The sequence below is a fragment of the Chinchilla lanigera genome, unplaced genomic scaffold (assembly GCF_000276665.1).
Source record: "Chinchilla lanigera isolate Chin_1 unplaced genomic scaffold, ChiLan1.0 scaffold00046, whole genome shotgun sequence".
Taxonomy (NCBI): domain Eukaryota; kingdom Metazoa; phylum Chordata; class Mammalia; order Rodentia; family Chinchillidae; genus Chinchilla; species Chinchilla lanigera.
Window position 1 is genome coordinate 15,043,603 of NW_004955447.1, and position 68,645 is coordinate 15,112,247.

At 38.6% G+C, this 68,645-nt stretch overlaps 1 protein-coding gene across 8 annotated transcripts; it reads right to left on the bottom strand.

The window, feature by feature from the left end:
* Positions 1–5,484: 5,484 nt before the first annotated feature.
* On the bottom strand, positions 5,485–57,026 carry Exoc1 (exocyst complex component 1). Of its 8 annotated transcripts, none has more exons than XM_013518548.1 (21): positions 56,886–57,026; positions 51,966–52,099; positions 48,501–48,631; positions 45,296–45,455; positions 42,711–42,731; positions 41,043–41,230; positions 38,027–38,254; positions 37,714–37,846; positions 37,161–37,270; positions 36,419–36,472; positions 29,765–29,914; positions 24,570–24,675; positions 20,677–20,721; positions 19,293–19,456; positions 18,359–18,466; positions 16,685–16,761; positions 15,841–16,069; positions 12,190–12,373; positions 10,262–10,461; positions 7,474–7,668; positions 5,485–6,149 (listed from the first exon to the last, which is right to left on the bottom strand). In XM_013518548.1, the coding sequence occupies exons 2-21, from the start codon at positions 52,087–52,089 to the stop codon at positions 5,997–5,999; spliced, it is 2,760 nt and encodes a 919-aa protein (XP_013374002.1). In that variant the 5' UTR covers positions 52,090–52,099; positions 56,886–57,026; the 3' UTR covers positions 5,485–5,996. The 8 variants fall into 8 exon arrangements, with proteins under 8 accessions (XP_013374002.1, XP_013374004.1, XP_005392934.1 ...); XM_013518549.1 differs by lacking the exon at positions 56,886–57,026 and adding an exon at positions 56,327–56,426 and having other exon boundaries at positions 5,487–6,149; XM_013518550.1 differs by lacking the exon at positions 42,711–42,731 and having other exon boundaries at positions 56,886–57,025.
* Between the last annotated feature and the right edge of the window lie 11,619 nt (positions 57,027–68,645).

Here is a 68,645-nt window from a genome sequence, read left to right on the forward strand (position 1 = left end):
AGGCTCAGGATGTATACAAAGTAAGCACCCTGGCTTCCTGCTGAGTCACTTAGCCAAACCTCTAGACTCCCCAAGTTGACACAATGTATCAACCATAACATATGACAAAACTAAAACAAACCAGAAAATTACAAGCAGTATACAAGTCCTTAATATGTCAATTTTGCCCTCAGGGATTAAATTTTTTTTTTTTGTATGGGGAATCAAACTCACCACCTTGCACTTGTCAGGCAGGTATTGTGCCACTGAGCTATATCCCTGGTACCTCAGGGGTTAAGATTTAAAATGGGTTAAGGAGAAAGTAGAGAAGTGAAAGAAGAAGAAGAGATTAGAAGTAAGGCTGGAGAGCAAGGGGGATCGTCCTAACTTGGGGAAACTGTATGGAAGTCTGGAGGGAAAAAGAAAAGGAAGAGATAAGAAGAAGAACAGAACAGAAGCACAATGACAAAGACGCTAGAAACCATGCTCACACTCGTATAAAAACAAGATCAAACAATGAAGGAGAAAAAAGCACAAACAGAAAAAAAAAAACCAAAAAACCCTACCACCATCATGACCAACACAAGAGAGGAAAAAAAGAAAAAAGTCCACTTCCAGGTTTTTCTCTGCTGTCACTGGTAGACAACATGTGGAGAGGGTCCTGATCTGTGTTCATTTATCCCAGCAAGCCAGCAGTAACCTTTCTGCAGGGTAGTATATAATCATTGAAGTTTCTCTTTACTCTCTCCATGGGCTTCAGTTCATCCTCAGGTCCTTCCTCGGTGCAGGGGACCCATTTCCCTCCTTCTTGTCTTTCCCATCTGGACGTGACTCTCAGATAAGCTCTTTCTTTGCTGTTTACCACTCTGTCATCTTGCGACCTCCTCCCAGCTAGCCAGCTCCATTCTGCTTTCTCTAGTGCTTGTACCAGTTTACATTCCACCAAAAATATATATGGGTTCCTTTTTCCCAGCAACTTCAGCAGCATTTGTTTTTCTTTGTTTTCTTGATGATGCCATTTTTCTGGAGTGAGATGGAATCTCAGTGTTGTTTAAATTTGTATTTCAGTAATGGTCAGAGATGCTGAACATTTTTATATTTATTTATTGGTAATTTGTAATTCTTCTGAGAACTGTCTGTTCATTCAGGGCTTTTATTTTATTTTATTTTATTTTTTCTTTTTGAGTCAGGGTCTCACTATGTAATTCAGTCTGGCCTTGACCTCATAGTGATCCTTCTGCCTGAGCATTTACAGTGAATACAAGTGAGACTTGGGCTTTTCTTGGTAGTATTTATTATTATTATTATTTCTTCAATTTCATTGCCCATTATTGACTGTTCAGTGTTTTTATGTCTTCTTGGTTTTGTTTTAGTAATCCAAAGGGATCTAGGAATCTTTCCATTTCTTCTGAACTGTCCAATTCATTGGCATGCTGATTTGCAAAATAGTTGCTAGTAATCTTCTGAGACTGGCAGCTTCTATTTGTGATTTCACCTTTTTCATTTTTATTGCATTGATTTGGGTCTTGTCTTTCCTTTTTTGGTAAAATTGGCCAAGATTTTGTCTGTTTTGTTTAGTTTTTCAAAGAAGCAGCTCTTTGACTGATTATTTTGTCTCAATTTCATTCCCTTCTGATTTTTATAATCTCCTTCTGTGTACTAGCTTTGGATTTGAGTTGTTCTTGTTTTTCTAGGAATTTGAGGTGCATTACTAGGTTATTTGGACCCACTCTGTTTTTCTGATGTGGACTTTCACAGCTATAAACTTCCCTCATAGGACTCCTTTTGTTGTCTCTCAGTGGTTCTGGGACGTTGAACTGGGCATTACCCTCTGATTATAGAAAAGATCTAATTTCTTCCATGACCTACTGATTATTCAAGAGATAGTTTAGTTTCCAATGTTTGCATAATTTCTGTGGTTTCTTTTGCCATTTACTTCTAGGTTCTTTGTATTATGATCTGATAATATGTGTGTAATAATTTTACTCTTTTGCATTTACTTAACCATTTTAAGGGGTAGCATGTGGTCTATTTTGGAGGAAGTCTCACACGCTGCTGAGAAGAATGTGTATTCTGCTGTTGGGTGGAACACTTTATAGACATCTATTAAGTCCATTTGTTTGAACTTTTGGTTCAACTATATTTTTTGATTATTTTGTTTAGTTTATCTATTTATGATAATGGGGCACTGAGATCTCCCACTATAATTGTGTTGATATTTATTTGATTTTTTATGTCCAATAGTTTATTTCATGAGCTGGGCATGCCAGTGTTTGGTGCATATACATGTTTATAGTTGTTTCTTCCTTTTCCATTTTTTCCTTAATCAATATGTAGTGACCTTCTTTCTCTATTCTGACAGTTTCAGCTTGAAGTTCACTTTGTCTGAAATTAGGACAGCTACTCTTGCTTTTTCCTGGGTTCCTGTTGCATGGAACATTATTTTCCATCTTTTGATTTTTATTCTGATTTTTTTTTTTATTAAATGTGTTTCTTGTATAAGTCACTTGAGTTTTGTATTTTTGAGCCACTGTGCCAATCTTTTGACTGGGGAATTCAGACCATTCACACTGTGTTAGTACTCAAAGTTACTTACTCCTCTTACTGCATTATTTTCCTGTTGCTCATTTCCTTTCTTACTTTAACTGTTCACTCTGCCTGGTGCATTCATTCTATTTGACTTTTTGTCATTGTTTACTAAATTACTGCTAGGATATCCTTGAGAATTTTCTGAAGTGCTTGTTCAGTGATCACACATATTTTTAAAGGTGCTCTTTATATTTAAAAGACCTTATTTACACATCAGTCTTGACAGTATTTCAGGATATTATCATCGTGGTTGGCAGCTGTTCTCTTAGGGCTTAGAACACTCCACTCCAAGGTCTCCTGTCCTTTGAGGTTTGAGAAGTCTGCTATAATCCTAATGGGTTTACCTTTATAAGTGATCTAATGCTTTTTCTCTGACAGCTTTTAAGATTTTGTCTCTTTGTTACACTTCTGGGATTTTGACTCTGATGTGAGATGGACCAGTCCTCATTTTATCATGCCTATATGGGGTTCTATGTGCTTCAATTATTTGTATGTTTAATTTTTCCCTATTTCTCTAAAGTTTTTTTTCTTTACTATATTTTTGTAAACAGGTCTTTTGTGCCATTTGTTCTCTTTTGCTTTTTCACTAATTCTAATTAATCTCAATCTTCTTTGCATCATTTAATAGCTGTTGGATCCATTTTTCGTGTTCTCTTGTTATTTTTAAGGTGTCTCTGAGTCACTGGTCCCCAACATCACCCTATCTTTTCTTCTGACACTCTGTCCTCACACTGGTCACTTATGTTGTTCACACTTTCAACAGAACTTTTAATCACCTGGGTTTCTATTTGGTACCTTTTTATGGTAAACTGGTCATTCATGCTTCATATGGTTTTGTTGAGCTCAGCTAGCTTATTAGTGTCTTATGTAAAATCACTGATCTTTTCTATTTGAGACAGGACTTCACTATGTAGTGCAAGCTGGCTTTGAACTCACCTGTGTAGCCTAGGCTGGCCTCAAACTCACAGTGATCCTCCTGCTTCAGGCTCGCAGCTGCTGGGATTATAGGCATGCACCACCATGCCCAACTCATTTTAAGTCCAGTATCTGTTTAGTTGTACCTTCTTTGAGCTCATTGAGCCCTGTGCTGTCCAAGCTTAGTCATGTCCTTACCCCCACTGGTAGATGGGGAAAGCAGTCAGACCACTGATCTCCACGCTGGATGCAGGCAGCACGGTGAGGGTTCAAGTAGACCACTAGACTTAGTCCCAGCATTTTCAGACCCAGCAGCCTCTGGATTCTCACCACAGAGGGCAGGGCCCCTGTGTCCTTCCTAGCCCATGCCTTAACTTCTCAGGGGGTCTATGTCTACCCTGCACCTTCTCCAGAATGTTGCTTATGGCGACCTCTCAGTCACTATGGATGGGTAATAATGGAAACCCTGAAGTGAAGTTGTTCTGTGGTTGTCTTAAAATACCTCTCCCCAAAATGGTTGCTGATTACACTCTTAAATACGGCAGGTACTGCACTGGATTTCTTCTCTAACTTTAGCCTGCTGTGCAGAAGGAACCACTTTCAGAGTAAAACCCCACTGATTTTTGCAGTTTAAAATGCTGTGGACTTTGCTTGGGGTTAGTGTTGCTGGTCGTCTGATGTTTCTCCCTGACCTGCTGACTCTCCACTTACCTTGTGTCTATGCAGACAGGTCACCTTCCTTGGAACTGGGGTGCACTTTGCAGACTGCTTCATTCTTTTCTCTGCACTGTGTTCCATTTCTCCAGCTTCTCTGTAGTTTCTAGTTTTCCTGCAAGCTTCCTCCCAATTCCTGGAGACCTTTTTTTTTCTCTTTCTTTATCAACACGTTATTTTCCACGTGTGTCAACTCTGGGTCTAGAGAGGCAGTATTTTGCTGCTGACCATTACTCCCCCATAGCACTCCACTGTGTGTAAATACACATTCTTAGTAAACTCAGCCATGCAGATATATGGCTTTCAAGATTTAACTATATGCAGAATTGTACTCCTATACACATGGGTATGCACATACCACTACGATCTCTTTAACCTTCTGGGAAAGATACCTACAAGGGGACTAGGTGCATCAAATGAAATTTCTAGTTTTTGTGTTTTGAGGAATCTCCACAGTGATTGTATTAGTTTACTGATGCAGACCATTATGAAGCAGTCGTGAGCAGGTCTTAAATTAACCAACAGACTTTCCATGTTTACTTGTCTGTCCAAGGCCGAGGCTCCTTGCCTGGAGATGGGTGGTGGACTCATAGTAAGTGAACCTCTGTGAGTCACTGATCCCTACTGAGTCCTGTAATGGTAGAGGAAGCTGGAAAGCCTCAAGGGATAAGACAAGATCACAGCCAAGGACAACTAGATCCAACAACTAAAGACTATAGCCTCAGGCATTTCATGCCTGGGTGGATTAGCAGTACCTTACTTGGAGAAGTCCGTGAGTGATCCCACCCTTTTTTGAGTGCTCCCCTTCCTTCTTCTGATAAGATCTTGGTCTTAACTCTGAGAGAATCTCAAATTCTGTGAGAGGGTTTTGATTCTCCTGGAGCCCTAAAATCATTCCATTTGCCTCACTTACTTAGCCTTTGCTGTACACTTGTTTGGAAGATTGTGGACCTAACTGGGATGCTATTAACCCCAAAGTTTACATTCCCACCAACAATGTAGAAGGGTTCCGTGTGTCCAGCAGTCTCACCAGCATTTATTTGATTTCTTGATGATGGCCATTCTTTCTTGATGTTGGCCATTCCAAGAGGGAATCTCAGTGTTTTAACTTGTATTTCTCTAACGGCCAGCAATGCTGAGTGTTTCTTCGTGTATTTATTGGTCATCTGTTAGTACCTTTCTTACTATTACACTTGTAAGGGTTCTGTGGTAGATAGACTTGCATTTAATTTTTATGTAGTTTTTTTTTATTAGAAGATAGCATATAAAGGCAAGAATGTTATCAAATGTGGAATTTTAAAAAATTTTATTTCAGCCATTACTAGAGTCACATAATCCTCAAAATCTACGTTTACAACTGATAAGCTCACGAGCTTTTAACAATTTACATGTTTCCTAGTGGGAGAAAACTCTGTACAATATCTTAGTAGTTCCATGATTTTAGAATAAAGATGTAGTGAATGCTGAAGGATTCCCAAGGTGTTACACATGTAGGACAGACACTCTCAGACACAAGGAGCCAATAAACACAACTTCCTGTTCAGTCACTGAAAAATGCTAACAGCATTTCACGATGAGATAAACGCTCTAAGTCAGTATACAACCTCTGAGCAAATAAAATGGCCACACAGGTTGGTATGTGTACACTTAAGTATTTTTAGTTCAATGCTACTCATTGATCTGACATTTAATATTACAAAAATGTGACAGTCTAGGTTCTCCAAGCAGTTGCCTGATTTTTTTATATAGTATCTGGTATACCAAGAGTGCTTTATTTATCTTTTTTTCTGTTGAAAGCTTTAGTGGGACTGTGCAATGCTGGAGCAGTAATCCAGAATATCCTGAATAGTAAATTCCATTGTAATACCAGATCCAGGGTAACACCGAGCTATCAAGCCTTCGAAGTGCTTGTACTGGCGTATAAATTCATCTTGCATGAGGTGCCAAACCACCTATTATTAAAAAGAAAATAAAAGCCATTAAGCTATACATGAAAATAACTCATAATCAAGTATGCAGAAATAATGCCAAGACACAGTCTAAGAACTCTGCATAGTACGGTAATCATGAACGTGCCTTCTGGACCCAGAATCCTAAGACCTACTTACATGACTTGTGATTTCAAGTACATCACATCACTGCTCTGTGACTCAAGCTCCTCATGTGTACAGCAGGGTATTAACAGTAATACTTTCCTCCTAAGTTTCTGGTGGGGGTTAAATGAGTGCATATAAGCAAAAAGCTCAGAACAGTATCTGATACAAATAAGCACTCATTATATTTTAGCTATTAATATATATATCCCAATATCCAACACCAATATAGTTATGCACAGTTATGTACAGAAATAAAATGATTAAATGAAAGGCAATAATTACTGTTTAAATTCCATTTCAGATAAAGTTTAAATTTTTCTTTATCTTTCAAAATTAATGATGAAAAACACTGCTTGACACTGTGGAGGACTCCAAGGTGACCCAGACCTGTTGTAATCAAGTATATAATTTGTAATCTAGTAATACAGACAAATGTGTAGATAACGATCAGGACAGAATTTGATGCACATGTGACATAATAGCTTATAATTACTGATGCCTACTCTTAGTTCATACTATTTCTTCCATCTAGAATGCCACTCCCTCCACTTTCCTTATTAAAATATTATCTGACTTTTAGAAGTCAACACATTCAATATCCTGCATGAGGCTCTCTACGATGTTGAAATCAGAATTACTCTTATTCATCTCCGGGCCTTTCAGCACAGTCTATAAGGAATAATGGCTTAGTTCAGGGTTCACATCTGGCTCTACCACTCACATCTAAGAGGTCTTTACTGTATTGCCCCATCTCTCTTAGCTCTGGTTTCCTTACATATTAAATGGCGATAACAGTAACAGTAGTGCTCACAGAAGTGAGGAATCATTTCCACTTTTGAAATACGGAAAATGAGTCTCAAACAGGTGAAGTAACTCGCCATGCAGCTCAATCTGAATCAGACTATGAACCTGTTTCTAACTCTAGTCCCAACTCAGAACCTCTCCGCTCTACTAAACTACATTGCATTTCCCTATTCTCCTAAAATCTATACTGCAGTAAACGAAAACAAATCCAACCAAGAGAGAGAGAAACAATTTACATAATTCGTTACCACAATAATACAGAAATATGGTCTATATGGAATTTCCCTCTTGCTCTACAATTAGAAAATCTATAGTATTTCTAAGAGGACTATTTTGAATATATCTTTAAACCAGAACGACCCAGAGTGGAGCATACCTGGAGTAAGTTCTCCTCTTCACACAAATGTTTATCTACCTTCTTGTACAGGTTATCGAGACCTTTCTTCACTTCCTTTCCAGGGTACTCTTTAATAACTTTACGAAGTTCTTGCTTGTTAAATGCAAGCTGGTAGCTTACTTCCTCCTCTCTTATACCCTGTGCTACACGAGCTTCAACACCTTCAAAGAAATGCTTCAAAGAAATGAAAAGAAATAACGAGTAAGAACGACTTTTATTATCCAATTTAAAAAAAAAAAATCAGATTATAAAGTAGTATCTATTCACTATATAAAAACCAGACAACATGAGGAAGTGTAAAGTAACAGTCACCTATTATATCACCTATTATACCCTTCAGAGATAACCACTGTTAACATGTTAGATTTCCTTCTAATTTTCCGATGTGAGTACATAAATTGAATCTTAATTTCCTATGTTGCCTTTTCCATTTATTATTATTTTGATGCTGGGGACTGAACCCAGTGCTTCACATATACGAAGCATGCACTCTACCACTGAGCTACACACTTTGTTTTCTTGAGTATGTATTTTACTGGATACATACTATTTAATCCACTGACTAAATCACAATTTAGGTATTTATTCATTCCTCCCACATTGGTAACTATTATTTTCCTTTCTCAAGAGTTGCCAAAATCTAATCATCTTTTAAAAAATCTGTCATTAATACAGTTGTCATAAATATTTTAAAGTATGTACACATAATGCCTTTCCAGCAGAAATTTCTACGACTTTATCTACTTAGGTGAGAAGTACAACTATTTTGAAGATCTCCATACGTATAACTTGCTTTTCAATTAATGTATCTTTCTGTCAACAGTGTATGAGACTGCTACCTTTCATTATTATTATTATTGTCTTTAAAACAACTGCTGCCAGAGTGAAAAACAGGCTTGTTATTTTATTTAATCCTTTGGCTATAAAAGGAATGAACTTTTTTTTAAACATTTAGTAGTGATTCAGGACCCCTGCCAACTTATAGGTTGGGTATTGGTGCCTTACTGATTTTAAAAAAGATCTTCATATTAAATACAAGGACTTGTATTATTTTAAATATTCTTCTCAGGTTGTTTTAGGTATACTTGTCATTTTAATATGTAGTTTTATTGCTTGGCATGCTTACATTTGAACACTATACAGTGTAATACTGAAAAGCCCAATAATACCCTCTTGTTACTTTTCAAGAAAATGTATTTCTTTATTGTTATTTATTTTTCATTGAATTATTTTTTGATAAGTTTCTTTCTGGTGTTTTAAAACTTTTTCTTCTGTAGCAGCTTTTAATTATGTAGTACTGAGATACAGTAAATAAATTGATTTTTGGTGTCTGTGACTCTTACTACTTTATCATAAACTAGTAATTTTTTTTTATTTTAAAGAGAAAAAAGATACGCAAACAATGAAATTGAGTTTCAAAACAAATTAGTAAGACAGTTACAATAGTTGACACATTGTGTATTGTTGTCTTTGTAGTAGAGTACAAGACATAGGCATGATACCTTGTCTAGACAATATTAGCACAAAACATTCTTTTCAAGAACTAAGAGAAGCTAGCTGTATCTTAACTATCTTGTGTATACTTGTATTTTTTTCCTTTTCCCTTTCTTCCTTTCCTCTTTCCATCACAGTTTGTCTTTTCTTTTGAACAGTTTCTTCCCAGTTCACAATATCTATTATACATTTCGGATCCTATTTTCTCGTTCAATGTCTCACACTAGTAAGACAAGACGGTATTTACACATGTGGGTCTGATTTATTTCGCTCATCAGTATAAACTAGTAATTTCAACATATACAGGCAATGATAATCTTCACTCTCGTTTTTCTAGTTCCTGTTTCTATTTCAGATCTTATGGCACTAGCCAAAGTTTCAAAAATAATATTAAATAATAGAGGATCTAGTAATGTTTCTACTTCAAATCTGATTTCAAGGAAATGTCTGTTATAGTTATGCATCATGGAGACCTTCACTATTATCTCATAGACTTTTTGGGGCTGGGGATTTAGCTCAGTGGTACAGCTCCCGCCTGGCAAGTGCAAGATTGTGAGTTCGATTCCTGGTACCAGAAAAAAAAAACAAAAAACAAAACAAAAAAAAACCATTAAAAAAAGACTTTATGTGATTAGAGGATTCTCCCTCGTTCTTAAGTTTGAAGGAGCTTATAAAGAGTTGGTTCTGCATTTGACTACATGTCTTTTAGATTTCTCTGAATTGTTGACAGATGTATGTTTTTTACTTGATTTTAATTTCAAATGAAATTTGTCAGAAGGATCTATTTAAACTTCTGCTACGTTTTAAAGGTTCTCGAAAACCACGATTTTTAAACTTTAATTATTACATTTGCTCCGCGAAAGGATGTAGATCAGGAAAAAAAGGAAAAGGCAATGTACAAAACCAAGTTTGGTCTTCCTTTTACCTTGATAAAGCTTCCAAAATCTTCACTGCAGTAGGCATAAAGGCTGGTCGTTTAGGAGACGGAAAGGCCAGTCTACACTCACCCCCAGCCTCGCCATTTAAAGCGAGTATGACAGCAGGCAAATGTACTTACTTTCCGTTTCTTCATCTGTAAAGCGGTTACTACTACCTTGGCGCAGTCGTTTTTAATAAGAATTAAAAGGAATAATGTACAAGAGCATCTCGCGGTGCCCGCACACCGACGGCGCGAAGCCCAGTCCTCCCGCCCAGCCCCAGGCCAACACAGCGCATTTCACGGCAACTACGCAAACAGCAGCACGCAGGTTGAAAACCAAGAAAGGTGCATTACATTTAGTTTCTCAAGAGGTTGGCCTAGAGAGTAAATGACGTAAGACTGGAGGTGATCCGTGTACTTGAGTTTGGCTTCTTTCTTTTCAGCTTCTAGGCACGAGATTTTCAAACGAGAAAGAGTTGCAAAAATATGGTGGAAGTTTTCCATCATAACCACGTCTCGGGGGGTCTTCTGGCTTTCATGTGCTACTTTCTCCACTACAATTAAAGCAGGAAAGACAGAGGAACATCTCCGATATGAGTATACCATAGTTACGTGATTTTTTTTCATCTGCAAGTGTAAGAGCACATGTCTACACTAAACAATATATAGCACATTAGAGGGTCTTTATGTCCACCTGCACAGAGTAAGTCATTCTAAAACAGTTGCGTATACATATGAAAGTTCAACATGTAGAAAGGTAACCTTTTTAAATTAGCAGGGACATAATGAATTATTCAAAATATGTTAGGATAACCTGTTGGTCCTTTGGAATAGTGAAATAAAGTTATTTCACTGTTTTGTATCAGCTAAATTCTAAATTGCTCAAGTACTTCAAATGTAAAAACTATAAATGAATATAATCATAAGTACCAAAGAAAATACAGCTAATTAAAGTAATACTGTGATAGTGTGTAATTTGATGAAAACCTTGAGATTCACATAAACCCTTTTACCCAGTTATTCCATTTCTAGTAATTTACCTTAAAGAAATCTGGATGTATACAAAGATACATAAACTGGAAACAAACTAATACAGGCAATAGAGTTGCTAAGTAAATAATGATACACAGAAGACTAAAATGCTTATGGCCATCTATAATAACCGATTAGGTAGATAATAGGATTGTAGAACCCAGTAGCTTCCAAAACACTGTAAAATGATAAAAATTTTAGACTAAAGAACACACAAGCTACGTGCACACATATGAGGGAGTGAGACCCTGAAAAGTTTGGAAGAATGAAAGTTAAATATTATCTCTGCATAATAAAATGACAATTTTTATTTTCTTTCTAAATTTGTTTTCTGATTCTTTTGGTGTGTTCAATGTTCTCAACTATTTTAGATTTTAAAAGAAAAATGAACCATGCAAACACCTAGTCATGAAATCTGTCTTTTCTCTAAACTTGGTTTCACTGAAAATGTTAATGAAACAGATAAATGATTCCACTTTCTGTCCGTTCAGTGTTTAAAATTCCTAAGTATATGTAATCAGATTACCCACTTCAAGTTAAACTGACAAGTGCAGACTGGTTCTGACTGACTTATGGGATCTGATACAGGAAGACAGAACTATGGTCTTAGAGCACTACTCTGCCTTGTGTAACATACGAAAATTGAGGCCTGGGGAAAAAAAAAAAAAAAAAAAAAAAAGAAGAAAATTGAGGCCTAAAGATGTGAATTGATTTGTTCAAATTGTGCAGTTGTAACTGATTTGTTGAACTACCTGTTCTCAGCACTCTTAGTAAAATGTTAATGTAGTATCTGATGCCACTTTTTTGTTTTAAAGATTTTTTGTTCAATTTTGCACAGTGACAAGTCCCTATGAGCCCTAAAACGTAAGTGGTTCTTCATCAGTAGCAAAGGGTTTATGTGCTATTTATTTTTTAAATTTAAGACATCTTTAATAAGGCCGGGGATATAGCCCAGCGGTACAAGTGCCTGCCTGGCAAGCGCAAGGTCGAGTTTGATTCCCGGTACCAAAAAAAAAAAAAGACATCTTTATATCAGAAAACCTAAAAGATTATATAGAATGTGTGTGTTTGTTTGTTTTTGCGGTACCGGGAATCAAACCCATGACCTTGCGCTTGCCAGGCAGGCGCTGTGCCGCTGAGCTACATCCCCAGCCCAGAATGTGGAAAATGAGGAACATACCTGTCCCCAACTTTTGATCAACCAGAAACAACAAAAATAACAGCCACAATTCTTTAGAACAAAAGCTTACCATTAACAAATACTCCTCTGATAAGTTTGGTATATGCTTTATCCAGATCTCCACGACGCTCGGCATTTTTAAAGATTGATTCTGCGAGTCCAGCAAATTCTTCAAATTCAGCAACAAATGGAAGAATTCCTACTTTACTCTTCTTTGAGATCTTCACTTCTTCCATCTGCCTTATTTGGTTACTCTGAAGTTAGGCAGAAAGGAGGGGCAAGAAACCACCAAGCAATTTAGAACCTACATACAGTTATAATCAAATGCATATATCGTGGAGGTAGGACACTAGTACTTAGAACATCGTTTGTTTGTTTTTTGGTACCGGGAATTGAACTCGGGACCTTGCGCTTGCCAGGCAGGCACTTGTACCACTGAGCTACATCCCAGGCCCTAGAACATCTGGATAATGGGTTTTTTGGTTTTTGTTTTTTGAGACAGGCTCTCACTCTGCAGTCCAGGCTGGCTTGAGCTCACTACAGAACTCAGGCTGGCCGCAAGCTCCTGGCAACCCCCCTGTGTCAGCCTCCTGAGTGGGGATTACAGGTGTGTGCTACCACGCTCAGCCCGGGTGATGTTTTACAATTTGAAGTGCTGAAGATGAATCACAACAAAGATAAGAAAAATGAATCAACTATTTATCTAAAACATTTATTTTAAAAACAAGGAAAAATTATTTAAAGCAAGATACTATTAAGCATTATGAACTTCAAGTCTTTCTTCAAAGTAAAAACAACATATATTTCTATCCTTTATGAAAGATGAGGTCAGGCACTGCCCATTTGAAGTTAAGTAACAGCAGATACCAGTGCACATATATACAGGCTCTTTCCAAATGACTCCCGGTTGATGCCGTGAGGCCAAATTTGAGATCTGCAGCCACTTCCAGGGCAGAACGGGCACTTCTGTAGTGGGTTCCAGTAGTGTGTCCCACATTTAGTTGCTGATGTGAGATTGCTCCAACAGAGCTCTTATGCACGACGGTGACAAAGTACAAAATCCGTCTCACATGGAATGCAGACATCTGGGCTCCAAAAGATCTACGGATTTAACTAGGGTTCTACGTAATTTTCAGGGGATCTAAGTCTACTCACAGTATGCTGCTGGCAGTAGCCATACAGCATTTCAACTGTTTCCTAAGATTTCATTGTACTGGGATTTTGGGAGCATAAAAACCATATGAAATATGGATTGGAAAAATCATTCTTTTTAGGACGTGAGTACCAGTGTAAGAAGACTTTCCGAGTACTGTCGACTATTTCATGCTCTCTCTCCTAATGTTCCACTCCATCTGCGGTGATAGCTATAAGGCATAAAAAATGGATGCGGTAGAGGGTTTGGGGTTTGGCTGGCTTTGACCAGCAGCTCCATCACTATTTTATTGTCAGTTAAAGTAACTTCACATCTTGAAGTACTTACCTGACATGGAAGGGGTGGTGTTGTGAGAACAGGCTTAGCCAGGCTGCATAAAATGTCCACACCTGTGCCTGGTACGTAGTAAGCACTCATTCAGGAATGCTGGCCTATTGTTTTTATCAAGCTGCATGCAGATATTTTCAGTTTAATGTTTGAAGATACTTGACCATTTACAAAACATTTGAGGGTGGGGTGGGAGTTAAGTCCAGTGACTTGGGCACGCTAAGCATGAGCTCTACCATTGAGCCACACCCTGAGACCCAGGAGCTGTTTAAGTGACAGCTATCTTCTCTGGATTTCTGACAAGTAAGGTAGAAATACTGCATTAAGAGCCACAGTGAAAAAATTCTGACAAAAATTATTCTGATTTTTTGCGTGCTATCGGTATGCATTACTGCAGTTGGTTCTAATGTCACCATCAGAAGGACACGGAGGCTATTTAGTGTAGCACTGCAACTCTGGCAGTAGCCATACAGCATCATATTATTTTCCCATGGCAATTTAACTAAATCATATAATTCTTAAAGGTGTAACAGTGCAAATCTGTATCAGTATAGTATGAAGACTCCTGAAAAGCAAATCACAGTTTAAAAAAATACAGGACCACAAAGTCCAGTGTGATGTCTAGGACTTTATAAATTCAGTTCCAGTTCAAATAAGGCTAGCTTTCTTAGCCCTGTTCTTTGAAGAATACCAGACACTTCGCTGAGCTCTGGTGCTACCTTGTCCCATTTTCTGCAGCCATTTGACATGCATGCTTTTTGCTCACTATACACAGACCAACACCGTTTCAGCATCTCTATGCGCTAGATTCTGCTCTTGTCCCAAAGACCGAAACATATGGGCCTACTGAGAACATACGGCCTACCAAATACCATCACAAGATCCGAGTTAAAACAGCAGACAGAATAACGAGAGGTGGCAAAAAGAACCAACCTCCGCCTTAGTGATAAGAGGCGGGCCGTTAGATACACATGCAATTTAGGAGAAAATGTGAATTTGTATCTTTGTCTTAAGTTATGTCATTTCTCCACTGCCTTGTCTTGATAGCAATATGACCATTTTTAATAAGCCTTTACTATGTAAGCTATCAGTTGTAAGTTCTTATTCTACGCTGGGAAATGTGCTAAGTACTGCATGTGAACCAACGCCTTCACCTCTCTGATGCTACACCCTGTGTTTACTGGGTTAAGAGGTACTACCTGAGCTTCCCTTTTACTGATAAAAGCAGCTGAGCCTGTGTGTTCTGGAAACACACCGTGCCCTTTCCATTTAATGTTACAGCTGTGTCACGTGGACTCATGACCCTGGCCTTTGGTAGCTCTTCCTCTTCCTTTCAGCTACCATCCTACCGTCAGATTTCCCCACTTTATCACTACTTTCAGATTAGGAAAAACCTAAAATGGTCAAATTTCTCAGCATTTCAAATACCAGCTGAGGTCATTTGGTAGGGAAGGTGGTTTAATAAGCTTCATGCGGTAACATCTGAGTTTCTAGAGTAGACATAGTTTTTTTATATTTTTAAAAGCTAAATATCATTTTTAAAAGTATAAAAAACAATGACAAGGATTTTAAATGCCCTCAGTATTTTTATCTCCTGTTCATGGACAGGCAAGAGGCGGACTACATCTTAGTAGCTACAGTGGAATATTCAAATGATACATATCTATTTAAACAGTAGGTACATTAATGAACTGAAACTTTTTTTAAGGATCTGCCTCAGCTCAATTCATATCTACAAGCTGACCAAAATCTGAGAGACAATAAAAATATTAATAATTCTTTTCCAGAAGAAGGAAAATGATGATTTCTGAAAGTTATATGAAAAATGTACTCAAAGTGATATGACTGCTGAAACTAGTAAGCTATTACTAAAATTAAGGAATTAAACTATCTATCAAATTCATTTTCTTATTAGAATACATGAAAAGAAATACGGCAGAAACCCAAGCGCTGCTCCACCTCCATTACTCAGCAAGCTGGGACGTCAGTTCTCCGGGGGATGCGGAGCAAGTGCTGCCGCCGTGCCACTGGTGCAGAACGCGCCCCAAGGCGGAGACGGCAGCCGAGGGGGCATGGTGCTGCCCCACTGTTTACACGGGTTGTTGCCAACAGCCTGCTCTCAAGGGTTTAGGAAAACAAACAGTATATCCCCAAAAGACAGCTGCAAATGCATCCCTTGATTTAAATACATTAACCTATTTTTTTACAATTATTAGAATCCTTATTTTAATTAGAACTTACAATGCATTTGTCAAAGTTCCTTTTGACAGTTACCAAGACATTCCCCAATGTAGTACTGAGAAAAGAAGCGGGGTCCACGTTCTCCGCAGTCCACACATGATGGCTCATCTTGACCAGCATGTACAGGGAATTAAAGCTGTCGATTTTGTCTCCTAACGCAATTAGGCTGTTCAGGTCTGGCTCGATGCAGCGGAATATTTTAATCATCATTTGGCGAATCATATCTCTCCTGTTCAGAAAGCACACAGAATATATAAGGCTATTACACACTTCGCATGAATTTGCCTTTCATTTTAACCTGCTACAGTGCATAGAAAATGACTTTAATTTGATCTTTCAACTTAAAACATCCTAAAAAGATAAAATGTCCTACAGCTTTCCAAGATAAAAATATTTTATTGACGGTAAGATTTATCATTTAAATTAAGCATTACTTGTAAAGTCTGGCTCTGATATGTGCTTTGTGATTTCTATTATTATTATTATTATTATTATTTTTTGGTACCAGGAATCAAACTCAGGACCTTGCACTCGCCAGCAGGCGCTGTGCTGCTGAGCTACCCCTTGGCCCTGTTTTGTGATTTCTAAGAAATACACAATTCAAAAGCTACTCCAGTCACCAAACATTAGCACTGCTTGAATCTTCTGTGATCACTGGAGAAGAGCTGAAAACCACAACAGGCCCAATTTTAATCCAACAAAACATTCGAACGAGACAGCGGGCCTCCATGCTTTCGGTGGGTGATTTTAGGTTCCTGAGGGTCCTCTGGGCCTCTCCATGAGCAATACTTCTCCCAGACTCCACTGAACTTTTCCACAATAGACACCAGTAGCAGATACATACTCCGACGAAACAGGCAGCGGCGTGCCAGGGTTATGCTGCCGTGATGGTGTTACTCCATCCAAGTCCTCTGCTTCAGTCTGCAAAGATTATTCAGGCACTTTATATAATAAAAGACCAACAATTTGACTAGTTTATATAGCAAAGCCTGCTCAGTCCTAAAATGCCTAGGAGAGAATACATTATAAAAAATAATTTTTCATGGTAGTATTATCAGTAAAACTACATAAAGCAGTATAGTGCTTAAGAATGTTCACGAAATGCTCTGTTCTCAGATCACAGCCAGGACAACTGTGGGTGAGAAGTTGTGTCTTCGTGAGTGCCCATGACAGGGAGGATGGGGCAGGAAGGGTGCAGAGGGCTGGAAGGGGGCTGGGAATGGGACGGAAGTGCAACAAAAACCAGAAAATGTCCGAAAACAACTTTAAAAAGAACTTAAAATTTTAAGAAATCTTACCAAACATTTTAATAAAATTTCAGCATTTAAAAGAATGCTATTAAAAATTCTTACAGAAGCCAAGTAAGAAAATTTATTACCATTATCCCATCATCAACAATGAAATCCCAGCCATTTCTTTTGTCTTTTTGAGACAGGGTTTGGCTATGGAATTGTGGCTGACTTCGAACTCATAGCGATCCTCCTGCTTCAGCCTTTCATGCTGGGATTACAGGCATGCACCACCACACCCAGTTCCAGCCATTTCCAGTAACAATGAATTTAATTTATGACTGCTTTTAGTACGTTGGTTGCTAACTTAAAAATCACTCTAGTGCTTGCCTAACATGCATGAGGCCCTGATTTCATTCCCAAGATCACAAAAAACAAAAACAAAAAAGCCCCACAACAACAGCAAAACTGTATTTTCAGCCTATTCGTATTGTGGTTTTAAGGTTTTCAAAATATTCTAGAAAAATCTCTCATTTCGTTCTCTTACACTTCTGACACCTTAAAAGGCTATGTGAATAGGCATCATTACATTCATTTTGTAGAAGAGGAAAACTGGGCATTAAATAATTGGTTGAAGGTCGTTAGCTCGTCATTAATACAATCAAAACAGGTCCAGACTCAGAGCTGAGGCCTCGTGTTATGGTTTGTCTGTGGTTGCATACGTAAGGGAGAGGAAGAGGATCCTTGCCGCCATTCCTCCCTTTTGGTGCTTGCTGCTTTTGCTGTGTTCTGCGCCCTGAGCTGTAGCCCTCTGCCATGTGCCACTCTGCCTTGTCACCTGCCAAGTATGGACTGAAACCTCCACAAACTGTAAGCGAAATAAACCTTTCCTTCCTTAATTTTGGGCGTAAAGTATTTTGTCCCAGCAATGAGAGAAAAGTAACCAAGACACCTCGCTTCTCTTTTTCCCACCTAGTGTACTAACTTTTTTTCTCTTGGTAATTACTAAAATGTTAAAATTGCCTTTCGAATAAGGTTCTTTATAAGGGTAACTCAGACATCTGTCCCCCTTGCTAATTTGGAGAATATTTAGGCTTAAGACATTCTGGAACATCACATGTCCAAATTCCAACTATCATTGTTCTAATTATAGTATGACAAAATGTTTTGAAGATCTTTACATTGCAAATCCTCTCCTTTTCTGTTAGGATATGAAATTGGGACACACCTTAATTAGGTTAATTGTGGCATAGGCCAGAGATACTAGTCAAAATAAATTTGAGCCGTACCATAGTTCCAGGCATACTCTGATGTTGCTGCAGTTTGAAAAATTTACTTATGAAGTCCTGTTCTGCCAGACACAGAGGCTCCAGTTCACTTAGTACTTGCTCGAAGATCTAAGGAAAACCACAATGATTCTACATGAAAGAACTGTTAAATGCTTAAATCACATTTTATCTTTAATTCAGTCTTCTGCGGGGACCACGGGGCTATCCTCTCAATAATCTCTGTCCATGCACCTATAATCTTAACAGAATCCCAAAGACGAACTCTTCCAAAACTGGCAGGCCAATACAGTATTATCAAGGTTCTACTGGATCATAGAACACACCTAAAGTAAAACTTGGTTATTCACTGTAAATCTGGAAAGAGGAACACGAAGACGAACTTTTCGAACTTGATATACAGTGCAGAAACTGGTTGAACTGTTATGTCCTTTTTGTGCTTGCTCAGACAACTTAGTTATGAGATGCAAACATTTGATGATTTATAAAAACAAACATTAACAAACTTTTGTTATTTAATTGAATAACATAATAATGTTTTTAATAACATTAAAATGTTAAAAACATAATGTTTTTAATAACATTAAAAAGCTTTGCTAATGTTTAATTGAAGTGTGAATTGAATTCACACTTTAGTTGTCATTTAGTATATTTTTTTCAGAATCGATTCAGAATGATTTTTTTGGTTTTTTGATGTTTCTTTTTTCTTTTTTCTTTCCAGTACTGGGAATCGAACTCACGACCTTGTGCTTGCCAGGCAGGCCCTGTGCCGCTGAGCTAAATCCCCAGCCCCTCAATTCACAATGGGAAAGTAAGATATGGTTAACGTCTTAAACATAGCCAAAAGAGCAGAAATCTTTAAAGACTGGTAAATAATCAAAAGCTGCTAGTAAAAAAGTACTGTAATATTTAAGAAATACTTGTCATTTTACTCTACCTTATCAAATTTGGTTCTGTCGGCAACATCAAGATCAGAGGCAGACATGTTTCCCATATCCAGCAGAGAAGACGACTGGGACCTGCGATTCCCTGAGCTCTGAACACTGAGTTTATTTAGACTAGAAGTAGATCCAGTTAATTTTCCCGAACTTCCATGAAGACCTAAGAAACAATAAAACTTTGAAAGTCGTGATCTCTACGAATAACAACTCCAGAGTATAAATGAGGGTACCTTCTAAAACACAGCCTCGACTACGCTGGTCCTCCAGGACTCACGTCAGTGTACAAGTCTACCACATGGGACAGGCTGTAAAGTGTCCTTATCTTCCACTGACATTTGCGTCCTATTCCAGGGCGTGTCGTAAAGGAAGTAAAACTGCACAGACCCATACAAAAGGACTGGAAGGTCCTTAAAGATCATATAGTCTACTCCCTGCCCAGTCCCACCATAAAGATAACGCTGTCTGGCGGTATCTCTGGACTAAAGCAGATGAGGGCTTCTCTTCCAGGGAAAAGACAGGAACATGAGCGAAGGTCACTGAGTACCATTAGCATACAAGCTAACGTGACTTTGCTATCTTTCTGCAGAAAGCTGCCACACTCCAGCACTAGTCACCCACATTCAATCAGTACAGTAGCTGCACGACATGAAACTGTCCACGCTTGATCACTTTACCCTAGAAAAATCCTCAGTTACATAGGATTCAACTTAGCGTACTGATCCTAGAAACTGCTTTTCTAGTAAGTGAACTGATTAACAATTCTTTAAAAAACTATAAAAAGAAAAAAAAATCCTGAGAACTTCTTACATTTAAAACACAACTGAAATGTAAGAACCATAGTATAAGCTATCTGAGTTTAGATATCCATCATAGCTATGAGGAAAAATGAGAACATTTAAAGAACTTAACTTTTTAGAAGAAAATGTGATGCTTTGATTCAGAATTCAATATAAATAATAATTAAAATATTTCAACAGCATTCTTGAAAAATTTTCAATTAATTTGTACTACTTGCCAATGGTCAGAAGGGACAAATGACGTAAGGACAATTACAGAGAAACTTTGGCTTTATTATGCAAAGTCTGACCACATCTGTAAGAACTGTTACAGTTTCTAAATGCAGCCTGAAAACAGAAGTATGACGGTTAAGCCTTTGCATACCTTTTTCACACAATTTTACTACTGACCATATACTTTTAACTATATTACACATTTCTTCAATATAGCCAAGCTATCACCAAAATACTGGTTTTCTTTACTCAATACCTGGCAACTCAGAGCAATCCGTATTTCTGGCATTAATTTTTTCAAGACAACTAATTTCTAGACATTAAACAAACATGCATTGAGAATACCTACTAATACACTAAGCATACTCACTCTCTGTTTCCTGTTTGACAGCACTTTCTTTTCGAGGCAGTGTAGCTGTGATGGATTAGGTTGCAAGCATCAAAGACAAAGACAAGTTAATAAACTGCAATTTGCACAAACCATGCACAAGAGGAAGTTAAAGCTCTAGTTTAATAGACACATGCAAAGAACCATGAGCATCAAGTAACAAGAAGTGCGAACACGTTTAGTTGGTCAGCTACTGTTTGAGAAATTGTAGGAGAAAAAATTTACTAGTCTTTTAATGTACTGTTTTTATTCAAATATTCAGGAAAAAATATATTTGCCAACCCTCTCCCATATACTTTTAAATAACACTTTTTTTTTTTTTTAACTTAGGAAGCTGGTACACTTCAATTTGTAAGACTAAATTTGTAAGCTTTAGTTTCCTAAGAAAATGTAATAATTTAATACAGTAGAAATTTATTAGAATGAAGTTGTAGATTTGGACGGTAGCAATCTTATATTCCTAAAAGAACTATCAATGTATGAACTAATTTTATCCTGTATCTGGTAAAAAAAAAAAATACGTAAGTGGGGCTTTAAGACCATTTTAAAATTAAAACTTATGAATACCCAGAATGTAAAGTACACATTATAATACTAACAATCAGGAAATGTGTGGAAGGAAGGGTAAAATTGCGGGAACAGATTTAATAAAGGAATTTTAACTCCTTTAGGGTCACTGGGCATTTATTTTAAAACTTCATTCTATATATTACTTATAGACCAATTTTGAAGTTCATCCTATGCAACATTCTAAACTCCAATCAGAAGTTAATATGAAAAGAAAGAAAGAAATAGAATGAAGTAGAAGCTAAGGACTACAACTATTACCTAAAAATATCTTAAAAACAGAACAATGTGTCAACTGACACTATGTCTGCAACCTTTGAGGCAAAAGCCCACTTGCTGTATCGGTGACCCACAGATCTTCCCCGCCCTCAGGGCTGCCTCAAGCTCAAGGGAACAGGAAAGGAGAATCCCCCACACAGAAGTGGCCAACAGGGGTCACGGTGGAGAGGACAGCCAACCTGAACAGTACTTAGAGGTTCAAGGTTCCAGGGCAAAGCGTAATATTTCATACAGTTTACTTTTTATGGGAGCCGACAATAAATATAGTTACTAGTAGTGTATGGTAATTATAATTTTGGGCTCGTAGAAACAGCAGCAAGTAACAATATTCAGGCAAAGTTTTAAATAAATAACAAGTTCTTCTCAAATAATACCCAGCATAATTGCTGCACTCTCAGTACTAGTGTTTATATGACAGCAATTATATAAATATATAGTAATTAATATTTATTGAATTAATCTTCCAATCATCCCTGAATTCAGCTTTGTATTTAAGACTGCCTTTGAAATCAATCAAACTTTAGTTTAGTGGAGAAACAATAAGATGAATTTTGACCCTGCACTTACAAAATTTTAAAATATTAAATATGAGGGAGAGCAATAATTATAGAAATGTATTTATTAAGACTCTAAAAATCTCATATGTGGTTTTAAATTATAGAAAGCAAAAAATAGGTGATTTTACAGAGTACAAAAGAAAATATCAATTCTGGGGTAAAAATTCTTAGCCTCTGATGATATCAAGTAAACCTTTCAATCAGAAAAGCCAGCGATCTACGCTAAGCCTTTGCCAAAAAGAACAGATACTTTCCTGGCATCTTTAACATATTTTGAATTATTTTAGTTAAAAAAATATTAAAGACTTGATACTAGTTGTTCAAAAAGAGAGAGATATTTGCCTGACACTGTGATAACAATGATCATACAGTTTCCTTTTATAAGACACACTCCATCTTGCTATTCTTGTGAGCATCTAGTCATTAGCATCTGAGACCCAGATTTTCAAAGAAATATGCAAATTTAAATGTCATATATATTTACTTAATTTTGATTCAATGAAAAGCTATCTCTCTAAGTTTTCAGATTTCTATTTTAATTATAATTAGTATTAAAAATTCATTTAACCATAAATTGAAAAGATTTACATTCTACCTTATTCAGAACTTCTCAAGTCATTTGTATTTGGCTTGAAATTTACTTTTAAAATGCTAATAAGTTAAAGTTTCAAAGATGAACTGAATTTTTTATATCTGCTAAATTAGTTTTTCTTCTATTGTGGCTAAAATCAAAATGGCTGGGGCTGGGGATTTAGCTCAGCGACACAGTGCCTGCCTCGCAAGCGCAAGGTCGTGAGTTCGATTCCCCGTACCGGAAAAAAACAAAACAAAACAGTAAAACAAAACAAAATGGCTGATACTATAATTTTCCAGGCCATTAACTGTCACAGATTACTCTATTCCTTAGTACTTAAAAGGTACATAAAAGAGATAGACCTTCACGTTGCTTTAAAACTATAAAAGTACCTTCTAAACCTGTATTGTACGAATTTAAAATATGTTTTAACAAGATAATTTAAGAACTTCTCAAAGAGTAAGAAAAAAGTTCAGGTCTCAGGTCAATGCAATGATAACATTAAGATACTATTATACTTGATTTAAATTGTATTTTTATTCTGTTTATCTTAATGTGGATCTGACTTGTTTTCATATACTGAAGAGGAGATCTAGCAATATAAAATGGTTCACTAACAAACGATGACAAGTATACCGAATGAAAACATTAAACATGTAACTGCATTAATAATATGCTCTTTACTCAAACAAAAGCAAAACGTACCCACAGTGACACAGCAACAAGGGCGTAAACACACCACCGTACAGGAACATTGCCCTTTAGGATGAGCTAGCATTTGTTTCCAAAAGCCTATCACCCCGAGACGCTTGCTAGTGTCTTTACTGAACTGCACCATGTTTACGAATTCAAACCATTTCCAATGTCTGGATTAGGGAATAAATATACTGGTGGTGTAGTTTTCAAAAACAAAATAATCGCCTACCAAAGACACTCTCTCTGCCCTGAAGAGTCGAAACACACACTATCAGTTTTCAGTCCCGCTTCCCGGCGACAGGAGTTGCTTAGGCATATAGGCTCCTTTCAACAAGCAAATGCTGAACTCATGATTCTAAAGGGGAGCTACGCAGACACAGGGAGGAGTACCGTGGCCGGTTAAGGCCGGGTCTGGACTGGAATAGGCACAGAAGTCCATCCGAAGGAACTCCAGAGACGGTGCATGCGGGAGCGGAATGCGGCCTCGGCACATTGCTTCCCTGACTTGAATCTTTCACTGGCTATTTTTTCAAGTAACATTTTTATCCATTTAGAAGTATTTGGAAGTAACAAGTAACATGTTCCAAATATGCTGCCTTCGCAAACTAAGTTACAGTCACAGGGGAAATTTCAGTGACTTATTTTTGGTGCCGGAATTCAAACTCAGGACCTAGTGCTTGCCAGGAGGCGCTGTGCAGCTGAGCTATATCCCTGGCCCATTTGGTGACATTTTTATAGTCCCTCCATAGGGGAGAAATACTTATACTGTCCATTTTAATTCAAAATAGCCAGTGAAAAGTAAGAAGTCAGGAATCACTTTCATTTCTCTGTAGAAAGTAATGATTTCAGTGACCAATAACTAACCTCCAACTGTTAAGGAACAGTCTTTTTGGGAATGAGAGACTCCACTGAACTCTACACATTAGTCTAACAATTTCTCTTCCAGACCACCCTTCACTGTCTCACCAACTACCTCTCCTATGAATATATTTTTAGTCACAGCTTGAGTACACAGTGGCTGCCAGATTCATATACTGTAAATTTCAACAGGCAAAACGTAATTACAGATAGATGTTTTTCCATGAAATACCCTCTTCTTTCATTAAATCTACTGCACCTTCTTCTGCCTTGTTTAAAGAGCTGCAGAATTACTTGTCACAAAACCGCTCTCCACAGGAAGGCGCGCCGGCGCCCGGGCTTACCGAACTTCTTGCTTTCCTTAGTCGTTCCCGTCATCTTGATCTTTGCAACTTCAAAGAAGTCTTTGATTTCTCTCTCATACAGTCGGGATAAATAATCCATGTAATTCTTAAAATAAACATAACATGCACTTACTAATAAACACAAACAACAATTTCTGTTTTTCAACCTTCCCCAGCAATCCTCTGTGCTTCTTTTGCATTTTGCAGTCTAAAACTGTAACGCATTTCAAGGGTTATAAAAGGCAGGCTATATTCTGCCTTTTAAAGAATTAAATAGTCATGATAATATTAACAATTTACAAAAACTGAAGTCAAACGTAATCACATTTATATTTTCATTTCCAAATATTACCTTTTACATATTTTAAGTACTTGCACTCACACTGGGTAGGACATTTAAATCCAGGTGATTACACTTCTGCCTCGTGCTGTAATAAAAATACAGTCCTCTGCTTTGCTAGTGTACCGGTACCACAACCAACACAGGACACAGAAGTTGTTTCCGTGTTTCACTATGATAGCTAATGTGTACGTAAGTTTTTGGTCCCTAATGAATTTTCTCCTTGGAATAATTCCCAAGCTTGCCAAGGGTCAAAGAACACAGGAATCTTTTTTTCTGGTTTCCTTTGTGGTACTGGAGTCAAATCCAAGGCTTCCCACACGTGAGGCAAGTGCACTAGCGCTGAGCTACACCCCCAGCCCAGGCCCAGGAATCCTCGTGGCGCTCCCCCGCACTGCAGCTATGCTGCCTGGTGAAACGGCGTCACAGCACCGAAGAGCAGCACTCACTTCCACTGACTTTACAGGCCCGGGTGCTGCCCCAGAAGAGGTATTATTCAGTCAGCACCTAATTAGTACATCTCATCGTTTTCGTCATTAACCATTAAAACAGATCTGATGAACTGTCCTTTAAATAAAAACACCTATTATTTAGCATATGAATTCATCTCTGCAATCTACTTACCATCCCATAAAAACACCTTGTGCCCTCAGGAGGGATTCCTCAGTGGTGGAGATCACATCTTTTTCCAAGTCCTAAATTACATGGAGTTTGACTAAACTTAAATAAATCCACAGCAGAAAAATTGCTCCTTCGTATTCTTCTAAATTTATCATGAAATCTAAGCTTCAACTTCCTTTATTGTCATTTTTCAGAAAGGTTAATGTGCTTTACAGATCAAGTGTACCTTTCAAAAGGTAAGTATTAAGTAAGTTTGAGCTCACTCGGGGCAATTAGCGACTTAATGAGATCCTATCTTGAGAAAAAAGAGAGACAGGGAGAGAGAGATGGACAGAGAGAGAGACAGGGAGAGAGAGAATGAAAGAAAAAGAAAAGAAAAGAAAAAAGGAAAAGGAAAAGAAAGCCAGTGGGCGAGTGGGCAAGTGGGCTGGGGATGTAGTTCAGTGCTAAAGCCATGGGTTCAATCCTCAGTATCAAGAAAAAATGAAAAACAACATAGCCTATAACAAAGTCAAATAGGCCCTTCTTTGCCACCCTTGGCATAATTTAAAAAGACAATACAAAATTTAATTCCTGTTTCATTAGGCTGTCTCGCTTTTGCAGTGGGACTTAAATGACCGGCTACCTTCTTCCTTGTAATGATAAAACTCACTAACTGCCAGACAGGTGTTGCTATACCAATCCATTCATTTACTGAACACTGAAAGATGTCTCACTGGGTAGATGCTCCTTCTAGCACCTAATTTAAAATTCAACTACCCTGAGTTAAAATGTTAGTCAGTCTTCTCAATTTGTTTTGTGCTGTCTATAAAGTCTTCTAGAGATGTCCATGATTTTTTCCTTTTTCTTTACTCAGTAAGGCAAATTCTACAAATATGGAGCTAAGGTTAGGAGATCTCTGAGTAATCTTCAAGCCTACCAACCTTAGCAGGTTATTAGGTGATAAAAGAGCCTCTCCTACCCGGTCATGGACAGACCATCTCTAACAGCTGTCCTACATACATAACCCAGAGCCCCAGCTAGGGGCCACGCTTCTAGGGAGGAGGAAATCTGGGCAGCTGAACTACCTAACCAAAGCACCTCTACTTCCCACAGGGTCTAATTATGCATATCCGCACTACGGACTTTGCTTTGATTTCACCTTAGCATAGCTGGGATATCCCGCCAAGGTAAGTGACTCTTATCCCCGAAGAATCTTGAACCAGCTTTTCCTCTTCTTTTTAAAAAGTGTGAACTATGTATACACAGCTATAGTCAGGCGTGTTATATCTGAGTAAAGAAACATTGGTTTGTCTGTTTTCTTCTTTGTGCCTTCATCTTTCTTTCTTTCTTAACAAAATGTCCTTTTTTTGACAACCTTTAGCAACCAAATTACATTATAAAGGAAAAAAAAATAAGCTACAAAAGCTCAAATCCCAGGATCAAGTAACACTCCTGGGAAGTAAGTCAATTTCATTTAAAAAGCACATTAATATTGTTACTCAAAAATATTCTGAGTAGAAAGTGATTCCATAAATCATCACTAGGTTGGCTCTAGTCTTGTTTCTTCATTTAAATTACATTAATGAATACTGCATTATATATAAAGGTAAGGCAATAATACTGAGAACACAATTAGGTAAAAAGCATATTGATTACTTATTTGAATATTCACTAAGGGACAAAGAACTTCTTGGCACAAGAATCTTGAGATACAAATTATGTTTAATTATTAAAAATATTAATCCTTCTAAAACTTCAAAAGGCAAAAAATTCCAGTACTGAAAATGTATGCAGCCTGATACATATAAAAGAACATCTTGGCAGGCATGGTGGTGCACGCCTCTGATCCCAGCTCTTAGGAGGCTGAGGCAGGACAATCACCGAGTTAGAGGCCAGCATGGGCTACAAAGTGAGTTCAAGGCCAGCCTGAATTGCAGAGTGAAACCCAAAAGACAAAAAAAACCCCAAAGCCAAAGTAAAAAAAAGCCTCCTGTCAAATACACTGATACCAGTGGACTGCTGACAGGAATACACAATCTGCCCCTTTCTTAGTATCACACATCTCCTAAATGTGTGTGCTGCTGAGGATTGAGTCCAGGGTCCCACGTATGGTAGGCAAGCACTCTGCCACTGAGCCGCACTCCTAAGCCCTTCTCACAACCCTACCCAACCCTTGGCCTTCTCCAGAAGCCAAGATATTGAACAGGAGTTGGCTTTATATGAACTATTTCACTATGTTCATCCCATAAAGACAAACCATATGACTCTTTCCAACTCTGGGATATCTTTTAGGGTCAGATTTCCAGATAATTATTAAATTATTAAAATGGCTTATGCATTTCTTTGATTTTTCATTTTTTTTGGTTACTCAGAATTCACACTTTGATTACTGGAATTCACAAACACTTAAAATATTTTAAGTGTTTCTCAGAAATTTCATGACACTGCCCTTTCAGTCAGCACTGTCCATAGTAGTATTAACTATTTACACATTTGAGTTAGGTGACAATTCTTGAGCTCTGGTTTTTTTTTTCATAAGAGATCCGATGAATAGAATCCCTGCAATGTCCGCGTTCCAAGCAAAGGTTACAGCCTACGGCCATACCACCCTGAACACGCCCGAGCGCGTCTCAAGTTAGAGCAAAAATGGCTGAGAAGTACTGTCCCTGTGGCTTCCTGCGTCCCGTCTCACCCAAGCTTCCAGGGTCACCCGCAGCCCGAGTGCCCCGCCCCGCGCAGGCCCCTCCGGCACCCCGCGCTCCACCTCACTGGCCTCGCTGCTTCTCCCGGCACACCGCGACTCCAGCTTACAGCAGCCCTGCTGTGGGAAGTCTGCCAGAAAGCCGCTGCTCTTCACTGGTAAGTCTGTGCTCAGACGTCGCCTTTTCACGGCCCTTCCCCACCTCCCGGCCCGCGCAGAGCACTCAGCGGAGCTTCCTAGGACCACACGCTGGCTTCTCGGTCTGCCTCTCCGCGGCAAGGCTGTGTCCCACGCGAAGCGCTAGCATAGGGCAGGTGCTCAGCCCGTCTTCCGAGTGCTATGGGAACGAACGGCTCTGCCTCTCCCCAGCTGATCTCCGTCCCCAGCACACACGGCTGTCCGACCCTCATTCAGGAGTCACCCTGCTGCTTCTGCCTTTGCTGAGTCTCTCTGTTGGCTTCTACTCTCTGTTCCCTCTTACCTCCATCTTCCCAGTTAGAGACTTCATTTCATCTGAATTATTACATCCTGTTCCTAACTGGTGTTCTCTACCGAATCTTTTCCCACGCTCAAGGACCAGTATGAAGCCCCACAGCCTGGCCGCATTTTGAGCGACGGATGGCCTGACGGCAGTACTAGGGACTGGACCCCGGCGCTGTGCTCCACCGCCGAGCCACAGTGCCAGCCCTTCTGGCATTTCACACCGAGACAAGCTCTGGTTAAATCGCCTGGAAAGCAGCTCTCCTGCCGTGGCCCCAGGTAGCTGGGACTGCAGGTGTGCGCCACCGCGCCTCGCTCCCAAAGCTCAGCTTCCCGACGTAACTTCTCACGCAGACGTGACCGCTGCGCTTTAGTCACGCTGGCCCTCCCCCCGTCCCTGCCAGACCCGTTTGGATCGCTTCTGCCTGCACGTCTTGCTCTCCCATCTCGGAGGCCATCTGCCCTACTTCTGTTTTCCCGAATCCCACTCGTTATTTAAAACTCAACTGAGGTCCAGTATTGGCCATGAAGTTTTTCCCATGGCTTCGGGACATGGACTTCTATTCTCCCAACTATCACATATTTACACTCATTTCTAGCCGAGCTCTTACTTTTACTATTGTTTGGGTGTGATTTTTCCTGGTCAGCTTTAGAGGTGCTCAAAAGTAGGGGCTCGCTTGTTTAGCCCCAGGTACGTGGTACAGGAGAATGGCTGCTTAATAAACGAGCCTTTTGTTCCTTCTTTTGTGTGCTCTTAGGAGGCAAATGCCTCACTTCCCATCTCCACACTCCCATACAGAAACTCAGGGTCTACTTACCGCACTGAACTGACCTGAATGATAGTTTAAGCTACAGTGTGGCTTAATACTATTTTATACTAAAGTTCAAAACTTAGCTCTTCATCCAAGGAAATAAAATTAGTACTACCTTCGTGAATAAGTACTCAGAAATTCTCTTCTGCTTTACTAAGAACATACTTCATTATTTCAGACTCGGGGAACTGAATACATAAGCTCTTGATTCTCACAGATTGTGTGTGTACTCCGTGAACGACCGCTGTCAAGTCCGTACCTTTGTCAGCCCCTCGTACTTTCCATAATCTGTACTCTTGAGCCACTCCATCAGCTTGGCGTAGCGGAGCAAGTCTCTATGGAACGGGTGATGATTGGGTAAGGTCAGTTCAGCAGAGTGCTGAGCCAGAGTTGAACTCTGATCATGGCCCTAGAGTGAGTAAGTAAACAAGCATCACAGACCACGCAAAGCAACATTGTTACAAACTGTAAAAGGTGACCCAGGGTCGCCAGGCAAAGCCAGCAGAACACAGAAAAATACAAACCAAGCGCTTACTTGCCTGACTTTATCATGCTGTGCGTATCAACTTTATACCACCCATAAAATGATCATCAACATTCAAGAATGTCACCCTGATGGATTAACCATTCATTCCAGGTTTTAAAGGAGTTGAGAATAGATGTTTTAATAAAGCTTTTCCATCTCATACTGTATCAGTTTTACAATTTATTAAGCAAATATACTTGCGGACACAAGAGTGTATTAAGAAATACACAAAAGGGAAGTAATTCAAAAAATAAAATGCCTACATGATGTTCTTCCCATTATCGTCTATAATACCGAGCACACTTTAATGACATACGTGAGACAGAACTTTAGAGAAGGGCGGATTATGCAGGATCACATACAGGGCTTTCTACAACTCCGAATAACTGCAATTTTAATTTCTCCTTTATAGAGATTTGTGAAATAGCTAACTACATACGATTTCATTTCTAAACCTTGATGAGGGGGCTGGGGATTTAGCTCAGCGGCAAAGCGCCTGCCTGGCAAGCGGAAGGTCGTGAGTTCGATTCCCGGTACCGGAGAAAAACCAAAAAAAAAAAAAAAACAAACAAACCTTGATGAGGCTTTTTATAACTAAGTTAATAAGCTAACACACAGTGTTACGCACAGTATGCATCCTGACTTTTGCTTTGGAAAACACAGACCTGGTAGATCATCTGATCCAAAAACTGTTTTCTACAAGAAGAAGTTGAGGCTCCAAGGATTAAGTGGTCTGCTCAGGTCACAAAGGAAAAAAGCTAGATTGGAACTTTATTTATCTGAGTCTCACTTCTGTCTTCTTTGAATGATATGTCAAGCAAATCCATCTTAGCTGGACTTAAAAATGGCAACTGCCTAGTAGCTGTCAGTATTAAAAAAAAAAAACATTCTCTAGCCCACTTTAGAACAATCTAGCTCTCCTTTACTACTTAGCATTTGTCCAGGAACTCACAATCCATGTTTAACACATGGGGAATTGAAAGATTCAAAAAGTTAATTTCCCTTGAAAATATAATTTTCCCCAAACAATCAAAAGACAATACGAGCCAGATTTACTCCAAGCCATTTCCATTAAATCTGACTCGTCCAGTCAGAACACTTTTGTCAGCATCTTGTGAAAACTGTATTAAAATGACAAACACTGTTGACTTGGGGGGTTGACTAACTTGTTTCACGGTAAAGTTACTGAAGCTAATTATAAATATGTATAATACCAATTGATACATTAGCTTAACATATTCTAAATTTAAAGAGTTTAAAATTTTTTTAATTTGAAAGATTTTAAATATTTACATTTACTATATTTACTATACACTATATACAGTGCACTAAATAAGAACTTAATAATTATGGACTTCAAAAAATTCTTTTAAACACAGACTCTCCAGAAAGAATACTTCTTGGCCCACAGAATAAAGCATTCCATAGGAATTGGGAAGTATCCTCAGAGTCAGAAAGATGGAGATAAAAGATACTCAAAGTACTAAGACCTTCATCGTTATCTGGTTTTTTATTAAATTTTTCCAATCACTTTGTTGGAAAATTTCCTTCATGTGAGATTATATCTCCAATTTAAAATGGAAATAGAAAAATAGGAAAGACCCATTATATAGAAATTACACATAAAACTGTTTAGATCAGCCAATATGAATCTTTCTAAGATTTGTCTTAATTATATCCACTTAGGTTAAGTAGGGAAACTGGGCTAGAGATGGCAGAAAAGTAGAACAAAACTAGACAATGCCAAAAAGCAGAATACAGAGGCACTAGATGTGCTATACAAAGTACCTCATACACACGGGCCTGTGATCCCTCTGGGTAAATCCTAGCACCCAAAATTCAGTTGAAGTTTTGTGCCTAAACAGTTTTAATGGTAAAACCTGGCCTGAATTGACACGGGGCTAGGCATTTACTTTGAGTGACTTTTCGCCTATTTGGCTGCAGAATTATCTGCTTGCTTGGAGTGGTCACTCAACATAATGTACAGTCTATGCTTCACATCACTTTTCTAAAATCAGAAAAATTCTAAAAACACAACTGACTCCCAGAAGTCTGGACAAGCGAGAATGAACCAGTGTGGATGTTCTTTTCTGGACGGCTACAACAATCACATCTTCCAATAGAACCGTTCATATCTAAGGGCTATAATTCCACACATGTGGAATGCCTGGGGATTCTCGGCAAAGCAAAGGTTAACAGTAAATATGAACAAAATTAACAACATTAAGTAAAACATACAGGTATTATCATTGAACTATACCAATATGGTTGCCAAAATTTCAATATAAAAGTAATATTAAAGGAATGACTTTATTAGCCACCTCAGAGATCAAAATTCTACAGAATTTCATGTGTAAGTCACAAAGAATACATAAACGTTAGTTTTAAGTTGACTAGTATCTTCAGATGATGTGTCTAAGTTACAATGATTAAAAGGGAAGGTTATCTGACAGACTTACTCTATCTTCAAATGTTTTCCAAATATTCTGCTTTTATTAATAATAATGTTAAGATATACTTTCACTATCCAAAACAATCCTCATTAACTTTTTTCAATAATTCAAGATTCAAAATTATTGTTTATGTTCTTCTACAACTATTTACTCAGTCCATTACATGCTAAGTTATATTATTTACTTTAAGGTCAGAAAGTTATTAAAAATCCTTTCTAAAAATGAAATTATTAATATTAAACATTTGTAGAAGATGTTACAATTTACAAAGCACTTTCATACATGGTGCTATTCTAGGTTTTTTCTTTCGTTTTTTTTTTTGTCTTTTTGAGACAGGGTTTTACCGTGCAGTTCGGGTTGGCCTTTAGCTCACTTTGTAGGTCAGGCTGGCCTCAAGCTCATAGTGATCCTCCTTCCTCAGCCTCTTTTTTTTTCTTCCGGTACCAGGAATTGAACTCACCACCTTGTGCTTGACAGGCAGGCGCTGTGCAGCTGAGCTAAATCCCCAGCCCCCCTCAGCCTCTTAAATGATGGGACTATAGGTGTGTGCCACTACACCCGGCTATTCTAGGTTTTCTTAGCATTTTCACATCACAGTCACCTGAAAAATTCCCTTCTAACATAAATAACACCATCACATTCAAAGTATTACTGTTAAGATAGATGAGATGTTATTAATGTTAACAAAAAAGACTGACATTTAGAGAAAATGGTTCCAAAATAATGGGAAAATTATTTAAGTTGTTTAATTAGCAATACAGCAACTATCATGTGTAGAACTCTAATGTATAAGGAATTTTATTCTTCATGTGTTTAAAAACTAAGACACTTTATAAAGTGTCTTACTACAAATGACAAATTAGTAACAAAAATTCATCAGTTCCTACTACTCTGCTAGGTAGTTTCTAATCTTTACAATAACCTTGTAATACATTTTTCTCCTCATTTAAAAATGGCAAAGCTCTATTATTAACATAAATTTAAAATGTATTTTTCTAATTAATCTGTCATACATTTTATAAAAAATTCATGAGTTATAAATGTTTAGTAGCACATATATACATACACATATTTAACCAGAATTCACATACAAAATTAACACTGAACACTCTACTACAGCCAAAGCATTATTCTAAGTGCTGAACACATATAAACACATTAATCCTGGTAACACCCTCTGAGGTAGACATTTCTGTTACCGTTACGATACGGCCATCAGGTGGCAAAGAGAGGTCACTTAGTCAAGGTCACGTGGCTCGGAGGCAGCAGAGCACAGTCTGGAACACAGAGGTTCGGCTCCAGTGCCCACTCTCACCACACTCTGATACGCTGACTTTCTAACAGAAATGGTACATTTGGGTTAAATTCTGAGTTAATTTTCAAGATTTCGGGACTCTGATGTGTTTGTATTTTCTTAAAGGAAAAAACTGAGGAAAACCCCAATAAACATCATGAAAATGGATCGTAAGCATATTCTAAACTTTTAACATCAATCTCTGTGTGGAAAAACATGACATGTGCCTAAGGAAACCATTTTTTGTAAAATTGGATTGAATACTGGCAGTTTACTACACATTTTTAGCTGTATGATATTTGTATGAACAAATGCTTAAAGAAAAATTTCCAAACTTAAGCATATAGCAAAGAAATCCCACACCTTTGATTTTTCCTGGTTGTACGCAAGTTCAGTGCATTTTAGTTCGCTTTCATTACCTCTAAAGTATTCGCATAATCAGCCTCACCATGTTGCTAAAGGCGAAAGTACGAAACTATAAGGTCTCTGCAGAACCCACATGTGTGTGCATGGGGAGGCAAGGCGGAGGAGGGTATCCTTCAAAACAGATGTTTCAGAAGCCACCAAAAGAATTTCCAGAAGGACACATTCTCTATGCAAAAACTTACTGGACTTCACCAGCCTTACTCTGACTGCCTGGTTACAGTATCAGAATCGCTTTAGCTGATCTAATTCTCTTAGCTGAATGTCTTTCTAGGTACACAGATCCCAAGTGTAAACATTATGGGTAAAAAGTCTTTAATTTCAGTGGAAACTGAGTGTGTAAGATTTAAAACGTCCAAAAAAAGCTAGCCACCTGTTAAAAAAATATGTAATATAATAACCATTATTAATTTCCTATCATGTTTTGAAATTCTGTATCTTTTCTATGGTTTTCTCTCTTTAAAAAAAAAGACCATGCTTAGAATAAGAAGCGAATACTACATAAAGATGCATTTTAAGTTTCATCAGAGTCATTGTATGTAGAAGTATTAACAGGAAAAATGCATCTGAAATTAAGTGTAGTTTGATGTCAAAATGACATTTTTAAAATAAGACAGTGAAAGTAGATGGCAGTTTTGTTTTTTTAAGGATCTTACTCGGCAAAATAAAAACCTGATGACTTGGTCAGGTTTTAAATTTTATTTTTCTTAATTTTACTGACTTGTAAATTTTTAAAAGACTGGGAATCAGTGTCCTTTAAATTACTGTTTTGTTATGATCAGCAGATTACTTCCAATGGGCTGTTTCATATAATATTTAGAATGTAATAACTACATTTGCTGTAAACTGTTAGATAGACTGTTTAAGCCCTACCTGACCTGTACTTCCACACTGGACTCCTAAGTCCTTAAAAAACTCACTTTTGATTAAACCTCTTTAGCACTTATGGTCATAGGTCTACAATTAGCAATCCGCTATATACACTGTGGTGGAGCTTTACGTACATTAATCTTAGCTACTCCTTAAAAGCATCTCATAAGAAGGAGCCATTTCTTAATCCTTACACATGCATGATGGTGAATACATAACAGAATACAACGAAAATCCGGGAACCGACAAGGGGATGTACCATAAGATGCTATGCAAATTTTCCCAGCTTGTTTGCCCTCAAATCAGGAAAATAAATACTCATGTTTCTCAGCTCTTTTGCTCAGTGACTTGATGCACAGAAAATCTGCCTTCAGCTTGGGACATCTTTCTTCAGCAGCACATTCCAGGTTGTGGCAGTATTTTGAGTTTTACACTACTCACATGTAACAATACATATTAGATTTTTAGAAATGGGAAGCATTCACATTAACCAAAGCCATTAGTTTAAGGCAAAGAGGCAAAACTGTAAGTAAATGCATGCTACAACAAACAGCCAAAGATTCAAAAAGGAATTGCTTTGTTTATGAGACAGGATCTTGCTGTGCAGTTCAGGCTGGCCTTGAGCTTACTCTGTAGCCCAGGCTGGCCTCGAACTCTCAACGATCCTCCTGCCTCAGCCTCCCGAGTGCTGGGATTACAGGTGTGCGCCACCACGCCCGGCTCATGGCTAGTATTTTCAATATCATCTACAAATGCGGATGACATCACTGTCAACAGTGTCACTTTTAAACCTGAAGGATCTGGTAGAAATAGATGTTCTTGAATTAAGAAAAATGTGTATTAACCTTCTATGTGGCTTTTAAATACATTTTCTTCTTGACATTTTCAGACCAAGTGAAACGTTCAGGCATCTGCCCTAGCTCTCTCTCCCATGCTTGTCACAGGGGGCTTCCTTTACGCTCCCACAGTATCATCAGCACATCTGTCCCTCCTGACTCCATCTGCCTGTCTCTCCTCCCCAGCTGAGGAGCTACTCAGGGGCAGGAGCAGCCTCTCATTTGTCCCAAGCCCACGTCTAGTATGAATCTCAGTCACCTGGCAAATAAACAACTATCAGGCAAACGCGCGAGCCCGAGAATGACAGGAGGAAGGGCAAGCTGAACGACAGTAGTGCCTTTTTGGTCAAAATTAATCCTGCTTTAGGACATTAACAAAACTGCTGCAAATATGGTTAACAGGTAACTTAAATCAGTAAGTTATGCTGTAAGCCATAAAGATTCTGCTAAGTTTAGCAACTTCATAGAGAAAAAAAATCAAAGAAGCTTGAGCCAAATCTGATGTACTCACAGGAACCGAAAGGAAGTAGGACCTGTTATAGAGTTGGAGGAGGGCCTGAGTAAACTAGTCGGAAATAAAACAGTAAAGACAATTGTTTCAGAATACTGCAAGCGCACACGACATCAAACCCATGTTTTCACACAGCATTTCTTAATGAATAAGATGCCCCCCAAGTTTTCTACTCAGTAATGCAAGCAACATAAAAGAGGTAAAAACCTAAGAAACCTACTTTATTAAACCAGCCATTAAAATGCCTTCTTATATAAGGTACTTGATATTATTAACATATTATTGCTACATCCTGAATTATCCCTTTCCATACTGAAAGGAAGGTAAAACATTTATATGACATTAAGTCAACTTCAATGTACAGTTGAGTTAGCCAGTTTTTCACAGGTAAGTTACATATATAAATACACAGAGCTGAGGAAACACTGAAATACTGAATTAAGTCCCGGTTCTCACCTCTACTGAAAAAGAAAACAAGTTCAACAGCAAACATAGTAAGTGCGGACTTTTATAACTGAGAATGTCTATATGGTATGAGTAATTAATAAACATGAACATTTATTTGATTTACAGAATCACAGTTTCTTTTGAGCAAATAAACATGTATTTCAAACTCTTAAAATCAAATAAATGTGGGAAGGAACATATTTCAACCCCAACTGAACGCTTTAAAGTTTTGTGGGAGTTGAAGGTAATACAAGGGAGCTACAGAAATGCTCCCGCTTTAATGAAGTAGAGTTACCTGCTGGACAAAAACGTTGTTGAGGTGGTTGGCCAGTCTCCTGGCGAAATACTCCCGCAAGTCCCCGAAGCGCTGCTGCTGCTGTCTGACGGCCAGCAGCATGTCGTGGCCTGCAATCAGAACAGCGTGACTGACTGTTTCAGGGTACACAGGCTTCCTCCACGTATTTACTAAACGAGGCAGTGGTGGGGATGGGCTCGGTCACCAGTTTCAACAGCCCCTAGGTGACCCTGACACACTCAAGTGGGAGAACCACGGCCTAGAAAAGCCGTCTGCTCTCTCGTCTAACCAAAGCATCCATTTGGTGCTGAGTTTTGTGGGCAGCACTAAAGAAATACGAGGGGTCACTCAGTCCCTGGTGGTCCATCGGAAGGAACTGAAATGAAAAAATACTCAGTAGCAACAGAAATGTGGTGGGAAATACGTGAAACTTGTTTAGGTAGCTAATCATGTAACCACCTGGCCCATGTTATTTCTTGTGAAAAATCTCCACACCAAGTTACAGTCTTAATCTCCATTCCTGGTCCGACTTTATGTGCCTCAGTGAACATACCTGGTCGAAGAGCTACGTTCATGCACTGCAGGAGGGCGTCAGCAGCATTGGTGCAGGCCTCGATGCCTCGGGAAGAAGCAAGATCTCCTTCTTGAAGGGCCTTTACGTGGCCTTTGGCCAAGTCCATGTGGTTCTGGAATATGTAAACACACCCTTGCACACAGAATCTGGGGGTGTTTACAGGTAAGATGCTGCTCAGTTCTGTCGCTAGATCTTTGGAATTATTTTTAACCTAACTAGGAAATTAGAAAATGCTAAGTTTTACGTATCATCACTAGTCTCTGTTTTGTGGGACATTTATAACAACACTTACCACAAGGAACTCTATCTCCGACAGGAGCTTCACGTTATTAGTGTTACTAAGGTGGATCAGGTGGTTGCTCTCGGAGATCTGGTCCATTTGCTCTTTCACGCTCTGGAGCATCTCCTCGTAGCTGCTCAGTTTTAACTCAATCTGATCCACCTCCTTCAGAGCCTCGTCCAGCAGCTTCATCAGGATGTTCACTTGCTTTTCAGAGGCCATGATTGACTGGATGTTGGCCTATAAATTAGAAGACAAAAAAAAAATGGCATGTTATTTAACTGTGTAAAAGACGATAAAGATGAAATGCTGCTAAACCTTTTGAAAGCAGAGCAACAAAAACTGATATATAACTACACAGCTGCCTTAGTCGATCGTTTGGTTTCACTTTTTTTACAGCACGTTTTATGAAGCTACACTTGTCTCTCCATCAAGGTCAGGGACCATGCCGTAGTACTCTGCATTTCCACAGACTACACAAGGAGAATTCTGTCCCAGGATGAGTCATCAGTAAAGCCACACTGTCACCTCTGCAATTGTAAGGCCATTAAGACTGTATCATCTCTCACGTTTCTTCACCATGGAAATGCTTCATAGGTCTGACCATCTATGGGAAACACTACGTAAAAGCCCACTCACCTACATAAGATCTTAGTTCAGAAGGCAGCATGTTATACCAGTATCTGAAGGGTAGACAGAACTAACTTGTACTGTAATGTTACTGGTTTGGTACTCACTAGAAGTGGAAGAGCATATGGGCAAAAGAAAGCTCCACCATCATTTTCCTTTCTCTTTCATTTGCAACTATAATATTTGTTTCTTTTCCCAAACAACACAATGATAAACCACTGTCCCCTTATCACTACTTTCTAAATGTTCTGGCTACTGATTTTATTGTTATTTTTGGTTTTTTTCCTGTACTGGGAATCGAACTCAAGACCTTGTGCTTGCCAGGCAGGTGCTGTGCCGCTGAGCTACATCCCTAGCCCTTGGCTACTGATTTTAAATTCTCTGAAATAAGGAAGGTGTCAAATCTAGAATTAAGCTACACAGTAACATGATGATTTTTTATTGGTACATTTTAGATGTACATACGATAACATTCATCACAGAGTTTGTACCTGTACATGACACATCTTGCTTCCTTTTTCCCCTATTTATAAAAACTTTCTTTTACTTTTTTATTCCATTCTTTTTTTCTCGTCCCTTCCTTCCTTCCCTGCCCCCTTCCCTGTTCCTCTTCGCATCCGAACATTTTCTTCCAATTTCCCAGTATCTACCATACATTTTGGTCCTTATACACACTTTTGGCTTCTCACACCAGAGAAATAATGAGGCATTTAAATACATGTGTCCTATTTCTTTCATGTAAGAGTATGGTCTCAAGGTGCATCGATTTAGGTAGAAATGTCTCAAGCTTATCCTTCTTTATGACAGAGTAGTACTCCATTTATATAAAACCCCACATCTTCTTTATTCATTCGTTGGCTGATGGGCATTTGGGCTGTTTCCAAGATTTAGCTATGACAAACTGTGCTGATCTAAACATGGGTGAACACATATCACTGTGCTACGATGCTTTTAATTCTTTTGGGAAGATACCAAGAAGGAGAACAGCTGGGTGAAACTGAACCTCTAGTTTTAGTTTTTTGAGGAATCTCTGCACTGATTTCCATAGTGGTTGCACCAGTCTACATTCCCACCAAGAGTGGAGAAAGGTTCCTTTTTCCCCACAGCCCCTCCAGCATTTGTCATTAGTTGATTTCTTGATAACAGCCATTCTTTCCGGAGTGAGATGGAATCTCAGTGTTGTTTTAATTTGCAGCTCTCCAATGACCAGTGATACTGAACATTTTTTCATGTATTTATTTGCCATTTGTACTTCATCTGAGCAGTGTCTATTCATGGCAGATGCCCATTTTTGGACTGGGTCTTTAAATCTGGGGGTATGATTTTTCTGAGTTCTTTATATATTCCAGATATTAGTCCTTTGAGGAATAATACGATGAGCTACAACATATATGCAATATTAATTAGAAAAAATATAAATCTCTAAGCCATAAGGCAGGCATATGGGATGACGAAAAACGTGGACAAGAGTTAAGCACACCCTGTACAATGGCCATTACAGCTTTATACCTGTTGGGTTACACACTGGTCACAGCGGCTCCACCGCCACGTGCAGCCCCACTCTTAAGGGTCAGCGGGTTTCAGGGCCCACTCACATCTCTTAAGGAACAGAGGAGGGTTTGAATCTGCCCAGGACAATTTCCACTTTAACATCTGGAAATCTCTTCTAGCCTTTGCTTTCAGTGAATTCCTGAACTAGTAAGTCTGAATTATTCACGGAGTCTCTCTAGACCTGAGTAAGAGACCATGACTTCTGTACCTTTCATGTATAATACACTCAAACTTTTGAAGTCCTTAAAATGTTCCTTATTCCCTGAAGGACTGCTTAAACGCTTACTTTTCTGAAGGCCAAACAAAACAAAAACCCCCGAATGACTTGTTCTAGATCATTCTCACGTAAATGATGCAGTGCACCGGGACTCCAGACTCAGACACTGCATACACGAATTCAAAGGCTCTATTTAAAAACATTGTAGTGGGCAAGCCTGAGATCGTTTCTCCTTGGCTCTCCTATTTCACCTTATTCCGCTCCCTTTTCAATGACTCACTTCTTTCAGCCTCATTTATCTCATTTTAATTTGTACTATTTTTAACTCCAAACAATAAAAGAGTATTTTTTGGCAGTGAACTATTCTGAAGTAGTTTAAAGTCTGGGGGAATCAATCCCTAAGATGGTTTTTGGTTGTCTACTTTTTCCGTTATCACCTCCTATCAAGCACCTTCCAACACCTACAGCCTCAGCCAACCCCAACTGCCTTGACTGATGGCGCTAGCAATGTACTAATAAGGACAGCTATAATCACACTGCAAACGCTGAAATGTTGAGGCAGTAAAACATGAACACCGCCTTCTCAATCTGCTGCACATCACTCATTCACAGATCACAAGGAAGCCTTACCCCGTCGAGCACCTGCAGCTCCCGCGATAGCTTTTCTGCAAAGGCCTCGGCATTGGAGATCGCGTACTCACAGCCCTCCATCATGATTTCAATGTCTTGCTCTTCTCTAGCATTTAACTCCTGGTACTCATCTACTGATTCTTCATCACCGCCTGTCACACTCTGATTCTCTCCACTTGGAACAGATTCTTAAAGAAGGCGAGAATTCAAAATAATCAATAAAGGAGGAAGGACGACAGCATGGTGCTCACAGCTAGGAAGCTTAGTTAATAAGCACAGGTCACATTTACAGGCTGAAAAACCGGGAAGAATGATGTAAAATATAAGAAAAAATCAAACCTTTTTTATAAAGAATTACATATTTTAATGAACTAAAGGTCTAAAAAGTAATAAATAAAAGGCATGCGTCTAATATACTGGTTTGTAAGTGTTAAGCAGACTTTAGTCTCAATTTCCCCACACATAATTAAATTAAAATACCTAAACAAAGCACAGATACCCAAGGAAATGAACCTAATGTGTTCTTCCTACCTGAGGCAGCTGTTGCTCTAACAAAACAATGACAGTAAGTTCAATACACATGAAAACAATTTCCTTCCCCACCCAATGATTTTCTTTTGTTGTTTTTGATCTTTGTATCTTTGACTATGTTTTTCCTTTCAAGTGAATTTTAACTGAAATTAAAAATACATCTATACTCCACAATCTATTCTGGACACTACAAATATTAACTGAATTTTAAAAAAAATTTCATATGCATCAATCAGGTAAAGATAGGTTACAGAAACTTTCTTAGGAACGCTAATAGAAAAGCAGCAACAACAATGTGGTGGTTTGAAATCATGAAAATGTCAGTGGTCTTCTCACTTTACAACTAAAGACCAAGATATCACAGCTGAAGTGCTTTCTGGATAAATGTATCAGTCCATTTTTTGAGAAAATACACTCAGCATGCAGGCATTTTATATACAGGTAGGGGTTATGAGAGATGAAAAACTGATTTTTAACCCCCACGATACTATTTTATAACTCTAAATAAAGTTATTGATATCCACAGACTGACTGGGATATAATTTAAATCACAAACTGCATGCTTTTAGTATTCAACATTTACATGAAACTGAATATTTACATTCAGCACCACTGAAAATACACTCATTTGACCCAGAGTGAAAACCAGCTATTTCAATGTAACGGAGGGTTTACTCTAAGGAATGGTAAGAAATTAGGCAGATTTAGCTATATCCCAGGAAAAAAAGACTGTGTTTTTCGTCCTGGAAATTAGAGACCGCAGTATATGAACATGAACTGTAGGGAGGCACCACTGAGCTCTTCCTCCTCTGAATGTGGCCCTCAGTTTTTGTGGGAAGGTTACACTGTCAGCTGTGACTGCTTATTAGCCACTAGAGGGCAGGGACTACCCAAATCATACCTGCAGTAAGTATTTCAAATACATAGCTGTCTTAAATGACTATGACAAAAGCTTCAGATGTATTTTCTCTATCCTGAAACAGTCCTTTGGAAACCAATAGCAGATACTTAATTTTACTACTACATGGATTTTGTAATAAATTTATCCTTCACACAACTTCATAAAATATGCAACTAGTAACAATGGCATGTAATAAAAACACATAGAACAGAATAAGAAGAAAAGGTGTTACGCACCTTCTGCAACTTTAGGCAGTTCTGCAGAGTAAAGAGTATGAAAAAGCAAAGGAAGTAAGCACAGAATATTAGCTGGGTAGAAAAGTACACAGATTTAAGTTTTTAAAATACTACCCATAACTCATTTGAACTTCAGGCTAAATTAAGGTTCAAAATTAACTACAAAGTGGAAAAAAGTCCAAAAGAAACTTCCAGGGTTCATTTCTATTTTCTGAGAGTGACTGAAAATATATTTACCTTTCTATTTTCTCTTAGTCTTTTAAGAAACAGTACTGACTAGTTCTTGGAGGAGAAACAAGATCATTTCCTGGGGATTGTTTTTAGGTCAGTTGTGACTCATGCATTTAGTACAGTTCTTTTCACTGAAGGCCCCAAACTTAACCCAGACACTCCCTCACAAATGATTAGTCCCAAAACACTGTTAGGGAGGACAAGAGTGAGCAAAGTGAAAGACATGTAAGTTCAAGCTGCCATTTTAAGGATTCAAGTCAAAGACTGCTTAAAAATCTGGCTGCACGTAAAAGAATAGAAAAAGGCCAACAAAACTTCACCTACTTCAATTGCTAACAAATTCTTCTTTTAAAAACTGTTCTGCTGAGAAGCTGCAGTTATATAACCTGAATATTCAACTGACGCTGATACAAACTACCAATATTGCCACTGCTACTGCTAACAACTACCACAGCCCGGCTGACTTGATTATTTAGCTCTTTACTTGTTTTCTAGAGTTACTGACATCCTGCAGACATTTACTTTTTGAAAATGGGGAGTAATGGCTGTGATTTCAAGGCCCATTAAAGCAAGTTTCAGACACTAATAAAGCTACTCCCTGAACACGAAACCAAAGCAAGTTATTGATCTGTGTAAAATGATTTTCAGAATGAGACCCTTGCGGATCTGCTCAGTACTCTTAAGACAGACGCCAGCCAGGGTTAATGCTTATAAAAATGTCTACACTTTTGTCTTATGCCTTGAAAAATAGAAGTTTTTTCAGTAAAGATACCCATACTCTTCTCTTTGCTTTGGTAATATTTCTTAACGAGGTAGATTAGGCATGCACTGTTCTTTACCGTTGTCCTAATTAAATGCTTTTGTTTAAAATATGCATCAGATGGTGACAACTGGAGATACATAATACTGCACTGAAAACAGAACAAGCCTGTAACTAACCATTGACTCATGAGAATTTCTTTCCCGAAATGGTAGAAAGTAAAAACCATTAGAGCAAATTAATCCCCTCCTGAAGGCACAAAAAAATGACCGTGAGGTCTTGGAAGATTACTCCTCTGACAACACTCAACCGCTAAGACACAGGGACTAATGTTGGTGAGAGGGCAACCCTAGGGCTCCTACCCAAGGAGCCTGCCGGGGGAGCAATACACGTGTGACAGCCGTGAGCGGCTGTTAGGTGCTAGGAAGAATACCACCAAGTGGCTGAACAGAGAAAGGAGCGGGCAGAACAAAACAGACACAGGCCATGGACTGCACGGGTGCCCTGCTCCACTCCAGTATTCACACTGCTGCAAAACGGCAATTCCAGACGCCTCAACCTTTCTGACGAACAAAAGCTTCACTTTAAATGCTAATCCGCAACCTAGGACAAATGCGATTTCTCTTTTTAATTTATCACTTAAGACTAAGTGTCTTTCCTCTGTTCTGCTGCATATTAGCTGTCACTTCAACTGCTTTCTTTGAGACAAAGAATACAAATTGCATCCATGAGGCCTTCAGAACCATTTCCTTATGATGTTCACGCCTTTATGAAGTCAATTTTTGAAGTATAAAACTTCACTGTACATTTTCAATAATTAACAGAATTTTAGTCTTGCAAAACTAAGAAATTCAATCCTCATAACAGCCTTATAGGGTAGATACTATTATTATCTAGTTCTGAGAAAAAAGAAACTAAAGTATAGAGATTAAGTAACTATGGGAGTCACAGAGTAGATAGCAAAGCCAGAATCTGACCAGGCAGCCTGACTCTATACCTACCCTCCGCACAAAAATACTGCTACAAGGACACTCAGGCTAGAGTTCTTTAAAATAAGCAAAGACTGGGGCCTGGGGGTGTACTCAGTGATACAAGGTTTACCTAGCATATGCATGGCCCTAGGTTTGCTATCCAGTACTAAATAAATAAATAAGGAAAGACTGGAAAATTTAAATTAGTTAAATAAATTGTGGTATATCCATATAACAGGTACTATGGTGCTATTAAAAGCAATGTTGGAGTAAGTTTTTAATGTGAAAAATGTTCATGATATTCTCATTATATGAAAAAGTATGGTTAGAAATGGAATGTAATTTTATTTTTTTTAGTATTTAAATATGTGTAGAAAAAACCCAGAAGAGTGTCTATTAAAATATTAACAGCAGTTATCGCTGCAGAGCACATCTGTAAGTGATTTACTGATTTAATGAATCAATAGCCTAGGAAGACTAAGCATCATTTCTTCAATAGGAAAAATTATTTTAAAATTCCTTTATGACTTAGGGTAATTCAGCATTCTAATTACTTTGAATAATGTCAAATTACATATTCACTTAAAGATACACTTGATTTTACACATACATTCTCACTTTACCTTCCAATAGCTGTGAGCTAACATTGACAAAATCAATTTTCTTCCGGAGATATCGCTGATTCAATTTCCAAATGCATGAGATAAATGCATTCTTTTCAGCAGTGCTGCTAGCAACCCATTTATATATTTTTTCAAAATGTAAGTCAAATTCAGGATTTTCCTGAAATAAAAATACACAAAGGTTTTTTTTTTAAAAATCATATCTTTCATTAATAATGTAGTATCTTTATTAAAAAAGGAATTTAAGCTGTTGGTGAGGAAAAGAAGGTAAGTGAAAGTCAGGTGACTTGAAGAGAAGCGTTCAGGAAATTCAATTCATAGTAAAAACTTGCTGACCAATCAAAAGACGCTGGATGAAAAATTACAACACGTTGCTCGTTCCTATGCCCCTTCAGTTTAAGCGCAGGTTATACAGTTAACGCCGTGTGACTCAGTCCTTGGCAATAAGATGACAGTGATCTTCAGTTTTCATGTGGACCTGAGTTTTCTTCTTAACCGCCCATGAAGTTTTAGAGTTCCATCTTTTCTTTGATAATATATTACTGGGTTAGGGATGTAGCTCAGTGGTAGGTGCTTGCTAGTACGCGTGAGGCCCTGGGCTTAATCCCGAGAGCCAAAACCAAGAAAACGGTAACTGTGATTCGGCACTGACTTCTTGATATGGAATGAATCTTCTAATAATATATGATTAAAAAAGCACAATCCATACTCTAGTGCTCTTCTCAAGAACAATGAGGTGAAAATCAGGGGGGTGCCCCTTTTTTATTTTGAAAAGACAGAACGATCACAGGTGTCTGAAAAGACACAGTGCTGGTAGACCTTAAAGTATTTTCAAGTGACAAAGGAGCTGAACCAATTTGAGAGAATTAAAATTACTCCCTGTCCCAGCAGTAATTCTATGATGAACTAATATTTCTTCCTTGACTAGAATTAATCATTACATGAAAAATGAAAACATATGAATGTATTTTTTCTTCACTTTCAAGAAATTAAAAAATACACTCAAAGTCCTCTAAGGGTAGAAAGATAATATATACATGTTCTACAAGACAGAGGAATAATCTATTCCACTTATTTAAACCACTGTTTAGGGGGAACAAAATGTGAGTACAGAGACCTTAAAAGCAAGCAAAGTTATTTGAGCCTTTTACTTTAGAAGTATTTGTAAAAGATGTAGTTTAGGGATCAGGAGTTGACCTTTGCTATAAGCACCATATAACAGTACCATGTAACTACTAATAATTAGTTCAACTTATAGCTTAATAAACAGAATTAAGTATCAAAAAATTAAAAGCTTGCATTTATAATGAAAAGGTATTTACATAATTACTTATAAAAAAGTTTGGGACTACTGGCAGCTAACATGAAACCTGACGGGAAATGACCTCTTCTCTGGGAATACTTCCCATACTGCCATAAAGCAGCTGAGTGCTCTAGTGGCAGCATCCACACAATCAATGTGTGATACCAAATGGCTAATGTCGAGTTACGTATAAAAATTTTATGTTTTATATCCATATATAGCGTACACACAACAAGGTGCCTACATAAAGTGAAAAAAATCCATTAAGCAAATCAGCGGAGGCGTCAGCTCTGAGAGAGCATTCAAATAAGTGCTCGGCAGGGAATTATGTGCATCAACAGGACCACGAAGTGGAGGAGGAGAAGCAGCAGAGAGAAGAGGCTTCTTAATCAAGGTGCTTCCTAAGATGTGTGTCTTAGACAGAAGCCTGCCGCGGAAGTCCCCACTTGCTCTCTCCCCTGCACAAACAGAAGAACGCCCTGAAGTTCTACAAAGACTCCCTCTGCTCTTCTCTCCAACCTCCCCTAGCTCCTTCCTTCCCGGCACTTGTCCAGCTGTTTCCTCATTTTTCTGAAAACGGAGTGCTTCTTAGAGATAAAGCACAGGTGTAGTCTACCTAAAATACTTAAAGAAAAAAACAGCTTACTTCTGCATTTGGAAGAAATCTCAATCACACAGACAGGGCTTGCCCGAAATTGTTTTTGCTTTTCTTTTCCACACCTGACTCAACTATTTGTCATTTTGTTTGGCTTTTTGAACCTAAGAGACTTATACCAAGGTGGGAGTAAAACCAGAATTTTACTTTGCCTGATTGCTTTACAAATGTGTTATTTCTTTGTGCCTTTAAAATACTTGTACGAAACTTACAGAGTTAAGTGGAAGCACACTTGCAGTCACGTTAGTGTAAGCTCTGCTATCAGTCCATCGACAGCACAGGAGGGGGTGCAGAGTATTCCCTAATGGAACATGAGGGGCCTGTCCGGAGAGTAGGAGCTGAGGGCAGGCGCTGGGGGCACCTGTGTCAGTCAGAGAATTTCTACTGGATTTCTTTGAAAATAGGGTACTGCTATACAAACTCTTGAATTGCTAGGAATACAAGTGGTCGTTTAATATAATTTCTGCATTACTTCACTTTCTCAGCTTTCTTGTGTTGTTTTAGGGATAAGGTGTAAGATTTATAGTCTTATAAATGTTGTTATTTAAATCCTTAAAATAAGGTGTATATCCTTATACAGTATCACTTCCTTTACTTGAATCACAATCAACAAAGCCACGGGCTCAAAAGGCCACCTTGGTTGCTTCAGCTGATAACTCTATACTAACCCATGAGGACTAAGGAAGGCTCACTTTAGTTATGTTATTCATGTTTATGGGCAGGATTTTAGCAAAACAATGAGGATTAAAAAAAACTAAAATAATACAACATTTTCAAATGCATACTAATTTACAGATTCTATACATACAGAAATATACGTATTCAATATACATACACATTATTTTTCTCTAGTTTATGTAGCTTGTGCACAGGCAAAAATCAAAGCTTTTTTTGTCTTTTTGAGACAGGGTTTCACTATGCAGTTCAGGCTGGCCTTGAGCTCACTTTGTAGCCTAGGCTGGCCTCGAACTCCTAATGATCCTCCTGCCTCAGCCTCCTGAGTGCTAGGATTACAGGCATGTGCCAGCACGCCCAGCTTAAAATCAGAGCTTTAAAAAAAACAAAAACAATGAACTAAACATATACAGTACGTTAGAGTGGGGGTGAGGAGGTAGAAGGCTGAATAATACATTCTAGGCTAATTTCCAGTTAAGTTGGTAGACCAGCCTTCACAAAACAAGTTTAGATCACCTTAGAACACATAATACATTTTCTGAAGACAGGTCAAAGAACTAAGAAAAACATACTTTGATAGCATCTTTGGCATCTACCACAGCAAGGTCTCGAAGAGCCCAAGCAATCTGCCTTTTGTAGAAATCTCCTTTATCAGATTTCTTGACTTTGACCACTTTCACCTGCACAGGGCGTTCAGTTGTTACTGTTGAGGAAAACACAGACCTTCATTAGAAATATGATGCGCTCAACCACTTTTCTTTCACTCGTTACAAGAAAGTTTTCAGGTTCCCTAATATTGTGCCTAGAACACAATATTAAAACGTGTAATATTTTGTAACAAGTGGACTGAAAAATGCACAGAATTCTAAAGTAAGTTTTAGAATTAATTCAGTCTACCCAGACTACAGGGTAGAGGTAGATGTCTTAAGAAGAAAGCCTCAGGCCAGCTTCAGAGGAAGAGTACTAACTAAAATCTAAGGAATGGCTGATATGTAAAGGCAGAGAAGCCTGAAAGAATACAGTGTAATGCCATTTCAAAGAACAACAGTAAGCAGTTCAACCTAGACGGTACAAGCAATAAGGTGTCTGGAAATGAATTCACTGCAAAAGCAAAGAGTTCAGATCACAAAGGCCCCTTATCTGAAATTGTACAGGGTACTGTTTTAATTAGGAAAACAGTATGTTCTAATTTCTGGTTTAAAAAAATTACTTAGGCAACAAAAAGGAGAATCACTGGAATGAATGCTAATAATTTAGGAAGTGGTTTTTCCTAAAAATTTTCTTAAATACATAATATACCTAAATTGAGCCAAAAACAGAAAATATGCAAAGTTTATGACTACTGAAGTAGTACTTTATGACTACTGAAGTTCTTTGAAATTGTATCCTCCACTCCCAAAAAATGAGTTCACCAGATTTATTGACAGTTTTTGCCAAAATTTCAAGGAATGAGTAATTCCAAAGACACACAGCTATTTCCATATACACAGAACAAGGGAGGGAGGACTCCTCAATCTACTTTGTTTTATAACCTTGACTATAAAGCCAACTACAGCATGAAGAACATTATGACCATATGACTGTGAACACCAGTGCAAAATCTGAAAAACAAATACTCTACTTATAAACAAAGGGTACTTACAAAATACAATGCTTCACTTCATCAAATCCAAGATCTATTTGTTCACATTTAAAAATCTCTGGAATCAGAGTAAGCCTTAACAATTAATGCAGTATCATATCTTCTTTTAGTGGGATATAAAATAATAACCTATATCATAATCAATGGGATATGGCACATCATGACTGAGATAGGTTATTTCAAAAGGTCAAGAAAATTTGAAAAATCAAGTATAATTATTCACTACAAGACCAAACTAAAGCAGAAAATTATACAGTGATTACTAAATATATAATAGTTATTAATGAGAAGTATCTGATTAAATTGAATATCAACTCATGATTTCTAAAAAGGGTTAAGTGGAAATGTAGCTCAGTGCTAGAGTGCTGGTTCAACATGCAAAGGGCCCTGTGTTTGAAAAAATAAATAACGAAAAATAAATAGTATTAAAAGCCAGGAACAGAATAGAAGGAAACTACATTTCCTTAACACTGCAAAGGAGAGCTACAAAAACCCTACAGCAAACATCACACTTAAAGAAGAAATCATTTTTTTTGAGATCAAGACTATATTGATGGTTCTAATTAGTGGACCAAAGGAACAAAATAAGTGAAAAGTGAAAAACATAAAGACTACAAAGAAAGGAAGAAAGTTACCACTACTTTCAGATCTAACAATAAATTAACTAGAATTAATAAAGAAATTCAGCAAGATTCATATTCACATAAAAAACCAACCGTACATCAAATCTAATCAATAATTTTAAAAATACTAACCTTAATAAGGACGATTATTTGTAACACTAGAAAACTAAGAAAAATTAGGAATAAATCAACACATACATGCAAAGCCTTTAGAGAAAACTACGAAACTTAAAGTCATTTTAAAGGACGTAGGTAAACAAAGAACTACACTATGTGGTTATCAACATAAGAAAATGTAAGTTCTTTCCAAAGTGAACTATAAGTTCAAAATAATTCTAATCAAAATCCCAATAAACTCTGGAACTTGAGAAGTTGGTTCTAAAATTTAGATAAAGAGTAAGGAACAAATCAAAGTAAACCAAAACAAAAAGAAACAAAGAAAAAGGAAAAAATACCCAGAAAAAGAAAAAAATAAAACGCAGAAACAGTTTATACACATAAATGACAAATGTAGACATGGTGAATTACAAACTAAAACGCAGAAAGCAATACCGTAAACTCTTCCACCATTACAGGAGGGGAGTCTGTTGACTGGGTACAAGAGACCTGAGGAGGAGCTCTTAGGGAAGAGTCAAAAAGGAGAAGACACAGAAGTTCAGCTTCATTAAATTTACTTAGTTAAAACTGTAAACTTCATTAAAAGCCATCACAAAATGTGAAAGACAAGCCAAAAGCTGGGACACAAGCAACCAGTAAAGGATTAATATCAGATTACATAAAGAATTTGTACAAATCAGTGGAAAAAGAGCAAAAACTCAAGCGGATAAATTTCATAAACAAGGAAACTAAGTGGCTAATAAAGTCATGAAAAGATGCTTAATCTCATTATTAATTAGGAAAATGCAATTTAAAACCACAATAATAGTATAGAAATCCTATTTCATTCCCACCAGACTGGCAACAATTACTATTAATCCCAACTACTGATAGGATGTAGAGTCCAGAATATATATACTGCTGATGGGAATGAAAATTAGAATTACTTTTGCATATAATGTGCTATTAGGGCAGAAATGGTCATTTATATACCTATGATTCACCAATTCTCCATCTAAGTATCCTAAGTAAGTTCTTTCTTATGTGTACTAGGAGCTAAGAACAAGCACGTTCACAGAAGTGCTGTCTGAACAGGAAAACCTGGAAACAAACCATTGCTCACTGTTGGTAGAATGGGTGCATGAGCTGCAGTAGAGGGATATAGCAGAGTACAGCAGTGAATACAGTAGGTTGTGGCTGTACAAAAACAGAAATCTAATTTGTGAACATAACAATGACTGGAAATTCACAAAGAATATATGCACTATAATTGAATTTATATAAAGTTCAAAGACATGCAAAACTAAACAATATAGTGTTTGAAATTATAGGTATACAGGGCAATGTGATAAAGAAAAGCAGGGAAATAGCGAACCCAAGTCAGAAACCAGTTACCTTTTACCACAGGGGGAGGGAGACGGGCAAAGGAAGGGCGCAAAGGAGATCTTAAACGCCGAGGGTGAGCACCCTGCGCTCTCTGGATGACTGGTCTTTACGCCTCGTGTGTGTTACGGAACTTACTGTACAGCCACTCAACACTAAAAACAACTAAAAAATTAACTTGGTCCAACAATTTTCCCAATTATAGGGATAATGAGAGCATTTTTTTTTTAAAGGAAGAAATGTCCCTTATTGAGTAAAAGAACATCAAAAATACTTTCTCACTTAATACTCACCTGTGGCACACAAAAAACAGTTCTTTTTCTTTTTTCCTGCTTTGCAGACGTTCACAATGCTCAGCAGGCGCTCATCATTCGGCGTAAAAATGTCTCTTTGTAACGCATGCTTGATTGCTGTCATCTTTTCCTAGCTGAAAAAATAAAAAGTGTAGATACTGAGCTCATCTGCACAACCATGCCACCTTGTACTCTTGTAATTCAAAAAAGATCTACTGTTTGGTTAATCATGGGAAAAATGATTTCACACATTATACACCTGCACTGTAAAAATATAAAGCAATAAATTTGGAAATAAAATCTCAGTATCAGTGTGGATCAAATCTAAAACCTTTGGAAGTGCACATCAGTACAGTACTGCACATACACACAGATGATTTAAGGAAAAAAGTTTGAGATCCATACTCAATCTTTAGTTTCTTATATAAAACACACTTAAAACTCAACAATAAAAAGACAACCCAGTTAAAATGAAAAAAGATATGCATAGATATTTCTCCAAAAAAGATGTATAAATAGCCAACAAGTATGTGAAATGATGATCAACACGAACACTCACTAAGGAAATGCAAATAAAACCACTGTGAGATAAGTATTACTTTACACCCTCTAGGCTGCCTAGAAGCAAGAGAACAGATCATAAGAAGTGTTGCTGAAGATGTGGAGAAGGTAAAGCTCATGCATTGCTACTGGGATGGGAAAATGTAGCTGATCTGAAAAACATTCTGGCAGGTCTTCAAAAAGTGAAACCCAGAGTTAGCATATACTCTGGAAATTCCATTCCCAATAACACTTTAGAAGTCTTTACACAAAACCTTGTTCACATGTGTTGCCAACAATATGAGAATCATCTCTCAGTGTTTGCGGGTCTTGTTCCAGGACCCCCCAAAGATATCAAAATCCGAAGGTGCTAAAGTACCTTATCCGAACTGGCATAACATCTGCAAACAACCTTTGCACTTTAAATCATGTCTAGATTATTATACTAATAGAATGCAAATGCTATAGAAGTAGTCGTTATATTGTTTAGAGGATAATGTCAAGGAAAAAAATCTGTACATGTTCCGCACAAACACAATTTTTTCCTAAACATTTTTGACCTGTGATTGTCTGAATCTGTAGCTACAGACACATGGGCGTGAAAGGCCAACTATATTTACAATAGTTAGAAATGGTAAGAAACCAAAAGTCCATCAAGAAATAAGCACTTAAGCAAAATCTGGCATAGTCACAGAGAGGAATATTATTTGGCTGTAAAAAAGGAATAAAGTATCTACACATATAATGATGCAGGAATCTTGAAAACATTATGCTATATGAAGAAGCCAAACACAAAAGACTGCATACTATATGATTCCATTTATAAGAAATGTCCAGAGCTGGCTGTAGTGGTGTACCCCTTATAATCCTAGCACTCTGGGAGGCTGAGGCAGGAGGATCGCAAATTCAAGCCCAGCCTGGACAACTTCAGTCACTAGCAAGATCTTGGCTCAAAATAAAAAGGGCTGAGAGTACAGCTCAGTGCAAAGGCCCTTGGTTCAGGCCCAAGGACTACAAACAAATAAACAAACAAATATTTTTAAAAGGATTAGGAGTTGTCTGGGAGTGACTGTTAATGGTAAGAAGTGTGGAGTTTCTTTCCGGGCAATGAAAATGTCTTGAATGAGTGATGTCAAACTTACGAACACACTAAAAAGAACAGAAACCTACACTGAAAAAGGTCAGTTTTGTAAGAGAACTGCATCTCAAAGAAGCTGTTATAAAAAGAGGTTTCCACTTATCTTTTTCGTAACTATTTCAGCATCTTTTTTCAAACATGAACTTCGGCTAAATGTTTTTTTAGTGTTCCAATTTTTATCTTTCATATACATAATTGTGTGTATATATTATGATTTCCTGATACAAATGTGTATTATACACGGGAGCCTGCCTAAGCATTAATTTTTACCAATACTATTTCTCTCAACAGGAAAGGAAGAAATATAAGTTTTACATAAATTTTTTTGTACCAAGCATCGAACTCAGGACCTCGTGTTTGCCAGACACGCAAGATTCCACTGAGCTATATTCTTGGCCCTTACATAAATGTTTCACAATGCATTTTTATAGCACAATGACAGCTCTGTAAACTAGGTCTCCTTTCTAAGTTACACAATCTGTGAAACCTTCATTTCTACTCCAACTCCAAAAATCCCTCTTTCCACTTCCACCCTGCCGTCTTCCACCCCAGCTGTTCAAGCTTAACCTCTTTTCCAAAGGAGCCTGAGGCGATTCTCATTTCCCTACATCAGCACTCTCCCCTGCAGTGAGTTTTATCCTGTTTGTAGACCAGTTTATCCTGTTTCATCAATCTCCCTAAACCCCTTCACTTCTCTAGGGCTACAAATCACTTTAAAAAGTCTTTTATTTTGGTCTACATCTTGGACTCTGAGTAAGGACTTTAAAGACAATGACATATAATTAACTACTGTTATTCTCTTATTATCTTGTTATGACTTTTTTTGATAAAAAAGGTTTTAAAAAGTCCCACGTCCATACTCTGTGTGTGCATACAAACATCTAAGGCCAGCCCAAACTGGAATTTTCAGGCTGCTCAGCAATTTAAAGCACTGCCTTTGAAGATTCCTTTCCTCGAACCTCCTCGCATTTGCTGCAGATCCTTGTTGCCTGTTTCGGTCCTCCACTCTCCCGGCAGCCTCCTCCTCCCGCTCACTCTGTAGCAGCGATTCTCGCAGTAATGCAGAAATCAGAGATCAGAATTCTTTCCAGTTGCTTCCTTTTCCACCTCTGCATCTTCACCCATGCTCACCTCCGTTCTGCCTACTACAAAACTTCCCACGTAACTAAATCCTTCATATGTTCTAGGATCTAGACCCTGTTAAAACTCTGTGCCATCCTAGGCCTGAGTCACGCTGCAGTCTTGCCAGTTTACTATTCTACCTCTAGGGTTTTTCTCAATTTCCTTTGCTTAGAATTCTTTTCTCCCTGCAAATTCCAACTCATCCCTCAAGATCTGGCTAAAAGGTCTCACTTTCTCTGCAGCAGCCCCTTCCTCTACAATATCCTTTTCTACATCACTCTATTGTGATAACAGCACTTATGAGCTGTATTTTCTAACTAACTGCATTTCTCCCCCATTAAAAGTAGTTTGAGACAAGAACCACATCTTATTCATCCTCATATTCCTAGAACTGGGCCAAATAATGGACACATTTAACAAATACTCAGATTAACTAACATGATTACAATACATAATGTAACAGCTACAGCTCCGTAGGATTCCCTTCCCAACTTCCACACCGGACAGCTAACATCCACGTTCACAGTCTGTCATACTTCATTACCTCCTCCATTATCGACAGGAAATCCGCTAATACATTCTGGGATTACCCCTCATCCGCACGTAATTTCTTTTTCCACTCCCCACACACCAAGGTTCCTATCAACCTTACCCAACAGCCTCTGGTTATGTCTTTGTAAGTGTTCACAACCCTAAAAAAAAATCCTGAAATGTAATTTGCATCACACCACACCCCTGTTCCGCATTTTCCTAATGTTCTCAAGGCAAACCTTCCGCTCAAAGCACTTTGTTCATTTGGGGCCTTACATCTCCACGTAGGCACTTTTCCAAGCAGGAAATACGTCATCCCTACCCGAACCACGATTCCATTTCACGGTTTATACGAAGTTTATTCAATAAATACCTTAATCCACATTGATCTCACCTCTACATTTCTATAGCACTTAACACATTTACTAAACAGTTCCGCACCTGCTGTCTGGTTCACGAGCCCGGGAGCTGCTTAAAACAGAAAGAATTAGAAGGGTCAGAGATGTTCTATCATAATTTTGTGTTCACACTAGCTACGTAAGAAGCACCGCCTCATGTTATCTGAACTGAGCAGTAAAAAAAAAAACAAAACAAAACTGGTCAAATGAATAATAGTGGCCAACGTTTACCAACATCCCTCTTTGGTCGAATGCAACGACTAATGGCTGCAATCCTAGCATTCTGGGAGGCTGAGGCAGGAAGACTCCAAAGTTCAAGCCCAACTTGGGCTAAAAACAGAACAAAACAAAACAAAAAGAGACTGGAAATGCAGCTCAGCGCAAAGGCCCTGGGTTCAATCAGCGGTGGTGGTGCTGCGGTACTGGGTGCAAGGTCAGGGGTATGAGGACTGGACACACCTCATAGAAGAGTCAGGGAGAAAGCAAAGCAGTACGGGACCATTCATCATTTAGCAAATATTGCAGGGCTCTGAGTAGGTACCAGGCACTATTCCAGGTGGACGTTTGTCACGTCCATGGAAAGGCGAAGGCCCGCGCTTCAGTGGCATTAATTCTATGGGTCTAATAATTACCACTCCAGGATTGCCAGTGCAGGACTTTTCTGTATGTCGGTGTGACCGCAGGTCCCCTGAAGTCACTTTCCAGGTTTAAGAATCCACGTCTGAGCACCTCTGCGGGCAGCTGCCCAACACTACCCTCCGCACTGGTCCTCGCTTCCTTACACCCAACTGCGCCTTCACACCGCGTGACAGACAGCTGGTCACTGCGACTACCCGGGGGCAGCGAAACACACTCAAGGGACACAGAGCACCCTGCTGATGGACAAGGGGAAAGCACCGTCACGCCTCCTGGGACCGCGCCGAGGAGCGCGCGATTTGGGCGCCTGGGAACAAGTGAAATGTGGACCCGACGGGCGGAACGGAGCGGTAGAGGGGCGCGAAGGACTCCTTCCCGGCTTCATCTTCTCCGACACCCCAGGACGGAAGCGGGAGGGATGCTGCCACGCGCTCTGCACCTCCCGCAGACGGAGGAAGGGAAGGCGGGCTGCACCCGCGAGAGCGGGCAGCCTCGGACTCCGCGCCCGCCAGCCCGCCGCCACACGGGAGCGCGGAGCGGCGGCCGAAAGCTTACCGCAAGGCCGGACCGAGCCCGGCTGTGCCGAGACGCCACGGGGGCGGGGCGGCCACCGCCACTAGGACGGGCCCCTCAATTAAACGGTGAACGGGAAGCGACAATTTCCCCACCACTTCCCATATCCGGACACGTGACCACGCCACGCCGGAAGTTGACCCGGTGGAGGAGGAAGTAGAGGAGGCGGGGGAAGGGAGCAACCAATGGACGTGAGGGGGCGTGGCTTCACACCGGGCGTGAGGAGGCGGGAGGGGCGTGTGAAGGAGGGGCGTGTGAAGGATAGGCGCCGGAGGGGACTCCGTAGGGCGGAGACTGAACTGGAACCAGGGTCTGAGTTCAGTGCTCTGTTTTTTCCTTTTAACGGCTGAATTTATTCTGATATTGCAGAATTTATTGCAGATCGAATGCTCTCTTTTCTGTATATGTCAACCTCTGTTAATTCTGGATCCTCGCCATTTAAAACTTGGACAATTTCAATCAATTAAATCAGAATCTTTGGGGGTGGGACCTAGACATCAACACTTCCAGAATTTTCTCGGATTATTCTACTACGCAGCTAAGATCTGGAACCATGGCTGACGCGAACCTCCTGCTTGGCCATCATGAGGGTTTTTTTTTTTAAAAGACAATTTAGATTTTCTGAGTCCAGATCTACTGAATCAGAACCTACATTTTAACAAGATGGTGCTTAAATTTGGGAGGTATCAATGATTCCAAGGTGGCTGATTTCGAGGCAGGTGATTCGTGTATTCCACACAGGTACAGGGGTGATTCAGGCACGACCGCTACCCCAAAGTTCACAGTGTGACAGGACTAGGCAAGAGGAAAGCAAAAGAGGGAGTAGACAGTCCTCATGGATTCACTGAGACGGGGACAAGTGGGCTGTACAAGTACCTTTCACTTTCGTCTGAAGATAGAACGTGGAGAAAAAAATTCATAGACACAGTAGAGAACTGTTTGTTACTGAGATTAATATGCTCTAGTCGAGGTAATGGAATAATTTTCACTTTAATTGAATGACTTCCTTTTGAAAAGCAGGATCTATCTAGTCCTATCCTTACAAAGACTCCCTAGGCACTTTCTTCCTAGCCCCAGAATGCTTATTCTGGGCACTTACTATGACAGTTGCATGTATTTTTTGGTCCTACTGTGTATCTTTTGTTTACCTGTATTCTGTAGTCCTCCACAAAGTTGGAAAATGGATTGCATTTCAGAAGTCTAGGCTTTTCTCCTAAACTCTGGATTTGTGTATCCACACTTCCCTCTGACATTTCCATTTGATGACGTATACTTATGTGTCCAGAAATCTGTTTCTCCATTCTCTCATCCCTTCCTGAATTCTTTTGGAAGTAAACCTTATGTGCAGTGTCAATTTTACCCCAGGAAGCAAAAATGAGGAGAAATGAAACATGGAAGAGGGAGAAGCCATTGAAAGACCCTTCAGGATGGTGGCCAGCCACAATCTCCAGAAGGAATTAATATAAGTGAGTTAGTGGAATAAACTTCAATTCTCAGTGATGCACTGATGTTAAGACCATACTTGTATTAAATACTGTCTCCTCCACTGCCCATTCCCTCACCCTTGACTAGCATATCCGCTGACCTATGTTGTTTCTATGTTCTTTGCTCTGGTCGGTCTGTGGCTGCTATCAACTTATCCTTGGGTCAGAACCACTAAGATGAGCCCTAGTGAACTCCCTGGATTCCAGATATATTCCTTCCAGGTGGTGGTGTTGCAATGATCCTTTTACTCATCACGGTTGATTATTCAATTAGTATATAACTCCCTTCTTTGCAGGCTATTGCACTGCCACGAGAAGCCCAAAGCAACCAAGTGACAGAGTTTTAAGCTCAGTGAGTGCCATACAATGTATGCTGTGGAAGCACCCTCCCCTCAATCTCTGGGGAACCAATTATTGCACAGTGGAGAGGCAGGAAACAAATTCTACACGTGCATCATTGGAAGTGAGAAGACGGGCCAGTCCTGCTCCCGTTTGTGGGTATCTTGAGCTGTTGGGAGCACATTTTATTGGTTGGTTAAGTGTATTTATCATATGCTGTAGGACAACACCCCAATCCCAAGAAGGCGGCATGACAGAGCCTGTAATGGGAGATTCCACCACTTTACAAGGCTAGCTGCAGCTAAATGATGAGGAATGTGACACTATTTGTAACTATCAGTATATTCCATGGTCATGTGTATATTGTCACTTTGAAGGTGGGTTGGGAGAACTGCAAAATTGATTCCTTGGTTGAACTAATGATTACTGCTATCATTCTGATGATTGTGGATATTGGCAGAATCACGGTAGGCAACAAAGACAAATTTAGGAGACTATAAATATGTTTACTTCAGACCGTTTCTCTCTATATAAAGGAAATAGCAATGTGTGCTGCTCCAAGCCTTGCCAGCTGGAAAGAACCCTCTACAGGGAACTGTGCCTTAGAGCCATCTCTGAATGGGGCTAAAGTGCTGCAGAGTCCAGGGTTACCTACCACCAACATAATGTGCCAACCCATCTGTGAGCCAGACTCAGATGTTTTGTTTTATGTTAGGTAGTCATAAAAAATTCCCAAAGAGGCCAAACATTGAGTTTAGGAAGAGTTGTCAGTGTTGTAGAAATAAGTGCTGTGAGAGTCTGAACCACTCATTCACGTAATTTATTTGTGTCTTCTGAAACTGCTCAGACTCGATCCTATACTGCTATGGATTGCAGCTAAAGTGGCCCTCAAAAGTCTCACGTGTCCAGAGGTGAGGCTTGGAAGGTGATTGGATTATGGGAGTGATATGTTCACCAGTAGATTAACCCATTGATGAATTTATAGCTGAAGGTGCTCTTAGGAGGCGGTACCCAGTTTGAGGAGATAGATCACTGGAGCATGCCTTTGGAGGAGGTGTCTTTCTCCCTGGCTCTTCCTGCTCTCTCTGCTTTCTAGCTGCTACAAGGTGAGAAGTGTTTCTCTGGCAGGCCTCCTACCATGCTGTTTCTGCCTTGGAGCCAGCCTACCATGGACTGAACCCTCTGAAACCATTAGTGAAATAAACCTCCTTTCAGTCATATATGTCAAATATTGGTCCCAGTGGTGGGAGAGATGGCCAATATACATGTATAATTTCCATACTTCCATACATTAGATTTATTCTAAAATAATGCACTTACGACTTGGTGGGACTGATAATATCTGGCTCATGTTAGACAGTTCTGGGTTTCTCAATGGAGAATTGTTCTCTGCCTCAGAAGGCCTCACCTGGAGGAACACTAGAGATCTATGCTATATCTTTCTTACTGGGGCTCTTTTAGATTTCACCTTCTGACACATCATACACTTTCTAACACTTGCAGATCTGCAGGAACAAATGGTCTGATATTAGGGCAACTTGCACCTCAGCCCTTTGGGGCACTATAGCATTATAATAATTGCTGGGTGCTTTAACTTCAAAATAAGTGCATTCCAATATCCTATTTAGAAAAGAGAGTCTAGTTATAATTTTTCACTCTCCACATAATAAATTCAGTGTAACATCCATGCTTCTCTGTCTTCTCATCCTTTCTCAGTACTTATCCTAACATAATCTCTTTTCACATAGACCGTCATCATGTCCAATCTTCAAAGAGACAAAAAGGCTGTGTATTAGAACTTACTACCAAAACACTCAACCACAGATGGGCTCCATGTTATAAAATTTCCCTGTCCAGTCTTATAATCTTATTCCTCTGATATAATGCTCTGTTCTCATACACGTTCCTCTTATTTTTACTAGTGCATGATAGCACATTTTGCAATGTCTTTTGAGTTAATGATTTTCAACTGGGAATGATTTTTATGTCCAGAGGATACTTAGCAATGTCTGGAAATAGTTTCAGTTGTGATTACTTTGAAGGTTCTACTGGCATCTATTGAATGCATGCCAGAAAGGCTGTTAAACAATCTACAATATACAGGATGGCCCTCTACAACAAAGAATTGTCCAGTCTGTCACTATTGCCAAAGATGAGAACCTCTGGTCTAATTATTATTATTTTTTGTTTAGTTTTTATTTTCATTAGAACGTGTTTGTAGTACCTAATGATCACATTCCTTGTGGGGAATTGGTGCGTGTGAATACACATCTTAATTCTTTTTTCATTCCATTCCTTGCCCCTGCTTACTCACTCCATCTTTTGGTCCCCTTGCCTCTTACAGGAGGTCTATCTCCCTGTTTCCTATTATCTATCTTGTATTTTGTGCTTCATTTATATTTTGGGTTTCTCATATAAGAGAAACCCTGTGATACTTAAGCCTTGTATGTCTGATTTATTTCACTTAAAATTATGGTCTCAAAGTGCATTCATTTTCCTACAAATGACTCAAGCTTATTCTTCTTTATGTCAGAGTAGTACTCCGTTGTGTATAAAGGCCATGTTTTCTTTATCCATTCATCTGTTGGTGGATATATAAGCTACTTCCAGATTTTTCTATTATGAATGGTGCTGCTATAAAAGTGGGTATGGATGTATCATGTAATATAACACCTTTAACAACTTTGGGAAGATACCTAGAAAGGAAATAGCTGGGCCAAATGGAATTTCTAATTTTAGATTTTGAGGAATATTTACATTGGTTTCCCTAATTGTTGTACTAGTTTACATTCCCATTGTTAATGTGTAAGGGTTCCTTTTACCCTGAAGCCTCACCAGCATTTGTTGTTTGATTTCTTGATGATGAACTATTCTTTCTGGAGTATGGTAGAATCTCAGTGTTGTTTATTATGCATTTCTCTAATCTTCAGAGATGTTGAATTTTTTTTTCCGTATTTACTGTCCATTTGTATTTGTTCTGAGAAGTGTCTGTTCATTTCAGTCACCCGTTTACTGACTGGGTCTTTTATTTTGGGGCCTAACTTTTTGGGTTCTTTGTATAGTCTAGATATTAGTCCTCTGTCTGAGAAATAGCTGGTGAAATTTTTTTCCCATTCTATAGGTTGTGTTTTCACTCTGTTGGTTGTTTCTTTCTGTTTAGAAACTTTTTAATTCAATGTACTCCCTTTTGTTGTTTCTTAATGTTTCTTGTACAAGGCTTCTATTCACAAAGTCCTTGCTGCTGAGTGTAGTGATGCATGCCTATAATCCTTGCTGATGCAGGAGGGTTGCTGTGAGTTCAATGCCAGCTTGCACTACATAGTGAGATCCTATCTCTAACAAAGAAAAAGGAAAAGAAAAAGAAAACAACTATAACAACCACAACAACAAAAGAAAAGTCCTTGCTTACACCTATGTCTCCACAAGGTTATCCAATTTCATCTTCCAGCAGATTGTTTCTGTTTTAACATTTAGATGTTTGCTCCATTTTTATCTTAGTTCAATACATGGTGAGAGATAGGGGTCTAGATTCAAACTTCTGCACATGGATAGCCAGTTTTCTCATTGCCATTTATTAAAGAGGCTGTCTTTCCTCCAGCATGTGATTTGGGCCACTTTGTCAAAGATCAGGTGGTTGAATGTGCCTGGAGTTGTTTATGCATTCATTATTCTGTTCCACTGATCCTCATGTCCTTTTTTGTGGCAATTTTTGTTTTAATCACTGTAGCTTTGTAGTAAACCTTGAAATTTGGGATTGTGACACCTCCTGCTTTGGTCTTGTTAGCCAGGATTGCTTTTACTATTCTGGGTCTTTTTAGGTCCATATGAATTTTAGGATTGTTTTTTTCTAGTTCTGTGAGGAATGCTATTAGTACTTTGATTGAGATTTTCTTAAATCAGTGTATCTGTTTTGGAAGTAGGCAACTTTGACCATATTGGTTCTGCATATCCAGGAACAGGGGATCTCTTTCCATTTTCTGATATTCTCTTTGATCTCCTTTTTCAGTGTACTGTAGTTTTTGTTGTTGAGGTCTTTCACTTCCTTGGTTAGGTTAATTCCTATGTATTTGATTTTTCTTTATGCTATTGTGAGTAGTACTGTTTTCCTCATTTCTTTCTCAGTGAGCTCATTGGTGGTGTAGAGGAACACTAATGTTTTTGTGTGTTGATTTTGTGTCCTGTGATGGTACTGGATTTGGTTATTATTTATAGGAGTCCTTTTGTGGAAATTTTTGGGTCTTTTATGTAGAGGGTCATGTTGTCTGCAAATAATAATTTGACTTCTTCCTTTTCTATATACATCCCTTGTATTTCTTCCTCTTTTCTGGTTACTCTAGATAATGTTTTGAGTGCTGTATCAAACAGGAACAGTGATAGTATGCATCCTTGTCTTGTTTCTGATTTTAGAGGGCAAGCTTTTCAGTTTTTCCCCATTTAATATGATGCTGGAAGCATACTTGGCATATATGGCTTTTGTCAGATTGAGATTAATGTTCTTCTACATCTATTTTCTTTTTTTAAAATTTTTTTATTCTTTTATTTTTTTGGTACTGGGAATCAAACTCAGGACCTTGTGCTTGCCAGGCAGGTGCTGTACTGCTGAGCTATATCCTTGGCCCGCTATATCTATTTTTCTTTAGGATTTTTTATAATCATAGATAGATGTTGGATTTTGTTAAAGGCTTGTTCTGCATCTATTCAGATGTTTGTGTGATTTATGCCCTCACTTCTGTTTATGTGATGTGTTATTTTTATTGATTTGTGTATGTTGAACCATTCTTGCATAGCTGGGTTGAAGCCCATCTGGTCATAATGTATAGTCTTTCTGATGATTTGCTGCATTCTGTTTGCCAGTATCTTGCTGAGGATTTTTACATCTATGTTTATTAAAGGGATTGGCCTGTAGTTCTCCTTCTTGGTTAGATCCTTGTCTAGTTTTGGAATCAGGGTAATGCTAGTTCTGGGAATGACTTTGGGAGTACTCTTTCCCTTTCAATTTCTTTAACGAGTTTGAAGTATATGGACATTAGATCTTCCCTAAAGTTCTTGTATTGAATCCATCAGGATCTCGGCTTTTCTTAGCTGCAATTTTTTTAAAAATTAATCTTTCAGTTTTATTGTTTGTCATTGGATTATTCAGTCATTTAAAATTTCATTGGTTCAGTTTTGGTGATTCATATGTGTTATGGACTTATTGATTTCTTCTGAATTGTCCAATCCTTTTAGGGAAGAAATTTCAGTTCCTCACATAGGCTGTGTTGAGGTCAGACCTTGGTTATAGGCTCAAGGCAATCATGGCAAAGTGGTGATGACAGAGATGGACAATGAAGAAAATAAAGTTGCATTGTGAGGCACTTTTCTTAGATATATTCTTTGCACAGTTTCCAGACAAGGGGTATCTACTTTCCATAATTAAGAAGAAAAAGACTGTTGTCACAGGTGATAGAAACCCTAGGGATTTAAGATTCTAAAGCCAGCACAAATGTCCCTATTCTAGATCTCAGAGTTCTGTTACTTTGCTATTAGCCAATGGCTTTGATGTTTCAAGGTTGTGCATTTGGATTCCTTTGTAACTCTGCCAAGGCATGATTAGTTACTCGGGCTGATTTTTCAGCACAATTATGTCGGTGACTATAGTACTTTAGAGGCCCTCTGGCTTTCATAGTGTGCTCTTCTTCAATAGTTGGGTCAGTCAAACCTGTCAGTTCCTTCTACTGAGATCTCCAAGGCAGTTAACAGAAGCCAGCCTGCTTATAAGTATCATTGCTAGCATAATGTTTCTGGACCATATGCACCATATACTCCCATGGCTTCATCTTCCATCTGCACCGCATTCCAGTCCACTACAGTTGAGAATCTTAGTAATTGTGACACTGGAATTATCATGCCAGGACTGTCACTACTTGTAATTTATCATTTATCACTTACCGCCAGCTAAATTCTTGTGATCAGTGTTGTAGAATCAGGCTCCAGAAGCCTATGCTAAGGATATGTTTGCTAGGGTCACTTTTGGTGCCTTTGTTCCCAAGAGGGCAGAGCCCAAGACAAAGTCTTACATCTGGTAGTTTACTTGAACATCAGCCCAGGGGATAGTTGGGGTTCAGAGGAAAGAAATTAGAGAATGAGGAGAAGCCAATGCAGGAAGGTATTATGAACTGACCTCTGCCATATGTAAGTAGTTGATTGATCTTGTGTTTTCTGAGAAGTCTTATGAAATGCATCTCAGAAATCTTCACTGGAGTGAAGAAAGAGGAAAACACGAATCCATTGGCTCCTGTCTGTCACTGATCAAGATTTCATCATGTACTTGTTGCACGTGTGCTTTGGGGCTGGTTTCTGCATTAAGTATCCATTTCAAGGACACCTAGTAGACACATATGGCATCCTGCGGCATGAGATGCAATGCCCCATGCTAGAGAGGAAAACGGGCAAGTTGTTGTTGTATTGTCCTTGAGAGGGAAGCTAGTTCATACCTACAGTTGTTCACTGCAGCAACATCCAGGGTCAGAGATATGCCTGGGAGGATTTAAAATGGTACAGGCAGAGTGAACATTGCTCTTTACTCAATTTTCTTTACTTGAATTAGTGGTATTTCCATCTTTCCAGCTGCTTAGGCCAGCCCTTGATATACCTTTTTCTCTCAGAATTTTTCATATAATCAATGAAGAAATCTTGGTGGTTGTCCTTTCAAAGCTTATCCAGAATCTTACCAGTTCTTACTTCTTTCCTGCTAATATCATACTGGTCCCAGAGTACTGTGCCAGCCTCCTGCGTGCTTTTGTTTTTCCATCCTTACGTCATTACAGTCTATTCATAACTCAGCTGCGAGCGTGGCCCTTTATAAAGCAGGAGTGAAATTCTGTTACCTTTTGCTCAGAATCCTCCAATAGCTTCAGAGTCCTTATAATGACCTACAAGACCTTACACAATCGGTCCCCTTTCCCACTAACAAGGACTTCATGTTCTAATGTCCTCTCTGGAGTGCTCCATTCTAGTGCCTTTGACCTTCTTGGCTTGACAAGTCTAAGTGAACTAGGTTGGGACCTTTGAATTGCTATTCACTCTGCCCAGATGATTGTCTGTTAAACAGATACATGACTCACTGCTATATTTCTTTCAAGTATCTGTCCCGAATGTTGCTTGAGTGAGGCCTTTCACGGTAACCCTACCTGCCTCCCAGCATTCTTTATTTTCTTGTTTTGCTTTTATCTTCATGGTTCTTAACTACATCCTGACATACCATGTATATTATTTGTTCATTTATCAACCTGGTTTTTATCTTTATCTTGAATGAAACTTTATAAGGGTGAGGATTTTTATATTTTGTTCACTGATGTGTCCCCAGTTTCTAGAACTCAGGGGGACAGCTAACACTTACATAGCACTTCTATGCTATGTACTGCTCTGAATACGTTCCATTTAATTCATAACAACAGTCTTATCTGGTGGGAAGCTTTAAGATCCTCATTTTAGAACTAGAAAACTGAGGCACAGATTAAGTATCTATTTCAAGGACACCTAGGAGACACATAGTAGTCTTTCACTAAATATGTTCTTTATGGCATTACAATCCTCTGCATAAAGCAGACATGAGAAACAATGTAAAGTAGTGGAAAGCACATGTCCATGGGAATCACACAGACCTGGGTTCAGATCTCACCTACAACCTTTACTGATGCAGTGATTATAGGGCAAGTTCCTTAACCCTTGTGAGACTCAAGTGTCCTCACCTGTAAGTTAAAAAAGTAACAGTTTTCATCTTTTGCAACCGTGATGCAGAATACTAAGACATTTCTTGTGATGCTCTTGGTGCACTGCTTGCCATATAAGAAGCACTTAATAATTGGTACTATGAGTACATGCAGATTGGTTCAGAAGAATAAATTGAGTGGATTTATGTTCTGGAATATGTTTATATTCAGTTCTCTGCCCAAGGAAACCCTGGAACTCTGCCTCCTTCTCCTAGAAAGAAGGCTGCATAATACTAACATTTACCATGTTATAAAGTAATCTTTTATATTTGGACAGCAAGAAAGTTCTTCATTGTTAACAAGCTCCAAGGGAAAAATATCTTGTAAATATTAAATATAGTGAATATTGATTTGCTGGTTGTTTCCTAGAGAAACTGTTACTCTGTACCAATAGAGCAGAGGTAAGGAGCTTAAGGAGACTAGATGTTTTTCTTGGGATGTTCGGACTGACCTGGACACATTTTGAACTTTTTGGAAGGGCAAGAAATCATTTTTCTTCAACTTGAAAGCCCTGAGCAAGAAAGGACAGAAGTGTCCTACTTCCTTCAAAGCTGTTCCTGAGAAAATGCCCAGCGGGTAGCGTTCAGGCAAGCCTGTACTCTGTAAGCAAACATGCAAGGAAACAGATAAATCTAAGTGAATATAAGGGTTTGATCATACTCATCTTTGAAAATCAGATTTAAGGTGGAGTACTCTAACCGCTTTAAGCTTGTCTCATTTTTCTCAAAGAGTTGTTAAATTATTCATGATTTGTCTAGATAAAATTCAACAGGAAGACATATTTTGACATGTATAAAGTGTAATGTGTGTTTAAACAACATTAAATAGCTTTCTGGAAGTGGCACTTAAACAGTACAAAGAAAGCTGTTGTTGCTATTATTAATTAGTGACAGGTGGTATACATAAATAACTTTACTGTTAATGAGGTCCTTTAGAATTAAGGGCTAAGGGAGGTGTGGAATAAGTCTTTAAAACTGTAAAACTTAAAACTGTAGTTGCCTTAGAATTGTATATGAAATAATATTTCTCTAATAAACTTGTTGCCCAATTTCCCACAGAATCTTCCGTCTTTCAGGAAGATTAAGTTGAGAGTGGTTTTATTTTTTTTGAGAGTGGTTTTAAAAGGAATAATTAAACTATGAACTCTAGACCCTGTTTTTTAAAAACCACAAAAAACTGAAAAGCACAATCGTTAGAAGAAATCCAGCACAAATGACTTGCATTAAGTTTGCCATCCTATAATGGCTATGTTACAGCAACACAAAGTCTTGCTATTAGAACATCTTCCTATAGCCACAAACAAGGACAGACTGGTGCTGCACTATTAGTGGCAACTAGTCCAGAGAGTCAACCAAGTTCCACTGTTGCCATGGGCGCCACGTGGTCAGGATTGATAATCCATAGCTTTCTTAATTTTTGACATTAAGGCCCTTATAACTTAGGGCCAAGCTAAAGAAGTCAACTATATATATTCTCAAGCAATCACACAAGGTGCCTTACTTCTAAATAGCCACCTACGCTTCTCTATGCAAACAACCTCCAACCAAGGTATACCAGAAGTCTTTCCCATTTTCTGCTTTTCATAGCTGTATTACACTTTATTGTTTTATGACCATAGTTTATTCAATTACCCTTTAACTGATGGAAATTTGGGCTTTTTTACTTCTACTTTTTGTTGTTGTCTTTTTGAGATAAGGCTCTCATTATGTAGTTCAGGTTGGCCTCCAACTTGCGGCAATCATCCTGTCTCAGCCTCCCGAGTCCTGAGATTACAGGTTTGTACAGCTTGGGCTCTTTTAAATATGTTTCTGTTGTAGACAAGTGCATGCACTGTGTATATGCCATGTACAAAGTCTTAGAAATAAAATTAAGTTGCTAGACCAAAGAGCAACTGTATGTATGATTTTGCAAAATATTGTCAGATTTCTCTCCTACCATTTGCCATTCTGAACAGCAATGAATGAGAGGACTTACTTTCCACATCCAATGGAATGTTGTCAAATTTTTGGATTTTTGCTAATCCAGTAAGTGAAAAATGAGATCAACCTATGGTTTTAATCTGAATTTCTCTCATTATGGGCAAGATTGAGCATCTTTTGTATGTTTAAGTGTTATTTGCAATTTTTCTTCTATTAACTGTCTGTTCATATGTTTTGCCAGTTAGGCTG

Bases quoted from the DNA above. Each gene is read 5' to 3' on its own strand.
- Exoc1 (XM_013518548.1), bottom strand. From the start codon at position 52,089: ATGACAGCAATCAAGCATGCGTTACAAAGAGACATTTTTACGCCGAAT. The intron at 42,732-45,295 runs GTAAAGTGAGAA...TTTACTCTGCAG, and splicing joins TAGCTCACAGCTATTGGAAG to AACTGCCTAAAGTTGCAGAA. The intron at 10,462-12,189 runs GTAAGCTTTTGT...CTTTAATTGTAG, and splicing joins CAGAGGAGTATTTGTTAATG to TGGAGAAAGTAGCACATGAA.